This window comes from Tasmannia lanceolata, unplaced genomic scaffold (assembly GCF_043159265.1).
Source record: "Tasmannia lanceolata isolate RefF3 unplaced genomic scaffold, GAP_Taslan_0.1 ptg000003l, whole genome shotgun sequence".
Taxonomy (NCBI): Eukaryota; Viridiplantae; Streptophyta; class Magnoliopsida; order Canellales; family Winteraceae; genus Tasmannia; species Tasmannia lanceolata.
The window spans coordinates 62,849,892-62,921,980 of NW_027518680.1; the positions used below are offsets into that span (position 1 = coordinate 62,849,892).

Consider the following 72,089-nt stretch of genomic DNA (forward strand, 5'->3'; position numbering starts at 1 on the left):
AATCATATGATAACAAATAAATCAGGGAAATTTATGCTTAGATCAGGGGAAATGAGAAGGGGTTACTATTTCAACACAAAAGTAAGGAATTTCCATCAGTTTGTTGTATATGTGAAAAAAGAAATCAAAGAAGGAAGCAGTCTCAGGAATAAAAAAAATAAAAATAATAAAAAGAAGACATGGAAACAGTCAGGTAAACGTCGTCGGGCCCCACTTAAAGCAAAAGGCCTAACGTGAGACATGGCAACCTAAATAAACGTCGTGGGGCCCACTTAAAGTAAAATTTCTTTGATATCCTAAATCATGAAAGTGTGGACGGGCCCCGCTTAAAGTAAAAGGCCTAACGTGAGACATGCCAACCTAAATCATGAAAACGTAGAGGGAGATGCCGTGAACCAATGGGATAATCATAGCCGTCCATTTGATGGGCTTTAAATGGTTGTTAGAAAATAAAAAATTATTAATGACCAAGATTAATCGGTACAAGTCCAATATTAATGCCCATCTACTCATATCTTTCTATCCACTCGTCAGATCTCTCTCTCTCTCTCTCTCTCTCCCCTATAAATAGAAGGGTTTGAAGGTGATTCTGCAACTTCAACCCAGGCTTGTTTTCTTAGGGTTTTAGAGTTTCTCTTCCCTTTCCATGGAGCTTCCAAGTAAACTGAGTTGTAGGTTATTGCCTTCATCGTTTCTCTTCCATGTCTTCCTCTTCTGTCTCCTCTTCTTATCTGTAGAATCTCTCACTCTAGGAAACGAAACCGATCGACTAGCTTTGCTTGCCTTCAAACATGAAATAACCCATGACCCTAATGGGCTTTTGACCTCATGGAACAATTCTCTCCATTTCTGCCAATGGCTGGGAATCACATGCGGTCGTCGCCATCCTCAAAGGGTCATTGCCTTGAACCTTGGCGATCAAGGCTTGGTCGGACCCATGTCCCCTCACATAGCAAATCTCACCTTCCTCCGTAAAATCTACCTCGGAAACAATGGATTCTACGGCCAAATCCCCCCAGACATGAGTTGCCTATTCCGTCTGCGTTATCTCAATCTAAGCCTCAATTCATATGAAGGAGAAATACCAGCCAATCTGACTGCCCATTGCCCAAAGCTCGTAGGCATGGATTTAAGTTACAATAATTTTGTTGGGGGGGTTCCCAATAAGTTCCACTTGCTCTCTCAGCTCGCTTATTTAAACCTTATACATAACAATCTCACAGGAAACATCCCATCTGCGCTTGGGAACCTTTCATCTCTCATCATTTTAAATCTAGGATATAATAGTTTGGAAGGAAGCATCCCGTATGAGCTCGGACGACTAACCAGCTTAGAATTCCTTCAACTCAGTTCAAATAATTTGTCTGGTACGATTCCTCAACCAATTTACAATCTCTCGTCTATTTCTTCTCTCTCTCTGCCAGGTAATAAGTTGCATGGAAGCCTTCCACCCGACCTGGGCCGCTCTCTCCCTAATTTACAATGGCTTCTCATGGGTGTGAATCTATTCACAGGACCCATTCCAGTCTCTTTTTCTAATGCATCACGCCTTTTACTCCTTGATTTTGGTTATAATAGCTTTAGTGGACTTCTACCTATGAATTTGGGAAGCCTACAAGATCTCAATTATCTTAGCTTCGCAGATAATCAACTAGGAAGCAGAGGCAAATCTAACGACATGATTTTTCTCACTTCTTTAACCAATTGCTCTAGTCTAGAAATATTACAACTGGACACCAATTACTTAAGTGGTGCACTGCCCGACTCTATCGCTAATCTCTCAACTCAATCGACACGACTGACTTTAGGAAGAAACCAGATATTTGGGAGCATCCCTTCAGGTATTGAAAATCTCGTAGGTTTAGAGACACTAGGCATGGAGAATAATTTTCTCACAGGTACTATTCCTGTTGGACTTGGAAAGCTTAACAAGCTGCAATTATTGACCATGAACACAGATGGATTGTTCGGGCAAATTCCATCTTCCCTTGGTAACATAACTCATTTGTTAACACTCGATCTATCTACAAATAAATTACAAGGACACATTCCACCAAGTCTTGAAAATTGTGGAAATTTGGAATCCATATATCTTCATCATAACAGCCTCACGGGTAACATACCCAACCAAATTCTTAAGTTTTCCTCTCTATCAAAGTACCTTGGATTATCATATAATTCTTTAACCGGGCCCCTTGCTTCAGAAGTAGGAAACTTAAAACAACTTGGGGGATTGTACATGTCTGGCAACAGTTTGTCTGGTGAAATTCCAGACACGTTAGGCAATTGTGTTAGCTTGGAATACCTTTATATGAACCATAATCTCTTTCAAGGATCCATTCCTTCATCATTGGCCAACTTAAGAGGTATGCGAGAGCTAGATCTTTCACACAATAACTTGTCTGGAAAGATTCCAGAATACCTGGAAAAGTTTCGCGGCCTCGAGTATCTAAATCTATCTTTTAATGATCTTGAGGGTGAAGTACCAAAGGAAGGGATTTTTCAAAATGCAAGTGCGATTTCAGTTCATGGAAACAACAAGCTTTGTGGGGGTATCCTAGAACTACAGTTGCCAGCGTGCCCTCTCCACATTTATAACAAACGTGGAAAATCTCATTCTCTACTAGTAATAATTTCAATAGCAAGTGTGGTTTTATTTCTTATTATATTATCCTTTTTCTATATTACCTTCTATTGGAAAAGAAAGTCGCGGAAGAACCCTTTAGTAATGTCGCCTTCGGTGGATCCATGCTTAAAGCTTTCTTATGCGGAGTTACTTAGAGCAACTAATGGGTTCTCTTTGGAAAATTTGATTGGTGCTGGAAGTTATGGTTATGTTTATAAAGGATTTTTAGACCAGAACGAAACGGTTGTTGCAGTGAAGGTACTCAACCTTCAACAACACGGGGCCACTAAGAGCTTCAACACCGAATGTGAAGCCTTGAGAAACATTCGGCATCGGAATCTCATTAGGATCTTAACTTCTTGCTCAAGTATTGATTACCAAGGCAATGATTTTAAAGCTTTGGTTTTTTAGTACATGCCTAATGGGAGTTTAGAGATGTGGTTGCATCAAAGTGGCGATGGGCAACATCCATTGGTGAACTTGACCCTTATTCAAAGGCTAAATGTAGCCATTGATGTGGCCTGTGCATTGGATTATCTTCATCACCATGGACAAACACAACTTGTTCATGGTGATTTAAAACCGAGCAATGTTCTTCTTGATGATGACATGAATGCCCATGTGGGGGATTTTGGGTTAGCAAGGTTTATTTTTGAAGACACTGCTAATCACTCTAACAATCAAAGTAGCTCGCTGACAATAAAGGGATCTATTGGATATGTTGCTCCAGGTAAATGACTTTATGAATCTTTTTTATTCTTTATTATTATATTATAAGATTTTAAAATTTTTAATAGCTTGATTATAGGATGAAGTTTTATTTGGCAACATCTCATAGTTTCTTTCTAACAAGATCAAAGGTTTGGTTTTTGTATTCATGTTTAAATGGAAAGAATATGGTATGGGGGGAAAGAGATCTACGCTTGGAGACGTGTATAGTTATGGAATCTTGTTGCTAGAGATGTTCACAGGGAAAGCTCCTACCAATAACTTGTTTATAGATGGCCTAACTCTCGACCAGTTCGTTAGGATTTCGCTGCCAGATCCAGTGATCGAGATTAGAGACCCACAGTTGATCTCAGAAGAAGTCCAAGTTGTCAACAATAATAACAATGAAAATCATACCATTATGAAAAATAGAATGCATGACTGTGTGGTGTCAATGTTCAGAATCGGTATCTCTTGTTGTGCAGAATCACCAAGAGATCGAATGCAGATGGGTGATGTTGTCAAAGAATTGCATGTGATCAAAAGCTGTTGTCAAAGAATTGCATGTGATCAAAAGCTTATATCATGGAATTGGCTTCCATGGCGACAGGAAAAATAGGACACCAACTTTACGTGAGGGTTCATCTTATCTTAGCAATAACTAAGGTATTGATACCGATCAAAAAAAAAAAACTAAGGTATTGATTGAAGTTGAATGGTTCAATGACAAGAATCGTTGGAAACATTTTCTCATACCCTCACCATGAGATATGCAACTTTAATGTGACGATGTTTATGTCATGCATTTATGTTGATTTTCACCTCCATTTGTTTGTATTCTCTTGAAAATTCCAGCTATCTTCTTTGTTTGTTCTTGAAAATAAAGTGATATTGAGGAAATAGACAAACAAACAATGCTGCTGAAGGGGGTTGAAATATCATTTCCCTTTTGAGAATGCTATAAAGTCCATCACTTGGCCAAGTGGGTCTTTCGTCATTGTAATACTTCAGTGGATTTAGCTTCGTTGACCGTTTAGTTCAATGTTAATTGAGGTTTATTCTGTAAAATAAAATTTTAATATTATCAGTCTTTATTCTTCGTACCGAGGGCCTCATTTCAAAAAAGTACGCTTAAGTTATGATTGATTTTGGGAGATGTTATCAGCACTACTGTATTTTGATGATCACACTCCTCACTTTATTAAAAGTACGATATGGCCGGCCCGCTCCATAGGATGATCCGAACAGTCCATTGGATGGGCCACAGCCTAAATAGGTTGTGCCTCAAAAATCATTTCCATATATAAGTTGATCCTAACCCTCCGATTTGTAGAGGGACTGATCCTAATCCTCTACAGATCGGAGGATTAGGATCAACCAATGGAAATAATTTTTGGGACACAACCTATAGAATAAAATGAGTCACGGTGGTCATAATGTTGACATCTGGTGAAAGTCTCATAAGAAACCCAGACAGAACAATACAAAGAAAAAAACAGTGCTCCTATTTGTTAATGAAATTTTATTTAACTAAACACATAACAAACGTAGTGGATGGGTCTCATATAAGAAAAGGAAAAAGGAGGTGAAAGAGTCCATGCTAGAGGGAATCTTCTTGAGTAAGGCAAACGTAGTGGATGGGTCTCATATATGATTGCAAAGATTGGAGTGCCATTATTGAAGCAAGGGAGTGTGGATATCAACGATTAGTTTGTTTTATCAGAAAAGTAAATGCAGGATAAGATCTTAAACTACCACGATCACGCCGGCAGCGCGATAAGATCCCATTTTACGCTCAAAAGAAATAAGGCTATGGGAAATGTTGCTATCAGAAGCTCTTACTGTGAGAAGCACATGACAAGAAAAGTGACATTCACCGACGGTCATGACCGTCGGTGCATATACCATTGAATGTTGGTGTAACTTGCACCGACACTTTTAGAGAACGTCACTGATACTACAGTGCCTAAAGGTATTTACCGACGTTTATTGCAAAGTGTCGGTGCTACCATTTATACCGGCGTCTATGAACGTCGTTAAAAATAAAAAACAAAGCGTCGGTGCTACCATTAACCGACGTTTTAAGTAAACCATTGGTGTATGTATTACTACACCGACGGTCAAGACCGTCATTAAAAGATCCACATGGGCCTTTGGATACATGTATTTAGCGACGGTTAATACAACGACGTTTTGGACCATCAGTGAATACCTTATTCAGTGATGTTTTGTGAGCGTCGGTAACTACACCGACGCTAAAGACCATCGGTAAATAGCAAATTTAGCGACATTTTCTGAGCGTGGGTGAATATACCGATGGTTAAGGACCATCGGTGAATATGCTCATTCAGTGACATTTTGTGAATGTTGGTATAAACACCGACGTTAACATGACCGTTGCTGAAAATGTATGGCTGTAGTTTGATTGTGAGAATCACCGACGGTCTTGGCCGTCCGTAAATATGTATATATATATATTTTAAATTCCCTTTATCAAAATATTGGGATATAACCTGTAATATGGCATTCAAACAATCTCACACTACAATCCATCATATTGGGATACAACCTGTAATATGGCATTCAAACCTCCTCACACTACAATGGCATTGAATCTTACACTACTATGGGATACAAACAACCTGTAATACATGTAATATGGGATACAATTTTAAAACTTGTAATACATGTAATACAAAATCAAGTCTCATTTCCAATTTTACAATAGAAAAAAGTCTCAGTTCCCTAAGAAAGAGTGAAGCGGTAGAAAAAGCAAAAAGAAAAAAGAAAAAAGAAAAAAGAAAAAAACCATCTCCACTGCGTTCTCTTCCGCTAACGAATTCAACCCCTATCTTGGAGGCATCACTTTGATGCAGCCGTTATTCCGATCGATCGAGAAAAGACCATCCTCATGTTCATTGGCAATGCCCACAATGTCTACGGGGCCTGAATTACCAAAGGTTGACCTGTTCAATGGGCTTTGTTAGACTTAAAGAATCCTAACGCTGACAACGGAAAGGTAAACTGAACATACACAAAAATAGAAAGACCTGCAGAATCAATGAATGATTTATTGGTAACTCTGAAATATATCAATTGCATTTCAAAGTATAATGCGGAGAAAGGGGTAAGATGCAACCAATAAAAAAAATTACAAATGTTCCTAATAATAACACCTTCTTATATTATAAAGTTCTTGTTACCCTCTACAGTGGATGGACAAAGAAATCCAATGGCTTTGGGTGACTTTTAGCTTAATTGAAATTGGTTAATTTAGAGGAATATTATCAGACATTGAAGGTCCCTCTAATTAAAAAACTGAATAGGATTGGTTCAAGTTATCTTTTTAGCATGCTAGAAAGTTGGGAAATTTTATAAATGGGATTTGCTAGTGTCCATCGCAGAAGGCATTTCACGGATGGCCTGTTGCATCTGAGAGCAGCCACCTAATGAATAAAGACAAAATCTGCTGAAAAGTGAGCCTACGTGGCTGCTCTCAGATGCAACAGGCCATCCATGAAATGCCTTATGCGATACACGCTAGCAAATCCCTTAATAGATATTTTCCTTTCCAAACTTTTCCAGAAAATTCCTACAAATCCAAATAGGGCCAAAGTAGTAAAAAAATAATACAAAACAGGCCCCTTTACTTTGAGATAAAAGTATAATGTGAAATGGTCAGAACTCATGAGTATAGATCATGCACATTCATTGGTTTTGTCTCTCAGCCACAAACCATTTTGCATAAGATCCAATTAACAAGAAAATGGAAGAGAACCAAACTGGACCAAATCTCCGAACCAGAGAACCAATTAACAAGGAAATGGAAGTAAAAGAAGTAAAAGGATTGGGAATTCTAGACCGCAGCTACAGTAATTAATTATCACAACATCCATCCATATAAAAAGAATACCTCGAGCGAGATTTTCCTACAATTTAATACCTGTGGTTTCTTTTTTTTGTACAGAAAGCTATGAAATCAGATTTTTTTTTGAACTAGAGTTACGAGAAACAAATATAGAAGGAATTTCTAAGAATCACATTTGCCATTGAGTTGCCCATACCTTATTAGCAGATACAAAAAAGGAATTAGTGTTGCTTTTCTTAGAGTACAAACATCTGATAATAGCCTTGAATAAGAGGCATTTGTTTTCTTTCATTATACATTTCTCACTTGTGAGTAAACCCAAGAGAACTATGTAAAATATATACAGGAGAATCTTCTTATAGATAGCAAATTAGCAAGGATAAAACTATAAAAACAAAATCAGGTTTTTTGCTGAAACCGTATCCATCTCTAATTCTCCATGAGTCGCCAATGAGGAAAAAACCCAAAAAGGCTTGGTTTGAGACTTGCAATCGGTTCTCAAAGTCCAAAAGGCTTGGTTTGGTACTCCAAATTTGTTCTCAAAATCCAAAAGGGAAAAGGCCTTCTACTTCTAATAGGTTTTAAAAATCCAAAATAAACAGAGATGAGAGAGAGAAAGCATACACAGAATGAATGAAAACCGCCCGCCGGAAAACAACATGAAAGGAAATAATGGGGGATCGAGATTGAGAGACTGAGAGGGAGGGAGAGATAGAGAGATATGACAAAATAGTAAGATATTCAAATCGTGAAGAACGATTGTTTTGGAAACAAAACCCTAAAAGATAGGGCGTTGTTATCTTGGAAACTCAGGATTCTACTTTGGAATGAAAAGGGCAATGTAATTAAAAGAAATACATTTGTCCCTTCACTAAAATTGAGAAATTGAAAGAGGGCAAAGGGTATTATTGGAAATATGGCACCTATATTAAAAGGGATGCTGCAAATCATTGGGGGCGCCATGGCCCCCCTCACGCTATACGTGGTTCTGCCCCTGCATGTATCAACATATAGTAGTGTTGAAATCATTTCCCTATCGGTTATAAAAGAAACCCATCAAACCACAAGTTCTTCCTACAGATTCTTCCTATTTAACACCATAAGTTAGCGGAATATTATGAACATATGTTCTATTTAGATTGTATCTATTAAATAAGCCATTATTTTGCAAGATAAAATAAATTATATATTTCTAACAATAGAGAATATTAGACAAACAGATGGTACCTAGATTCTCCAACGTAGAAGCCATTCATTGGATTGGAGCCCTCCAGATATCCTTGATTAGGTGGTCTTATCCAAATTCCTCATATTCCCAATGACATGAGATTCATCAATCTATTCAACATACAAAGCACATTAGGTAAATATTAAAACTATAGAAATGATATAGCACTTGACACCACACGAGATTCATCTATCTATTCAACATAAAAGCATGTGTATGGAGATTTACATCATTCTTTCGATTGAAGCCCTTCTGATCTCCTTGATTAGGTGGTGGGGGATAAATGCGCCGCTGATCCAAACTCCTCATATTCATGGCATGAAATCAAACTATCCAACATAGAAAGCATATTAATTAGATCAATATTAAAACTAGAGAAATCATATAGCACTTGACACCACACCAACCTTAATTCATGAATAATTCTTCAAAAATATAGGGGAAAACCCCTCCTTACTGGGTTGATCATGGCTGGATTTTGGTTTTGAAACCCCCCGAAATGTGGCTGACCCGACGGCGAAAAACCCCGAAATTGTGGCAACTATATATTGTTGTTGCTCTAGATGCGGCTGGAACTCTCTCTGCAATCTCCCATATCACCACAGGTCCACAAGCCTTTTCTTTAAATGTTTGGATTCAAAGGAAAGTGTACTCATGAGCGAATATCTTCATATGGATTCTTCCAACTTCCATGACTATTCCATCATGTCATGGTCTTTATCCTTAGTGGATGAGATGCTCCCTACGCATTACACCCTCATTTTTTTTCTTAAATAAGAATAAGAATTCTCTAGTGCTTTAAAGTACTTCTAGGATGAGATGGCCAAGCAATTTGTGCTCCTACCGCGTCTCCCATACATGTGAAGAATTCAGCGAGGCCTGGGTGCCTATTGCTTTTTCTTTTCAATTTCCATCTTTAAAAGCATTTAGAAGAATATATTAAGTACGGTCTTCAGAAATATTTCATCTATCAGAAAGAGTCTTACAGTCTAACACTTCAAAAGACAGAAATTTTCATTAAAATGATCCAATAAAATCAGCTACTTGAGCATTAAGTATCTAATAGAAAAGCAGGGAAATGGATTACTACTGTCATGCAAAATTGATATAGCCGAATAAGATGATTCAACAAAAGCATGTACTTTGAGATGGATTACTTCTGCTATATAGTGTGTGTGTGTGTGTGTGTGTGTGTGTGTGTGTGTACTAGTGGGACACCCGTGCGATGCACGGATGCAAGTAATTTTAGATCTAAAAGAAACTAAAAGAAAATTAAAGAGATAGGGTAGCAAAATAAACAACAGAATTGTGGTGGGGAACAAAATAAAGAAAAACATGAAGGAGAAAATTTAGCTATGGTGACAATAGAGAAGATTTAGCTTATCTTGCAAGAGCAAGATTGGGGATGTGAAAAAAAAAACGAAATAAAAAAGGCATTCAAGAAACCACAGTAAATCCCCCAATGTGCAAACAAAGATTAACTTATGTATTTTCTTAGGGATAGAGGAAAATGTTGGCATTTCGTACAGTAGGGATATATTTATTGGATATTGCAAGCCCATGAAGAAATTAAGCACTAACAAACACATAGCAGGATAACTTATCAACACTTCGGTAACAATGAAATACATTGAAATGTCTCAGGTACAAAGAGGACCATCCGTCTGATGCACGACTTGCAAGTTATTCAAGATTAAAAAGAGAATGAAAGACGAAAGTTGATTAAAAAACAGTACAGATGAGTGGAGGGATGCTATGAGTTTAACACTCGTAGACTTTGGTAGGGTCATGTTACATGTAAAAGGAAGATAAAGAGCAAAACAGATTTCTACCATTCCAATATGTTAAATTGATAATGGAGAAAACAAATGGGTGGGGCAATGTCATGACTTTTACACTTAGCCAGGGTCATTGAAGAGGGAGATAAAGATAGAAACCGATTTCTACTGCTAAATAAGTTAAATACAACAATTTATCAAGATTAGGAAGAAAAGGGAGTGTCAATAAACCCACATTGATTTTAATCAACCAAATTGGTTATATATGAGTGTATGAAAATTTTGACGTACAATTCATATCAAAACCGGTACATGTGAACCCCTATATCACAGAATAGCATAAGACCATCATAAAAAATTAAAGACCAATTTTGTTGAGAATTGACTTTACATCTATTTGACCTGTTGAGTCCAACAGTTGCATATAAGGCTCCTGATAGATTAGCAAAATGATGTGCATCTAATCGACTCATAACGACGCAGTCGAGTACTTGGATGACACGGCTTAGTACTCAGTTGACGTGATCATGTTAACTCGAAAGAGTCAATGGAGTTTTGATTGTATTTGTAGGCCAAAATACTCACTTGGACAAGACCAGGGTAAAAGGCAGTCCACTCAGGGAAGTCCACGATGACACAGGGGAGTTTCGAAACAATGGATGAAGCATATGTAGACATCTTTGTTCATATACATACATACAAAAATGAATGTATTAGTGCGCCGATTTAGGGCTCTTCTTGTGGAAATGCAGGGGATTTAGGGTGATTTGAAGTGTGGAATTAGGTTTAAGAAGAAAAGTAAGGAATAGAGATCCCAAATGGTATGCAATGATGCCATCTCAGGAAATAAAGACAATGGTGTGCAATTATGGTTGTAAATTTATCTAGCATTGCAAAAATGCCTTCCACCTCTTAGAAAAAAATAGCCAATCAAATATCACTCATGAAAGGCACATGAAGACATTGTCATGATTCTATTTGCACATTAAGACTCTACTTGTTCCACTCCATAAGAAGGCTAATTACAATTGTGAAATGCAATTTGATTCTAAAAATAATCTATCAAGGAATTAGAAGTTGAGATAATTAGCAAGCATATTTATATCGGCATTGCAGAGTTTATTAACTTGCCAATCTGCAAGAATGAATTACATGAAGAATAAAGTCTTTACCACATATATGATCAAGGACTTCACCCCTTGCTTTGTAGAAAGTGGCTAACTAGGGGGATAGTCATTGTAGCTCACACAAGGACATGTATGTGTAATCAAGATTGTTGATCATCTATAGACCATCAATGTGAGGAAAATGACAGCTCATCTGTAACATAAAGTACTAAAACAATCATCAACTTATCTTTTCTAAGGCCCTATTTGTTGTAGATTCTAAGAATCAATCTTGAGTCGAAAACTGATTATTGGATTCAAAATTGATTCGTAGAATCTAAAACAAACAATGCCCAAGAATAACCCCAAGGCGAGGTTTGATGGATTAAGAGGCTAGTATCATCCAATATGTTAAACAAAGACATGACAAGCTAAAATATCAATAAAAAATATAGAACAGATTAATTAAGACCGAGGATGATGCTTGCTACTTACAACAATACGATGGTGATGGAGACTACATATCTCTGCATATCAAACAAATCAAATGGACAATGGTAAGCTAGTGGTTAAAATGAAAGAAAGATTATGAGACATTTTGAAAATGATAACATGAACAGATAGAATACTACAGTGTAGATTTTCGTCCTTTGGGAATTCAGCACCGTTTGTAGTTTATTTTAATGAATATAACTGATTTGGTTCTTCATAGGTGCTAGAATCACTAATTCGATTGGCTCCCAAATGGCATGCTTTATAGGGATAACAACAAGAGGGTGAAAGAGAACTAACCTTGTTCTTACCCCAATTCTTGATCCCAGACCAGCAGTAAAACAATGAGAAAGAAGATCAACCTATTGGGAGAAAATGCTGAGAAAAGATTTGCAGATAAATAAGACACATTCAGAAGACAAAAATCATGATATTCGTTTGAAAAATAACAACCCATGAAAATCCCAAGAGAAACCCCATAAAAGTTTCAAAATCACCCATGATAATTCCAAGAAAAACCTAAATTATTATATGAAAATAGTTCCCACATTCTACCATTAAAAATACCCCATGATAATAAGAAGAAAAAAACCCAATTCCATTGGTTCGAAAAAGAAAACTCATTGATAATCCCTAAAAAAACCCCATATTGACATGAAACAACAGATGATAAACCCCAAACCAAAACGTGAAAAATAATCAAAATATTAAATGCATTAGAAGATACCCTAGCTAGACTGAATAAAATCGAACAATGACTTGAAACTATATATATACCCTAAAAATCAAACTAAATGCATTAAAATAAAGCCCTCACTGTAGACACCCCATTTTGACCGAACCCTTTTACGTTTTGTTTTAAATAATTATCCTAATAAACTAGTGTTCCGAGGTCCCAAATTGGGCCCTAGGTTAGCTTAGGGTCCCACCGGGCTCCCTGTAAAATTCCGTCAAAATCCGAGCTAATTTGCTCAGCAATCAAACCTCAGAAAGTGTCGTGGTACAAGTTCAGAAGGGTGGCGATTTAGCCAGAATCAGGGGTGCGCTGGATCCTGGAAAACTAGTTCAAATTTGCGATTATGGGCTGTCCAGGAGGATATAGGGGTACGCAGATTAGTATACAGCATAATTGAGGGGTGCATTATCCGAGGCCAGGGCATTTTTGTAAATAGCTAAGTTGCCTTTCTTCCCCTTCAAGTCACCATTAGACCCTAATCTAGATTACTAAGGGGTTAGGGGCTAAGATTAGTTGGAAGGCATCTTAGGAAGCTTCCTTGGAAGCTTCCTAGATATTTTTAGGGTTTTGATCCTGGCCATTCAATGTAAGAGGCGAAATGAAGGGTTGGGATTTGTGGAGAGAAGAAAAATATCCCCCCCCCCCATGTTTTCTGTTTAGGCCCCCTGCTAGTATAAAAAATGGTCACAAATTCACCTATGGGGGCTGTCCAGGGGTGAAGTAGGGGGGTCAAATTCATCATCTTTTTTTTAATGAAAACCCATCAAACTAGGGTTTGCAGGGAGGCCTCATTTTCGTTCAAAAGAAAGAAAAAAAAGAAGAGAGGAAGAGAGGAGAAACCCCTAAAACTCCAAACCCATCTTCCCCATCCCCTTGATCCACTACCATCAAACCCATTCTCCTTCTTCTTCTTCTTTTATTCTTAAAACCCACATCCCAAACCGACACCCACCATTATCTCAATCATCTTCTTCTCCGGCCTCATTTTCGGCCGGAATCCGGCAAGCCCTCCTCCATTTTTCCACCACCCACCTCCTCCATCATCTCCTCCAACGAGCCACCTCTCCACCTTCTTAGCCGCAACCTCAACCACCATCTTTGACAAATTCCACCTCCAACCGGAGCTCCGACCAAAACCCACCCTCAATCACCATCATCATCTTCCTATTCTTCCTTTTCTTTCTCTTCTTTTTCTTTCTTCCGGCCACCACCTCCATTGATTCCGGCAATCTTGCCGGAATCCGATCCAAAACCCTCTACCTCCACCGAAACCCACTTCATCTTTTTCCCAAACCCATCTGCAGAGAGAGAGAAACAGAGAGAGAAACACAGAGAGAGAAACAGAGAGAGAAGACAGGAGTTTCAGATTTCTTCTCCGGCATCACGGCCGGAGCTCCGATCGGCCTCCATCTCCACCTCAACATCAACCCATTTCCACCGGCCAACCCCATTAATTCCGATCATCCCTTCTTTTTTTTTTCTTCTCTTTTTAGTCCCTACAGATTTCACACCCTCTCCATTTTCTCCACCCTCCTCACCTAGCCTCTAGCTACCAGAACCTTTCTCCCCTGCAAATCTGGCGAGTCCGAGTCTTCCACCACCACCACCACTTCTTTTTTTTCCTTTTTTTCTTTTTTTCTTCCTCTTATTCTGCCTCTTCTCCATCGACCCTCTTCTCCGGCCGGTTCCCATCTCCGGTAATCCATCGGGATCCGAGAACCCGTTCCAAAAACCCACCTCGTCTCTCACCCCCCTTTTCTTTCATACCCATTCCCATTAAAATAGATCTGTAGATTTTCTCTGGAAATTCCATCGGCATCTCTCGGCCTTCTTCTTGGATCCGAAACTCAGTAAGCTTTGGAGTTTCAAGCTGATACTATTCTCGCTGCTGGCATTGGAATCATCTGAAAGGTAGCGTAAAGCTTAAGTAAGGTACGGTTTCTTCTTCTTTCTTTTTTTTTTTTATTTTTTTTTATTTTTTTTTTTAGTAGTTGCAGAGATCTGTGTGCAATGAAGATTTTAGCTTATTCTGATGTTTCGATATGGATTCAATTTTATTTTATGTTTATTTTTGTCTTTTGAGTAGAAATCCTTGTGCAAATGGCTTGGATATTGCTGAATTTTCTTTTTTTGGATTTAATTCGTGTTGGAAATTTTGGATTTGATAGTCGCCCAGGTTGGTCTTATTTTTCTTTCTTCTGAAGCATAAGATTGTGTTGACAGAACTGCTCATTAGTTTTGGAAGTGGTTTATATCAGTTCATCCTCTCATTGATTCTGCATTTTGCGGGTTCGCTGATTTCAATCCCTTGATTTTTCTTTGTATGCTCGACCACTAGCACTGCTATCGTGATAATAATTTCTTCTTTTAGTAAGTCCAGGAGTTGCCTCTTTTGCATATGAATGTTAAGATAAAAATATGAAGGAGTAATAAGGGTGGGTTGATTAATGAGATTCTAAGGATGTATAAGAACTTCCTTCGTTGCAAATCATTTTGGTAACCTTTTAGGTGGTCAAGATTTCGAAGTTTCAATTCTGTGGCAAAGTTTTAAGTGCTTTGTTCTTCATTTGGTTTTTCCTGAGATAAGAAGGGTGGGAATGTTTAGCATCATCTTATCGTTCCTTTAGTTTAATAGTTCAGTTTTGTTGCGTCTGCTAAGCTTGGATTGGGTATTCGGTAGTAAAATAAAATAAAATAATAATAAAAAATATATATATAAATTTGAATGTCCGAGGTAGAGAAGGTTATGCTAATACTATCAGAATTGATAATGGCAGTATTGGTGTTGCTGCGCAGGGTGATTCTATGCAGAAGTCTTCTGAGACATTTGATCAATACAACCTAGCTGTGGATTCACCCTGTTTGAAAAGAGCCCCAGCTTCTCGGCATTCTCCATTTGGATTTGAGGAACCCGTTCTCATTTGCCTCCGATGAAGCATTTAGAAGGATGGAATGATTTGAGTCAACAAAATTTGCGGAGGCCGATAAAACAGGAGTCCGCCTATAGGAGACAATTCTTGTCTCGTTTAGAGAGTTTCCCTTTAGGAGGCTTACTTGGCCTCATGTTAGAACGCTCCTTTCTAGAGCGGGCCTTTGACTCATTTGCCCTCCCTTATTGAGCAATAGAGAGCCTTGGACTCGTTTGCTTCCCATTTTAGAGTTGGTTATCCTTTATGTTAGGAGTTTGCCCCATAGCTTTATGGTTTGCTTGTTATTTAGGAGTTTATCTTTTAGAGTTGTTGATTACTTCGCTTTCATTAGAGACTAACTCAGTCTTATTAGAGCTTTGCTTGCTTGGGATCTTGGATCGTTTTCTTTTTTTTTGGGACGCTTGTTTGGTTGTTGTGGATCGTCTCTTTGAGACCTTTGTTGCTTGTTTGGGGCTTCCCCCTTTTGCTTTAGGGCTTTGCCCTAGTTTATGGTTATGCTTGTTTGTTTTCTGTAAGAGTAAATTCATTTAAAGATTCAGAGCATTGGAAAAGCTTTAAAATCCAAAAACATTAGAAATTTGAAACTCAAAAATATTTGAAAACTTTAAAAATTATCAAAAACATTTGAAAAATATCAAAACCCTTAAATCATTTAGAGAAGTTAAGTTTTCGTGAGCGTAGTTAGGAAGTTCGTTTCGAACTACGTTGGCCTGATCCTCTTCCACGAGGTACGTAGTGCAGCTTGGGATCTTTATCCCAAGTCCAGCCAAACTTTTGTAAATAAACTTTGAAAATCTTTCAAAAACCTTTGAAAACCTTGTTTTCCAAAGATCTTCCTCTAGAGTTAGGAGTTTGTCCTAGATAGAGAGTTTTAGAGTTAGGAGTTTCTTTTGATAGGTTGTTTGTTTGTTATATGCTTGTTTTAGAGTTAGGGGTCTGTCCTAGAGTTATAGGAGCGCTTCCGTCCGGTCAGTTGGCGATTCACATCGCCGACTGATGACTAGGTCTTGGATACGTTAGCGATCCTATTATTTTCCTTATGGCATATAGCCTAGTTACACGTAGATTGTAGGAACCACCTGCATTAGGTTAGGGCTAACCTGCATTCAGTTAGGGCATATAGGGTGTCTTAAAATCTACAATCCATTGGAATTTAAACAATCGCACAAGAAGCTTTAAGAACTAGTCCGGTCTTATAGATCGAGTCTAAGATAGATGTCTAGGTGTCTTAGGCATCATAGCTTAGAATAGGTGCGAAGAACTACATTGCCTTGATTCTCGTGGAGGCGGGGATATGTAGGCTTCTTTGGATAAATATCAGACCATCCGATGACTCAGGCTAAATCGTTTAGAGTCTTAGGATTTGTTATGTTGTGTGTTTTATTATGTTATCTTACTTTCTTGTACTGATCCTATACCTTTAGCTGTAGCTTGCATGTGTTTGCCCACCAGAACTTAGACACCCATTAGGCATGTCACACATAACCTAGCGATGCTTAGGTGACACGCTCCTTTCATTTATGTTGTGTATGCTTATTATTTCTATTCTCAGGAAATGCATGCTTAGATAGACGACTCCTGAGGATTGTTCCCATTTCACATGATTTTTGCCCAAAACTCTTCGAGGTTAATAATAAATGGCATAAGAGACCAAGTGTTCGCACTCGGGCGAATAGGGGGTGCTCTTCAGACCTTCTCCATTCGTCATCAGGCACGGACCTTTTGCATCTCTGCTTATCCATTGCAAATAGAGCATTTGTGTTTGGTTCCATGGCGTGTCTATGGATGGCGACTCTGAGTTATTTTTAGATATATCTTGGTTTCGAGCCCTGGCTCAAGATCAGGATGTATCTCTTTCTTTTTATATCGCCACTCATGCTATGCTGTGAGGGTGACAACAGTTTCGAGAATTCCTTGGTAGAGCTCTCCTTCACGTTGTAGAGATCCAGAGGATGTTAGGGACCCGTTCCCTCCTTGTCCTCCTCGGATCGGGGTCCACACTCACAACTAAGAATGGAACATTTATCAAGCCCTCACAATTAAGAAATGCTCATACCCAACCAGATCTCAAATCTTTTCTCTTGCTGGAACATTTTTTCTCTTGAAACCCTGAACAACTAAAAAATGCTCATACCCAGCCAGATCTCAAATGAGTGTGAATTTATCACTGCCCAAAACTTCGAACCAAAAACTGAAATATATTATCTCATCATCCACTCTACTATCATCTTCCTCTTACATTTTTTTTGAAATTGAGAGAGAAATGAATGCAACACAGACGATACAAAGACCAAAACATAGATCAAATAGCAAGGATCAAAGACATCAACGAACAACTAAGTATTAAGAAAATAGAAAGCAAACAGAAATCCGAAAGGGGATCTGTGAACCACATAAACAAATGACAAAATAAGAGTGGAATTAGAAAGGAAGAATGAGAGGGATGTTACCTATTTCGTTGTCTTCTTCTTGTTGGAAGGAAGGACGATGATCAAACCCTTCGCACTGATCCTTATACTCGTTGTGGCTCAGATTAAAGTGATTTCTGATGAAGCGAAATCGGTTTGGGGGTATTTCCAGAAAAAAATGGGGTCTGATGGAGGTGGAATGGTTTGATCCCTGACTTTGGGAGATGGGGTTTGTGGCTAGTGGTGGTGGAGAGGCACGGAGATAGAGGTGGTGGTGGAGGCTGTGTGTTTTGGGGGTTCCAAAACTTCTTCTTCTTCCTTCAAACCCTAAAAACCCTTGCCAACCTCTACTTCAGAAAGCCCTAAAACCGAAAAAAATAGGTGAAACGAAATACGGAGTCTCGAGGATTTTGATTTGGAGGGGAAAAAGGGTCTTTCTAGGGTTTCGATTTCGAAGGGTCTGTGGGAAAATAAAAATGGCGAGGGTGCGAAAACAAGATCGACTTTTGATCAACTTTAATCTTTATTTGATTAAAGTCGTTCAATTAATATCGTCGGTGGTTATCACTTCACCGACAGCTATCTAACGTCGGTATTTCCCAATGCAATTATCAAATTGATTGCCGATGTTTTATTCACAAAACGTTGGTGAATACATATATGAGTGATGTTCAGTAAACGTCGGTAAATATATACGGGCATCTTTTTGGGGGCGAGAAGTTAGTAGCGCGGAAATAACCCTTCACAGTCGTTTTGTTTATGAACGCTGGTGCATATATAGTTTTAGGGAAGTTTTTTGTAGACGCCGGTAGGAGAACGTCAGCAATAACCTTTTTTCTTGTAGTGATTACTTCACCCAAATGATACGGGCATGATCAGAGTCGTTCCGTTGAGGACATCTGGCCCGTTGATGACTTATAATGTGAAAATTACTCGGTACGAATATTTTTTTGAAATGGACTAGGTACGAATATTCTTAACCATTTAATTCTTGAACTTGAATATAAGTCATTGAAAATTTAATTAGGGCCCGTCTGGATACCTCATATTTTGTATTTGGATTTGGAATTGAGTTTTGAATACAAAATGAATAGATCCGCCAGCTCATGTTGAGGGAGCCAGAGAGTGAAGGGGTATTTCCTACTGGAGGGGAGAGGTTGATGAGCAAAGAGGGTGAAAGAAACTGCCGGATCTCTGGATTTCCAATTATTTATTTTCACAGCATATTTGGAAATCTGAATTTTTCCACCATCAGTCACTGAATTGGAAATCCAAAAATTTGATTCGGATCCAACTCACATTGCAAAAGGTGCTGCAAATGTGAGAAATCCAAATCCAAATCTTCTCGGCATCCAAACGAGCTCTTAGGGAATATTTGGCACCCATGAAAAAAGGGTCCATGGAATATTAGCGGAGACAGTTGAGGAATTGGAACGGGGGCATTCAAGCGGCCCCTTAGGGAATATTTGGCACCCATGAAAAAAAAGTCAATGGAATATTTGAGGGGCCAGTTGAGGAATTTGGTGGGGGTGGGGGGAGGGGTGTTAATTGTGTGTTTTTTACTGTTTTAAGGGATTTCCCATGCTCTCTCCACTCCTATCCTCTCAAATCTCTCTCCACTCTCTTCTGCCCTTCATTCTCAGCTCCTCTCTCAGAATTGGACCCACGAATATTCCATGCAAGAAATTTTCATGGCTGCCAAACATCCCCTTGGTATTTTTCAAGTGAAATGGCATCTGTACTCTCTGACTTTAATAAGAGTAACCCTTTATTTTTGGGTGATGATATTTTCACCCCCTGCAGTACTTGCACACCCCCCCTGATAACGTGATTTGTCATAAAGTTGCCCACTTTTCACTTCAAATTAGGTTATAAGGGGTGTGCACACATAATGCGAGGGGGGGGGGGGGTGTGAAAATATCATCTCCCTTTTCTTTTTTTTTATGTTGTTCTAATCTCTACTACATAGAGGAATGCTAAACTTAAGGACACCCTTGCGAAACCTAGCTCAATGGCCCCTCATGAGGTCCACACCAGTCAACCGTATTTAAAGCTGCAGAGAAAAAAAATGCAAAAACTACGCCACTCAACCGCATTTAAAGCTGCATAGAAAAAATGCAAAAAGTGAAGGAAAAATTAATGCGGTTGAGTGGCATGGATCCAATGGGATATCCTTGTGACTGGTTTTTTGCAAGAGCATCCTTCAATTTAGCATTCCTCATATACAAGCGAAAGCCCCTCCTACTTTAAAGGGTTTAATTAAAATCAATTTGCTAAGTTTGGTGAAAGAGGGTTGTCCCTACCCATTCTTTCACTTCCTAATAAAATCCTAAACTATCTTGTAAAGTGCTAGTATATAATTTGATGTTGAACAAATCAGGTAGAAAATGCAATATTATGAGCCATGGTTGTTAAGCTCTTTCTCGAAGCTACTTTTTCAGCCCAACCGGTGCAACCTGGGTGTGAACCGATCCGAATGCCGACTATAAGTCTAACCCAATGTTGTTGACCTCTCCTTGATGGAATGATCCTAGCATGGATCAATCAAGCCTCATTTTAGGGTTCCAACAAACAAAGCTAAACTTTTCTTGAGATTGGGCCTTGCGCTCAACTGGTTAAGGCTTTTTATTGAACCTTGAAGTCGGAGGTTCAATCCCAGCTTACCTACTTAAAAAAGCTAAACTTCTCTTTTCTTTTTTCTTGCCTTATTTCTGATAAACGAGATGATCATTCAGGATGGGACCAAGATCGTGGGTGATCTTGACAATGATCTGCCTTCTATGTGGGGAATTTTTTTAGGATATTTTTCCTAGGAAAATGAGTTTTCACATGTTTGGTAAACTCATTTTTCTTGATTTTTTTTCCCAAAGTCAAATGAATTAATTGTTTTTCAAGGAAACTGCAAGATTACTAGATCACGGATTTTTTCCATAGAATGTTTTTTCATAAAAAAAATTATATTTCATCATTTTTTCCCTAGATCCAAACATCCCCCTAAGGGTGCATTTGGATTGCTGGAATCAAGCGCTATAATCAGCGTCATATTCTGATTCTCCCTGATTCTGATTTTTGGTTCAAAAATAGAAACAAAATCAAGCAGCAGAAATGATAGCTTGGCTTAATTAGAGAGGGGAAAATGCTAGAACATGTTTCCTACACCTAGAGGTAGTATTTTGATTCAACTCTGAACCTGATAAAAGTTTTAATTAGAATTTTTTTAATTAAAACTTTTGGTTTACATTTTTCATTCCATTTTCAAGGAGAATCAGAATAGGATGCCAATTCTGATTTTTGATTCCAACAATCCAAATGGTTTCCATAGTCTCATGCACCTTTTTAGTTATTTTTTGTTTTATTATACCACTTTGCCTACCCCAAGAATAATCCTTCTCTTCCATTACCTTCCACGTGACAAGATGTTACTCTCCTAATCAGCCGTAACACAAGCAAACAAACGGAAAATAGAAAAAGAGGTTGGGAAAGGTTGATTCGAGGCAACCGGACCTCTAGTGGTTCAAATCGAGAGGAACAATAACTCTCCGAGAAACATAAGTCTCTTTGCTAGAAATTTCTCTCTTTTTTCATTTCAATAGATTGCTATTACATAAATACAAGCAAGAGAGATTGCCACATTAGGTGAGGGATACTTACAAGGAAAACGATAATAGCAGGGGGTGTGGAAATATCAAATCCATCACTGCTTTTTTATTTTCAATAGAAATTGATATTTCCACACCCTTTCCTCCAAACCTATCCGGTGCCAAGTTTTATTGGATATAAATACAAAAAAAAAAAATGAAGGACATTTTCATACATTAGAGCCCTTCATTCAGAGCTATCGGACCTTAGGATAGAAATCCGATGGACACGGTTCAGATCCAACTGTTGTGCCCAATTCATGCCCTTTAACTCTGGGAACCTTTGGATCCATTAGGTCCAATGACATCATAATAAACTAATAATGGTCAAGCTTATATTGAAGGTTCAGAAACTTCCGTTTTGATAATGACACCCCTTCTCTACTAATTAGTGTGTGTACTCGGTTTCTGTCGTGAATGCACATGACGCTCCCAGACTAGTCAAGTAAACGTCGTCGGGCCCCACTTAAAGCAAAAGGCCTAACGTGAGACATGGCAACCTAAGTAAACGTCATGGGGCCCACTTAACCTAAAATTTCTTTCATATCCTAAATCATGAAAACGTGGACGGGCCCCACTTAAAGTAAAAGGCCTAACGTGAGACATGCCTAGACCTGGCAAACGCGACCCGTGCCCGCGGATCGACCCAACCCACCCGCAAATTTGCGGGCACGGGTCTAAGTTTTAGTGACCCGTCAAAACTAACCCGCGAGTGACCCAACCCGCAAAAACATGGGTTGGGTCGGGTCAACCCGCGGGCACCCGCTTTTTTAAGGGTGCGGATTTTGTTATGCTAATCTAGTTAGATGGCTTTTTTTTTTCTAACGCCAAGGATGGTGATTTTGTCATGCTAATCTATTTTTTAAGGGTTTGATGCCTGAATAAGTTATGGCTAGCACCATAGGTTGATCCCAACCCTCCGATTTGAATGTTAGAGGGTTGAGCACTTGATCCTAACCCTCTATAGATGGGAGGGTTAGGATCAACCTATTGAAATGATTTTTGGGGCAACACCTATTTAGCCTGTGGGCCATCTAATGGACGGTTTGGATCATCCCACGGTGCCAGCCATACTGCCCTCATCAAAATCCAGTGATAACATTTCCCAAAATAAGCAACTGTTTGAATTTGCGGGTGACCCGCGGGTTGACCCGGCCCACCCGGGTGGGCCGCACGGGTCACCTAAATTCTGAAGCAATTGATTATTTGATTGTGTTGGAGTCATAGTATTCAATTTCGAATGAGCCAAGTGTGAGATTCACAAGGAACAATGTTATGGAACAAAGGCAAGTTAAAACCGATAAAATCATAGTTCACAATTTCAATAGGTTCTTAGAGAGATCAAACATGTTTATAAGAGAGTCGAAGGTCAAAGATACTTAGAAAAGCAAAGCACTAAATCAATACGCTATCACGTACCTCGAATGTCGAATTTGTAACCTTCTTCATACCTTCACGTTCACTAAATCAACTTGTAAGAATACGATTTCTATTCTACGGCCTCTTTCTTCTCTTACAGTGTACAACCTATTTGCATTGCAGCGTAACGAATGAACGGTTTAGATCATCCTATGACATGGGCCTTTGTACGTTTGGATAAATACTAGAATTCATACGCCCACAGGGCAGAGCCTATAAAAACTCCGTTTAGTATCTTTGGACTAATTAGTGTGTGGGGTCTCGGTTTCTGTCGTGAATTCAAATGACGCTCCCTGACTAGTCAAGTAAATGTCGTGGGGCCCCACTTAAAGTAGAAGGCCTAACGTGAGACTTGGCAACCTAAGTCAAGTAAACGTCGTGGGGCCCACATTATTAGCTCTCCTTGATTGTCTTTAGGGACAGGATATCAGCACTCCTATGTTTTGACATCCACACTCTCCTTGATTGTCTTTTAGTATTTAATGGGCTTGTGAGAGCTTTTTGGGAACTGTAATAACCAGTTGACATCCTTTTAAATACTAAAAGACAAAGTAGTAGAGTGTGATATCAAGACATTGGACTGTTGATATCATTTCCCTAAAAAAACATAGATCTATAGTTTCACCGATAAAAAAAATACGTGAGATGCAGTGACTCTGATGTATGAGCATATTGCAGATGGATGATGCTCCAAAATATGAACCAATTGGATAATCATAGCCGTCCATTTGATGGGCTTTAAATGTTTGTTAGAAAATGAAAAATTATTAATGACCAAGATTAATCGGTACAAGTCCAATATTAATGCCCATCTACTCATATCTTCCTATCCACTCGTCAGATCTCTCTCTCTCTCTCTCTCTCTCTCTCTCTCCTATAACTAGAAGGGTTTGAATAGGGGTGTAAACGGATCGAATTCGGAGCGGATATGGCTATATCCGAATTCGATTACAGTATACACTATCCGAATTCGGATTCGGATTCGGATTCGGATTCGACGGATATTTAATATCTATTACCGAATTCGTATCCGTCGGATATTGTTCGAATTAGGATATTATCCGTATCCGTTTATCCGGTAAATTCGAACATTTTATTGCAGCACTTTATCTTTTTTCTCCTACTTACTCGAATGAATTTTCCAAACCCTAAAACTAAACATCTATATTCTCTTTACAAAATTAACTCTCAAACCCTAAAATATATGAGATCATCTTCTTCCTTTTAAAACAAAGGCAGAGAGAGAGAGGGAGGCGATGGGGATCGATGATAGTGTTGGTAATGGTCTTTGGGTTTTTCCTTTTTTTTTGTATATGATGGAATGGGTTTGGCCTATTTTTGTTTTTATTTTTATTTTTCTAAAAAGAATATTCACTTTTCTTATGGAAACAAAAGCTAGTGTGTCGTTACTAAAAATAAATATTAATAATATTATTAATAATATATAAAAAGGATTTACTTCTCGGATTCGGATGTTAAACGGATCGGATATACCATTTACCAGATTCGCATCCGCTAAGAGCCGGATATCTCATAAACGGATTCGGATAATATCCGCTTGAAACGGATTCGGATAATATTCGCTTTAAACGGATTCGGATGCGGATGGTAATCGAATTTCCGAATATCCATTTACACCCCTAGGTTTGAAGGTGATTCTGCATCTTCAACCCAGGCTTGTTTTCTTAGGGTTTTAGAGTTTCTCTTCCCTTTCCATGGAGCTTCCAAGTAAACTGAGTTGTAGGTTATTGCCTTCATCATTTCTCTTTCATGTCACCCTTGTCTCGTTCCTCTTCTTATCAGTAGAATCTAGCACTCTAGGAAACGAAACCGATCGACTAGCTTTGCTTGCCTTCAAACATGAAATAACCCAAGACCCTAATGGGGCTTTAAACTCATGGAACAATTCTCTCCATTTCTGCCAATGGCTGGGAGTCACATGCGGTCGTCGCCATCCTCAAAGGGTCATTGCCTTGAAACTTGGCGATCAAGGCTTGGTCGGACCCATGTCCCCTCACATAGCAAATCTCACCTTCCTCCATAAAATCTACCTCGGAAACAATGGATTCTATGGCCAACTCCCCCCAGACATGAGTCGTCTATTCCGTTTGCGTCATCTCAATCTGAGCCTCAATTCATATGAAGGAGAAATACCAGCCAATCTGACTGCCCATTGCCCAAAACTCACGTCCATGAATTTAAGTTACAATAATTTTGTTGGGGGGGTTCCCTACAAGTTCCACTCGCTCTCTCAGCTCGCTCGCTTAGACCTTTTTAAGAATAATCTCACGGGAAACATCCCATCTTCGCTTGGGAACCTTTCATCTCTCATCATTTTAAATCTAGGATTTAATAGTTTGGAAGGAAGCATCCCGTATGAGCTCGGACGACTAACCAGCTTAGATTTCCTTCAACTCAGTGAAAATAATTTGTCTGGTATGATTCCTCAACCAATTTACAATCTCTCGTCTATTTCTACTCTCACTCTGGCAGAAAATCATTTGCATGGAAGCCTTCCACCCGACCTGGGCCTCTCTCTCCCTAATTTAGAATGGCTTGTCATGGATGGGAATCTATTCACAGGACCCATTCAAGTCTCTTTTTCTAATGCATCACGCTTTTTAGTTCTTGATTTTGGTTATAATAGCTTTAGTGGACTTCTACCTATGAATTTGGGAAGCCTACAAGATCTCAATTTTCTTAGCTTCGCAGATAATCAGCTAGGAAGCAGAGGCAAATCTAACGACATGATTTTTCTCACTTCTTTAACCAATTGCTCTAGTCTAGAAATGTTACAACTGGACACCAATTACTTAAGTGGTGCACTGCCTGACTCTATAGCTAATCTCTCAACTCAATTGACACGACTGACTTTAGGAAGAAACCAGATATTTGGGAGCATCCCTTCAGGTATTGAAAATCTCGTAGGTTTAACGGGACTGGGCATGGAGGTGAATTTTCTCACAGGTACTATTCCTGTTGAACTTGGAAAGCTTAACAAGCTGCAAAAATTGGCATTGCACACAAATGGATTGTACGGCCAAATTCCATCTTCCCTTGGTAACATAACTCATTTGTTAACACTCGCTCTATCTACAAATAAATTACAAGGACACATTCCATCAAGTCTTGAAAATTGTGGAAATTTGGAATCCATATATCTTGATCAAAACAGCCTTACTGGTACCATACCCACCCAAATTCTTAAGCTTTCCTCTATATCAAAGTACCTTGGATTATCATATAATTCTTTAACCGGGCCCCTTGCTTCAGAAGTAGGAAACTTAAAACAACTTGGAGGATTATACATTTCATACAACAATTTATCAGGTGAAATTCCCAGCACGTTAGGCAATTGTCTTAGTTTGGAATACCTATACATGGATCATAATCTCTTTCAAGGATCCATTCCTTCATCATTGGCCAATTTAAGAGGTATTCGACAGCTAGATCTTTCACACAATAACTTGTCTGGAAAGATTCCAGAATACCTGGAAACGTTTCGCGGCCTCGAGTATCTAAATCTGTCTTTTAATGATCTTGAGGGAGAAGTACCAAAGCAAGGGATTTTTAGAAATGCAAGTGCCATTTCAGTTTATGGAAACAACAAGCTTTGTGGGGGTATCCTAGAACTACAGTTGCCAGCATGTAACAACCTAAATAGTCAGTGTGATTTTATTCCTTATTATGCTATCTTGTTTCTTTGCTCCCTTCTATTGGAAAAGAAAGTTGAGAAAGAATCCTTTTGTTTCGATGCCTTTGGAGGATCTATGTTTAAAGCTTTCTTATGCGGAGCTCCTAAGAGCAACTAATGGGTTCTCATTGGAAAATTTGATTGGTGCTGGAAGTTATGGTTCTGTTTATAAAGGATATTTAGACCACAATGAAACGGCTATTGCAGTGAAGGTACTCAACCTTCAACAACACGGGGCTACTAAGAGCTTCAACGCCGAATGTGAAGCCTTGAGAAACATTCGGCATCGAAATCTCATTAGGATCTTAACTTCTTGCTCAAGTATTGATTACCAAGGCAATGATTTTAAAGCTTTGGTTTTTGAGTACATGCCTAATGGGAGTTTAGAGATGTGGTTGCATCAAAGTGGCGATGTGCAACATCCGTTGATGAACTTGACCCTTATTCAAAGGCTAAATGTCGCCATTGATGTGGCCTCGGCATTGGATTATCTTCATCACCATGGACAAACACCACTTGTTCATGGTGATTTAAAACCGAGCAATGTTCTTCTTGATGATGACATGAATGCCCATGTGGGGGATTTTGGGTTAGCACGGTTTATTTTTGAAGACACTGCTAATCACTCTAACAATCAAAGTAGCTCGCTGACAATAAAGGGATCTATTGGATATGTTGCTCCAGGTAAATGACTTTATCATTATTTTTTATTCTTTAGTATTATCTTATAAGATTTTAAAATTTTCATTAGCTTGATTACAAGATGAAGTTTTATTTGGCAACATCTCATAGTTTCTTTCTAACAAGATCAAAGCTTTGATTTTTGTGTTCATGTTTAAATGGAAAGAGTATGGTATGGGTGGAAAGAGATCTACGCATGGAGACGTGTACAGTTATGGAATCTTGTTGCTGGAGATGTTCACAGGAAAAGCTCCTACTAATAACTTGTTTACCGATGGCCTAACTCTCGACCAATTCGCTAAGATGGCGCTTCCAGATCGAGTGATCGAAATTACAGACCCACAATTGATCTCAGAAGAAGTCCAAGTTGTCAACAATAATAACAATGAAAATCATACCATTATGAAAAATAGAATGCATGACTGTGTGGTCTCAATGTTCAGAATCGGTGTCTCTTGTTGTGCAGAATCACCAAGAGATCGAATGCAAATGGGTGATGTTGTCAGAGAATTGCATGAGATCAAAAACTTATATCATGGAATTGGCATCCATCGAAATAGGATGCCAACTCTACGTGAGGGTTCATCTTATCTTAGCAACAACTAAGGTATTGATTGCAGTTAAATGGTTCGATGACAAGAATTGGTGGAAACATGTTCTCATACCCTCATCATGAGATATGCAACTTTAATGTGAGGGTGTTTATGTCATGCATTTATGTTGATTTTCACCTCCATTTGTTTGTATTCTCTTGAAAATTCCAGCTCTCTTCTTTCTTTGTTCTTGAAAATAAAGTGATATTGAGGAAATAGACAAACAAACAATGCTGCTGAAGGGGGTTGAAATATCATTTCCCTTTTGAGAATGCTATAAAGTCCATCACTTGGCCAAGTGGGTCTTTCCTCATTGTATTACGTCAGTGGATTTAGCTTCATTGATCGTTTAGTTCAATGTTAATTGAAGTTTATTCTGTAAAATAAAATTTTAATAGTATCAGTCTTTATTCCTCGGCCTCATTTAAAAAAAGTACGCATAAGTTATGATTGATTTTGGGAAATGTCATAAGCACTACTATATTTTGATGACCTCACTCCTCACTTTATTAAAAGTACGATATGACCCGCACCATAGGATGATCCAAACCGTCCATTGGATGGGCCACAGCCTAAATAGGTTGTGCCCCAAAAATCAGTTCCATATATAGGTTGTTCCTAACCCTCAGATCTGTAGAGGATTAGGATCAAACAGTCCCTCTACATATCGGAGGGTTAGGACCAACCAACATATGGAAATAGTTTTTTGGGGCACAACCTATAGAAAAAAAAGAGTCACGGTGGTCATGATGTTGACATCTGGTGAAAGTCTCATAAGAAACAAAGACAGGACAATTAATACAGAGAAAAAAAAACAGTGCTCCAATTTGTTAATGAAACTTTATTTAAGTGGACACATAAGGAACCAACCCATAAGAAAAGGAAAAAGGAGGTGAAAGAGTCCAAAAAAGGGTTTGTTGTGTTGTTAGGGAAGGTATTGGTGGAGACAAAAAGGGCTGTTGGGTCACATGCTAGCGGGAATCTTCTTGAGTAAGGCAAACGTAGGGCGTGGTTGTCATTCATATGTGCAAAATATTGGAGTGCCATTATTGAAACAAGGGAGTGTGGATATCAACTATCAGTTTGTTTTATCAGATTAGTAAATGCAAGATAAGGTCTTAAACGTGCCACGATCACCCCCTGTGGGTTTGTTTATACGCATTGATTTTAAGAGATTTCTCATGCTCTCTCCCCTCCCTTCTGCCCTTCATTCTCAGCTTCTCTCTCAGAATTGGACCCACAAATATTCCATGGAAGAAATTTTCATGGCTGCCAAACATCACCTTGGTATTTTTCAAGGGAAATGGCATCCCTACTCTCTTTTTTAATAAGTGTGACCCTTTATTTGTTTTATGTTGTTCTAATCTATACTACATAGAGGAATGCTAAACTGAAGGACATCCTTGCAAACCCTAGCTTAATGGCTCTTCATGGGGTCCACGCCACTCAACCACATTTAAAGCTGCATATAAAAAATGCAGAAACTGAAGGAAAGATTAATGCGGTTGAGTGCAATGGGTCCAATAGGATGTCCTCGTGACTGGATTTTTGCAAGAGCATACTTCAATTTAGCATTCCTCATATATGAGTGAAAGCCCCCCTCTTACCTTTTAAGGGGCTAATTAAAATCAATTTCCAAAGTTTGGTGAAAGAGGGTTTTACCTACCCATCCTTTCACTTCCAAATAAAATCCTAAACTATCTTGTAAACTGCTAGTATATAATTTGATGTTGAACAAATCAAGTAGAAAATGTTTTATGAGCCATGGTTGTTAAATCTCTTTCTCGAAGCCACTTTTTGAGCCGCACGGGTGCAACGTGGGTGCGATCGGATCAGTTGATCTGAATGCCGACTACAAGTCTAACCCATTGTGGTTGACCTCTCCATGATCAATCAAGCCTCATTTTAGGGCTGACAAACAAAACTGAATTTTTCTTGGGCTTGAGCCTAGTGCTCAACTGGTGCCCACCATCTCAATCCAATTTGGTGCCCACCATTTTACACATCATGCTATTAATGGGACAGGGCCGCCGTTTCACAAATAGGGACTGAGTTACGACTACATTCTACCCACTATTTTACACCTCATGCTATTTGGAGCGAGCCTCAAACGTACATGTTCTTGAAACGTACATGTTCTTGAAACTTAATTATGTTCATGCAAGACTTATGTTTTGGAGTTTCTCCAAATTTTATTCAAGTTACATTTTCTATATAATTAAAAATTTATATTTATCTTGCTAGGTATTGTGTAGAGAAGATTGAGCTTCTTCTTGGGGTTTGTTCCCTATTGTCTTTGGATTATTGATTTCTTCTTTCTTCCGCTTGCACCAACTCAGCTCAACTCAACTAAGCCTTTGTCCCAAACTAGTTGAGGTCGGCTACTCAACCCTTTAGAAATTTTTCATGAAGAACTAAATTTTTCATGAAGAACTAAATTAATAAAGAACTAGTGTGTAGATAACTTATCTACACTAGTGTGTAGAAACTCTTTTCTCTTTCATAAAACAAATAAATAAAAAAACTAACAGTCGCCCTACGTCCCACCTAGATCAAACAATCAAAGTCCGTCTATCTATATGGCACTACTTAGGATTCTCCCTAAAAAGGTTTATACTATTGATTTTTATAGACAATAATCTTGCAAATAGGATGCCCATGTAGCTGGAATGTGAGCTACCCTTATTATTGTTTCAATTCTCAACAGGATTTGCTAGGGAATATTTTGGAAAGACATTTGCGGCTCACTTTTGCAGTAGATAACACCCAGCTCAGATGAATCAAAAGAATAAGACAATCTGTTAAAAACTGAGAATATTGTTTGTTCTCTTGCACAATTAAGCCGAGAATTTTTTTTCCTAATCCCCGAAACTTTTTTTTTCTCCGAAACTTCGGCTGAAATTTTGTAATTTCTGAAATTTCTGTTTTGTAACCCTTTTGTGTCGGTCTCGACCAAAATCCGAAATTTCGGATTTCGGTCGAAATTTAAAACCATGCACATGATACAGTAGGAGTGAATATAATCTCGCTTCTATTTGGTTGCCTATTTTGGGGGGATTGTAGGACTTTCAAATGCTGGAAGATCTCTCAAAAGCATGTTTGGTTGGCATTTAGCCCTTTGACCACTAAACAACTTCTAGACATCATTGTTACTTTTTATCCTACCTAGCGCCTCCATCGCGGACAGGTTTCCCCATAATCTTCTCCAAATTTGGTGAAATTTGTGTAGGAAGATCTCAAGAAGTTCTTATCTTATTTTTCTTTTCTCTCTTTCTCTCTCTTCCACCCTTCATTTTAGTAATGGCACCCCTACATCTTCCGCTAATCTTCTCGTGGATGCCACGCAACCAAACATAACAGTCAATCTTCAACTTTTCTTCCTCCAATCTAATCTTCTTGTCTTCTCCCCTTTGACGTTTTCTTCCCCTAATCCCTCACCCAACTTCCAGCAACCAAAAAGAGCATCAAAATTGTACTAAAAAAAAATGAAATGATATTTCCACTCCCTTTTCCCACATTTCCACCCCAGGCTCCTGATATACGTGCCACTAAGTTTTGATAATTGCACTAATTGACCTCATCTGTTACCATTTAACCAGCAGTCAAACGTCATCACAATTTCGAAAAATGCTCCCGTAAGCAAATTAGGAAAGAAACGTCAACTTGTGTTATTGCGAATGTACGATAATCAAAACAAGGTAGTGGCAATCACAGTCGCCCTTCTTATTTGTCTCTTTCAAGCTGTGTTTTCAATTTTCCAACTTTTCCCTCTGTATTTTCACCCCTTTTATTTTGTCTCTTTCAAGCCATGGTTGTTAATCTCTTTCTCGAAGCCACTTTTTGAGCCCCACAGGTGCAAAACCTGGGTGTGATCCGAACGCCAATTACATCTAACCCATTGTCGCATGACCTCTCCTTGATCGTATGATTCCTAGCACGTTCACCAACTAAGCTTCCTTTTAGGGCTCCTACAAACAAAGCTAAACGTTTCTTGGACTTGACCCTTGCGCTCAAATGATTAAGGCTCTGTTCTTCAACCTTGAGCTCACAGGTTTACCTACTTAAGGAGGCTGAACTTTTCACTTCTATTTTTTAGCCTTATTCCTTATAAACGAAATGACCATTCAGGATGGGACCAATAGCATGTGTGCCACCAAAGGATTTTTTATTTTTTATTTTTGTTTTTAAGGGGGTATATTTTTCCAACAATCCAAACACCAATCCAAAGGGTTTTCATAGTCTCATGCTCCCTTTTTAGTTATTTTTTTGTTTTATTATCCACTTTGCCTACCCCAAGAAGAATCCCTCTCTCCCATTACCTTCCATGTGAGAAGACGACAATTCCATGTTCATGTCATGTATAAGGTGTCGAGATGTCGACAATGCCTTCTCTATTGACAGAAATATCCTTGTGTTTCTTGTGCATGGCACTCCACTCTTGCATTTTATTTTAACTGTTCTACTGTTTTATCTTGTGAGGGGTAAAGGAACCTAACATTAAGGTGAGGGATACTTACAAGGAAAACGATAAAAGCTTTAAGCCAGATTATTTTAGGACAAATTTCCTCTTTGGATTGGTTCTTCTAGAGGAAATGACCAAACACGCGGTGCACAAGGAGTTTCCAATTCTAATTTGGTTTCCAATTTCACCTTCAATTTCCTTCAACCATACCTAACAGGGATTTGCTAGCGTCCATCGCAGAAGGCATTTCGCGGAGAGTCCATTGCATGAGAGAGCAGCCACATCAGATGAATTAAATGAATAAGACAAAATCTGAGCCCATGTGGCTGCTCTCTCATGCAACGGATGCTCCGCGAAATGCCTTCTGTGATGAACGCTAGCAAATCCCTCCTAATAAATACTAGGGATTTTTCCAGATTAGTCCCTACATGGCAAAATAATTTCTTAATAGTCCTTAAGAAAATCTTATTATCCAAGCAGTCCTACTTTTAGAAAATTATTGCTAAAAGGTCTCTAAAACTAATATACGTCTATTTTCTCCGTTTAAAATTTTAAAATGGCAGTTTTACTGCCAGCCACTTTAATCCGTTTTAGCCTATTTTGATTTCCTTTCCAATATTTTACTCCCAACCCTAGCTCTTATTCCCAAAAGTTTGAAAGGAAAATATATTCCTAAAATTTCTTACTTTATTTACACATGAAGAAAAGACAACTCCAACGGACCCTATTTAATTTTTTTAGAGGGGTTTTCAATTTATTATGAAATTCATAAGTAACCTAAATCATATCATTCAATTTGCAATGAAAAAAGTTAATAACTTGTCGAATGTTTTTTTGTTGAAGGATTTCTGTTGAAAATCTATTTTCACCTATTTCCTAATTTATTTCTGAAAATATTGGAAGGGAAATCAAAATAGGCTAAAACTGATTAAAGGAGTTGGGGGTATAATTGCCATTTTAAAATTTTAAACGGTGAAAATTGACGTATGTTAGTTTTAGGGACCTTTTAGCAATTATTTTTTAAAAGTAGGACTAATTGGATAACATGCTTTTCTTAGGGACTATTAAGCAATTGTTTTGCCATGTAGGGACTAATCAGCAAAAATCCCTAAAGACTAATAATGTTTCTTTTCATTGTCCTTCGTTTAATCATTTTCTTCCTCAAGAAAAAATTAATTGGAAAAACGTTTCTTTATACCTCATGTTTTGCTTTGATAGGGTGGCTCCCAACATTTTTTTTACCTGAGCCTAGAATGGGTGGGGCGGCCCCCATTTTACACTTAATTTGATCGGCCGGGCATGTCTCCCCAAACCCACGCATATAGTAGGGCCCACTATTTTACACCTCGTGCAAATATGGGTGTGGCCCACCATTTTAGACCTCATGCTATTGATGGGATGAGGCCACCGTTTTACACCTCATGTTTTTTATGGGGGTGGGGCCACCATTTTACACCTCAGGTTTTTTCGGGTGGCGCCAACATCTCTACCCAAACCTATGCATTAGGGTGGAACCCATCATTCTATTAAAGAGATTGAAAAATGTTTCCTACATAGCTGCATATAATATCCACTTACATATAATACGTACTATGAACAATATAAATTTTCACTTTGTATGTACTTCGAATAATATTTCCTTAGAAAGAACTTTCATATATCTTATATCATTGAATTTATTTATTAAGTACTAGAAATATTAGAGTATAAATTATCAGTAGAGGAACAATGTATGTTCCTTCTCTGATCGTTAATATATAAGCGATTAAAATTTTATGGGGCTTTAATTATTACAGCCCCAAATGTACATGTTCTTGAAACTTAATTAACTAAATAGTGACCGAGTTAGGACTACATTCTACCCAAATAATATCTTCACCATCAAAACTATTCGCTAAACATCCTCACCTATCTCATTATGTTCGTGAAAGACTTATGTTTGAGAGTTCCTCCTTCAAAATATAATTTTGGTACTCTATTAAAAGATTATGTTTATCATGCAATGTATATATTTTGAAATTTAAAATATTTATAATTTTAAAATGAAAATAATTCAATGTCATTGTTTATTTAGTATCTTTTGATTATTTGATAGATTTTGAACACTGAAACAATATTCTAAGTCATGACTCACAATATATTTTCTTTTTTATTTCTTTTGCCTCCAATTATTAGAAAATAAGCTCAAAATTCTAATAATATATTGGGACGATTGGAATTATCAAATAGAGCGAATTAACAATGAATTAAATCAAAAATTCAAATAGGGTTTATATGAAAATTATGAAGTGCTACCTCAACCCGAATGAAGCTAACCGATGAACCAGGTTACATAGATCCTAACTATCACTGTTCGCATTTTTAACTAACAGTCGCCCTAGGAACCGTGAGGCGGATAGTCTCCCTCATGGAAGTGTGACTAGAGCCGAGCTATAATTTTTTGAATTTCTTCCTCCCTAAGAAGTTATATATGTCTGTTTTCTTTGGTTTTGTACTCTTAAGCCTGTGACCGCCTTGGTCTTTGGCACTCTTTTTTCCTTAATAAAGTAACACCAACTCAACTCGACTCGACTCGACTAAGCCTTTGTCCCAAACCAGGTGGGGTAGGCTCGACTCGACTCAACTCTAAGCCTTTGTCCCAAACCAGTTGGGGTAGGCTAAAGAATCCTTTAGAAAATTTCCATGAAGAACTAAATAAAGTAACACCATTTCATAAAAAGAGAAGAAGAGACTAAGAAATTATAGCAACAAAAAGAGAAGAAGAGACTAAGAAAAAATGCCTCGAGTACCCCCATTGCAAACGAACCCTTGTCCCTTTTATACTAGGTTGCATTTCCTCTTAATCTAGACCGTCCTTTCTCATTTTCTTTGATCTCACGGTTCGTATGGATTGCTTCTCAATTAAGTAACACGAAATGCCTGGAGTACCCTCCAAAAGAGGGAAAAATCCCCTCTTTTATCTGAAAGCTACTCTTCGTTGCAAGTTAGGAAATGCGGCCAGTATCTACTCGAACCAAAAAAAAAAAAAAATGCGGGTATCCACGGGTTCACCCTACCCAACTCATATTTTGACGGGTTGGGTGACCCACGGGTCATTTTTAACGGGTCACTCATATGCCAACCCATACCCACAAATTTGAAAGTGAGTTCGGTCGACCTGCGGGCACGGGTTGATTTTGCCAGGTCTAACTGTCGCCCTAGGCTCCACTATGAAGTCCATTGATCCAATAGGAAGTCCATTTAGCTGGCATGCGAGTCACCCTCATTATTGTTTCAATTCTCAACAGGATTTGCTAGGCAATTTTGCGGAAAGACATTTGCGGCTCACTTTTGCAGTAGAAAACACCCAGCTCAGATGAGTCAAAAGAATAGGACAAAATCTGTTAAAAAGTGAGAATATTGTTGTTCTCAACATTCCAAATTACTCAAATTTATGGAATCTCAGGCTGATGACCAATAGGGTAAATTGGGAGAGAAAAGAGAGTCATTAGGAAGACACCACATTTTAAGGAAGTTTGTAACAGCCCTCCCAATTACACCACGTATCTAACAACACAAGTATAATAACATTATCATGCCAACAGTACCCTTCTTTTTTGTAATAATAAGACAAATAACCCTTACATTCGTACAATTGGCAATATTATAATGCCTATTTTGGACGATCCTAAAACAACTGCATCCTTCTCATGCAGATGGGTGATGTTGTTAAAGAATTGTATTTGATCAGAGACTCATATCATAGAATAGGATTGCATCTTTACATGAGGGTTATCTTATCTTAGCAATAACTAAGATAAGAATCGTTGGAAACATCATGCAGATTGAAGTTGAATGGTTCAATGACAAGAATCGTTGGAAACATCATGAGATATGCAACTTTAATGTGAGGATGGGTTGATTTTCACCTCCATTTGTTTGTATTCTCCAAAGAATTCCAGCTCTCTTATTTGTTTGTTCATGAAAATAAAGTCATATTGAGGATATAGACAGACAAACAATGGTGAGAGGGGGTTGAAATATCATTATATAAAGTCCATCACTTGGCATAGTGGGTCTTTCCTTATTTAGCTTCGTTGATCGTTTAGTTCAGAGTTAATTTAGGTTTATTATGTAAAATAAAATCAGTCTTTATGCCTCGTACCGAGGGCCTCGTTTCAAAAAAGTACGCTCAAGTGATGATTGATTTTATAGCCCTTGCTTTGGATGTGCTATGGCTCAAAAATCATGCCAATCATTCAAGGAAAATGATAAATTCACCCTTTTATTTACCAAGCCAACCCTACTAGTGACTTCATAGCTATGGAAAGACGAACAAAAGCGAGGATGGCTTAGGGGTTTTGCTTGGCATTTGGATGCCACATCAGCGAAACCCCACGTTGGGTTGCCAATATAGCAACTAAATCTCTAAAGACTACCCTCCTGGTTTTACAATTTCATGTCTGCTGATTTGTCTCCCTTGTCTCCTTCCAAAGAGATCGAAGCCAAATTCCGCAAAGAGGTGGAATTTTTCTTGAATTTCTTGGGAATGATGCTTTTCTTCTTTCTTTCTCCTTCCTCTCTTCTCCTTGTATATTGGTAATGACCCTCCTTACCACTGCTCTATGAGGTTGACAACCAAGCACTTCTTACCACTATTCTACTAGGTAAGTTCCAAGTAAATCCAAGGCATGTCTAGTACGTACACCACCCCTCTACGAAGTAAATGCCTGCAGTCAAACATAGTCTAAAGGGCAGGCATGGTTAAAACAAGGGTCGTTATCACCGGCCATCACTCAAATTACAAAGCTAATAATGTACATTTTTCATCCTTGTATATGGACTGTCAAAAACTATATAGTGAGAAACGGTTCACATTTAACAACAAAAGGTAAATTAGAAGTGCACGATTGGCATAATTTTTGGGTCATAATAGATCCAAAGAAAAGCAAGGAGAAAACTAACAGCACTTGTATTACCATTTCCATGAAAGAAAATGGACTATAATCTCTGTGATTTTATATAAACTGCAGTAAGAAAATTTTTCAATCATCTGAAACTTTAGCAAGCCAGTATCTTGAGGCTTATCACAAAGGAACTTCCTTAATAGCTGAAATAACTTGATCAATGGTTTGGAATCCGTGTATTTCCTTAGGGAGCATTTTTGCAAACTCAGGAGCTCCACGTTAGCAATAGGCTCGCTTGCTAACATCATCAATCGAATCGAAATCCTCAGCATGAGTTACACCCACTATCCTCTTGAAACTCACAGATTAACCATTGATATTAGAACAGATTCGAAGTCCAGAACACGGATTTTCCACAAGTTAAATGAAACAGAAGATGACTGACCCTGTATAAGGTGATGATTGAATAAATTTCTATGGACTAAACATAGTATATAATGTACACTAACATAAGATCCCTGCAGTACTTTGAACATCACAAGTACATGTATAATTTGAAAGCTTCTCACAAAACGACCATTTTCAAATTAGATCTCCTGCATTTTCATGTCGGTATGTCACCTGAGATGGAAATCATTTTACAATATTCACTGCTTTCTTAATATGGAAATACTCCAGTCGGGTTTGAAATATATACACTTACACTTTCGTTTGCATGCTTTGGCATGTTTTTTGTTAGAATTTATCTTGGTTGCTATTTATTCCTGAAAACAATGACCAAATGCTATAGCTAAAAAAGGCCATCTCTTGAGTAAAATGAATTGTTAATGCTATCGCCCATACACATTATCAATATGATGCCGGTGTTGGCTGATTATCACCCCATGTAAAATTAGTTAAGATCGTATAAACACCCTGCTCTTTCAATTGTGAAGAGATCGACTTACTGTAATGACTTTCTTAAGGGCAAATAAAAATATTAATAAAGAAGAGATACACGGGGAAGCCCCGGTGATTGAGATGATCAAAGGAATACAATGGGTCATCTCTGGGTAAAAAGAAATCAGATCTCCAATGTTTGATTCTCTCCCAGCTAACTCCGAGTTTGCTTGCTCCTGAGGAACTGAGTGGGAGGCGTTGGACCACCAAATAGCTAGACCAAAACAGAGACCCCTCCACCAACCTCCTAGCTAGGCTCAGCCTTCCGGTCCCATCTCTAGGATTGAATGAGGATTACTTGGGGCCCACCCAAAAGATCTCCAATCCTCTCCTTCCTCCTCATATCTTCTACTGCCCTCTTCCCCTAACTTAGACCAATGCCCAATGCTAGGACTAGGCGTTACTGACTGACATTTCTAGAGTTATACAGCTTGTTAATATAATTGTCCATGCACATTAGCTATGTGATGGAGTTAGTTTTTCTGTTGACAGACTGTCGGCCATGTGGAACAAATAGTTGAAATGCTCTCTCTCTCTCTCTCTCTCTCTCTCTCTCTCTCTCTCTCTCTCTCTCTGCCTTTTTTCTCTTCTCTTCCATTTTTGGGGTCATCTAGTCCCCTCTTTTATCTTAATCTTTGTTATCTCTCATGTAATTAAAATAAGACTACTCTTTCGGTTGTGAAGAGTCCTACTGAAATGAGTTAAATTCAGATTGTTCAGTTTGGTATCAAACTCCCATGTAACAGTGCTAGACTACCAAGTTTCCATCAAAGTGACAGTCTTCTAATGGAGAGTTACTTCATGTGGCGGACATGATGGAACTGAGCCACATCTAAAAGGTTAGATAGGATGCACTTAGACCAAGGTATTTCTCCTGAGTTGACCATATGAGATAGGAGTATATGAGATGTGTGTAGTGCCAATGTAAAGAATAAGTCAATTCTATGTCATCTCAAATTTGTAGGTGTTAGCTTATTTTTTGGACCAAATGGATGTATGCGTTCTCCAATAGAGGTACTTGAGGCGTTGTTCTTGTTACACACTCTTATTTCTTCTATATTGTGTTGCCTGAGCATCTCATGACATAATAACCCGCCATTCCTCCTATGTGTTGCAGAGACTGTCCACTAATTCAAATAGAAACATATTATGGAATTGTGCTATTCTGATCATGGTCCCAAAAAATCAACCTTAATTACGTGAAAACACAGATGCCTACAGAAAATAGTATGCAAAATGTGTACATGGCTACATGCTACATCACCTGATAATTTTGGCAGCACCAAATCCAAGAGTGTCATGAAATAAATCTTTGAAGTTATTATCTTGTACAAGCAGCTGCAGCAGATTGGGGTTGTTATATATAGCCATGAGATATGCCTCACCATCATTGCTTTCATTCCAAAGTGTAGTGAACTTGAAAAGGTTCCAAGTGTCTTCTATTGTCCTCAAAATCCACTGCTTATATTGCTGCACGATAAAAAACATTTAGGCATAAGTTGTGGCAGAAAACACGCCATTTATGCCATCAGTGCCCAAAGCAAGAAACAACCATAAGATGCCTGTCCAAGAGAAATTAGTATTCAATTAAGGACAAAAGATCGATTTCGTAGTAATATATATCTTTTATAGCACGGAATCAACATGTAGAACGGAATATATGAGCCATGTAGTATATCACATGAATAACAATAGAGTAATCAAAGAAAAATAATAATCTGAAAGAGTATGATGACATTCATGGAGTCAGTATCCAACAGCAATACCAGATTTATCGCTCACATGGACTAAAATTCCATTTTTCCCTTTTCTTTTTGACCTCATGTTAAACTTATGTTGTGATATGTACTTGTTAGGAATTTAAAAAAAAAAAAGATATGTACTTGTTAGGAAAATCTGCTTGCTAGGCAGGAGAAGATAACAGTTGGACTAGGTAATATAATTCCTAGGATGTCAAGAACACAAAATGAAAGCAGAGAATCAGGTAGTCGGAACTCTTTTTTAAGCTCTTTTTTAGTTAGCTTATGAGTCAAGTTCTGCTTTGTATAGAAATATACAAGTCCCGTTCCCTCACCTTGGAATAGGAACAAAGAGGATAGAGTAAAATGGGGTACGGAGAGCATTTCAACAATATAATTGACATCAAATAGCCAATACGAAGAATATGAACTCACAGCCTATAGTAGTGCATGCAATTCGCAAATCACAATTGGTATCTAATCGTGTTTCTTGAACCTATATCAAGGATAAAACACCACTATATGTCGTCTTTGACGATGTGCACAAACAGGCTCGGACCTGGCGAACATGATCTATGACGAACAATTTGCCCATGTAAAACTATCTTGCAAAGGCTATGAAAATAGAAAAATCCCGAGAACTTGTGAAATGCAAGTCTAGAAGAAAAGAACCATTGAAAGAGAGAAGATGGAGTTTTTTTTTTCTCCATGTATAAACAACAAGTCTCGCACTCAACGTCTCTCTCTCTCTCTCTCCCCTCTCTCTCTCTCTGTTTGGCAAAAAGAGTTACAAAGAAAACATCAAACAATGAACCAAAAAGCTCAATGAAACAAGGTGCAAAATGTATAAAATATTAAAGAATTATAAAATCTTATAAAGAATTAAAATGGCATTGTACAACATTTGAAATGTGATTCACAAACTGACAAAAAAAATTAAATGCATTAAAATTCCAACAGCATATACACTTAAAATGTAAGAACAAAAATGAAGAGACAAAATAAAATATAGAATAAACACTATATACAGTAAGTCTAAGGGACTCTTTGGATGCCACTAAAAATTATTTGCATATAAGCTTATATGCAAATGATTTTGAAGGTAGATATGATTATAAGCAAATAATGACTATAATTGTTTTATAAAATGATATAGTTAATGGCCTCCAACGAGGCCTTAATGTTGCCTTTGCAAATAAGATCAAACTAACATAATCCTATTTTCAAATAAGGAGAGATTTTGGTGGCATCCAAAGATGCCCCAAGGGTATCTTTCCAAGTTTCCTTACACGTAATAAAGGAATTCTACCAAGAGAGTGCTCCCCTTCATCATAAGGACTCAGAGATGTGCTGCTCATAAGCTTGATCTGTCTGCGATCAGCGCAGGATACTCTAATTGTTCACCGTTATAATTGGGACCAAGGAAGCAGGAATCTCTAATCAGAATGGGGAAACATGATTCTTTGAAAAGCGATTCGGAAATGGGATCTTCTTGATTACCCAATTTTTGAGAATCTCGTTTCAGAAACTTGGGAAATGCGATTCCCACTCTATGTGAAGCGCGTTTCCTATCAACCCTCCTTGTCACTTGCTGGTCCTCTTCTCTTCTTGGTGGTCCTCTTCTCTTCCTCTTCTTAGTTACATAAAAATATAAGAATACCCCCCATTTGAATGTATTAAAAATAGTTTCAAGAGCCAAATTTAAAAGGATAAAAAGTCAACTTTCTAGTTCTAGTACAAATTTTGAAAAAACGGATCGGGTCAAAATCTTAACTTCCAAATGATGGTGTATTTTTCTAATTTTAAAATTCATAAATCCTATCATGTACAAACATTATTAAAAATAAAAAGCCCGGTAAAAAAAACTCATAATTTGGTTTCTAAAAATTTTTCATCTTGTCAGGCACTCGTCAACAGACTGGTCAACACAGGCATTCAACAAATAGTGATTTTCCTTTAAGTAAATGTTGGATCTTTTAATAAAAAGTGTTTTTTAATATTTTGTTCATATAATTATTTCTTATATTTTTTAGTAATTTTTTATTTTTTTAGATTTCTTAAATATTTAACTATTAAAAAAAATCCCCCGATCCTTCCCTCTTCCCGCCTTCCTGGGAGCCTTTTCTTACCGCTCTGGCACACATTAACACCAATGGAAACTAGAAATGCATCTCGCTTCCATGACACGAAGTTGTTGCTATTCTATTTGGTGTCAATATCCTCCATTTCTATCACCATGAACCTCAACAATGTGAATTGGGCACTAGATCGAATTTCTAGACATCAACAGGTTTTACAGCCAAGAAATATCTCATAAGGCCAATATTAATGGAGCCCATAAGATTATATATCTGATTTTTGTCTATCAATAGATTGGTGATTCTTGTAACTGTCATAGTATATCTTCTTTCTTCTTCCTGCCCTATAAATTCATTTGGATTTGGTATTGCTTTTACCGGTAATCTACACATTTCTTGCCCAAAAAAATGAAAACGCCTAATGCTACAGCCAGCTACTCACAGTAATAAGAAATGACTGCTTCCTTTTGCGACTCATCAACGTCATGAACTGCCTGCTTCTCATATATCACCTCCCTATTTTGTTGAGTAACATCTCCTGCTATGAAAATGTTCCTTCGGCTTCCAATGTCAATCCAGTTGAACCCAACGTCCCTCTTTAACCCTCTATCTTTCATCAGCCTCCTCACTCTTACTGCATCATCCCACATACCAAAGGCAGCATATAGATTAGCTAGAAGAACGTGAGTATGCTCATCTTCAGGTTCCATCTCAAGAATTCTTGTTGCAGCAAGCACACGAAGTTCGAGTTGCTTATGTGCATGCACACCCCGAGTAACACCCTCCACAAGCTCAAGCAAAAGTTCCACTTAGTCCCAATAAGAGCAATGCTAGTCTCAACCAACTTTCCAGCTCTTCCAAACTGACAGGAATGCCTAAACATACCAACCATGCAAGCATAGTGTTCATTGCTCAATGCTCATGGAGCTGAAAAATGAGGGTTCCTTCTTCGACTAGGCCTGCATCAGCACAAGCAGTAAGCAATCCGAGAAAGGTTACGGAATTTGGTTTGACACCTTTTGCTTTCATCCTCTCAAAGAGATTGAGTGATTCATAATCATGTCCAAACCCAGTAATCATGCCAGGCCATGAAAAAACATCTCTTCTTTCCATCCTTTCAAATACACTAATCGCATTGATGATGCTACCACATTTTAAATATATGGATACCAAAGCATTATTTATTGACAACACATGAGTTTGCTGATTAGGACTCTGAAACTGCTATTTTATGGTGAAAGCATGAAACTGTTTGCTGAACTGCAAGGAAGCCAATCTGCTGCAAGTTGTAAGAAGAAACGAGAAAGCCAACTGATGGAAATGCATTCCTTGCTCAAGCATATCTAGAAAGAGAATGATGGTGTCATAATAATGGCCACTGATGGAATACCCATTCATCAACACATTCCACGTGTAGAAATCTCTTGTTCATCGCTTTGATGATTTTCTTTGCATCGGTCAGCCTACTGCATTTTGAGTACAATGTTAAGATAGCATTTAGCTCTCAAATAATAAGCTTGATCTTCCTGCTTTTCAGCACTTATCATACATTGTAATAAGAGAATTGGATATGCCCATCTCATGTTCAAGTCCCGACTTGATCATCTGCACATGGACTTCTTGACCATGCTTTAGAGCTGAGGTGGCAGATATAGCGCTCAGGATGCTGGGAAATGTTATGAGGATTGGTATTACACATGATTCTGACATGACTAGTCCATGGAATAAATCTATGGCAATTTTGCGGCAACAAATTCTGTTCATATCCTGCGACAATTTATTTTTATTTTTTTTTTTGAAAATTGGATTTTTTTACCAAGAGAAGATGAAAGGGGGACAAGTTGTCCCCACTTACATTAGTTACACCCCCCGCTTAGAGATCATCAGAAAATGGTAACACTTCTACATATTCTTTGCAATACCCTCCATCTCGAGCGCTATAAAAATGGACATGAATTCACGCAGAACACCATCCTTTGCCAGCTGATCAACGACCTCGTTAGCCGATCTCCTCCGATGTTCGATTGTTGGCATGATGACACTCACCAAATCCCTAATTTCAGTCACGAAGTTATGCAATCTCCAGGGTCCGTTTGAGTTTTTGGTTGCCCAAGCAATGGTGTTTGAGGAATCACCTTCTACAATTAGCGGTCCGAGCTTGCTATTAGCAAACCATTTAAACCCAAATAACAGCGCTCGTATCTCAGCTTCATTAGCATAACAGATGCCTGCCGGTCCTGAGAAAGACATCAGTATCGTCTCATTGTTATCGCGAATGACTCCACCGATCCCTGCTTTTCCGGGATTTTCTGATGGAGCTTCCGTCGAAGTTTAGCTTGAACCAGCCAATCGGCGGAGGTTGCCATTTTGGGGTAACTTTTTCCTTGATCATCTGCTCCCAAATAATAGTATTCCAATTCCTTAATATATCCTTGATTCCATAATTAATTCTCATTCTATCTTTGATCCTTGAAATTAATTTAATTTTAATCTGTAAGATGACCCAATTCAACCTCCTTTCTTTATATCCGGTTGTTTCTTTTGTTCCATACGTTCCAGTTGATGACACAAGTAAGGAGTTTCCACATCGCTTGCCCAATATCTCCAAACGTACCACCACGCCAGTTCAATAAGGTCCTTCTAATGCCTTTTGTAAAAGCCCATGACACATCAAAGGATCTAAGAAAATTCATCCAAATTTGACAGGTTAACGGACAGTGTAGAAGTAAATGATCAATAGTTTCCTCCGCTTTCTTGCACAGAACACACCGGCTTGCCATCTGAAAGTTCCTTCTCTTTAGTCTATCACATGTATTTATGCTTTTATGACTGACGGTCCAAGCGAAAGCCTTTTATGACTGACGGTCCAAGCGAATGCCGCCACTCTTGGAGGTGCCCAAGTCTTCCAAACTCTCGCCTGACACTTAGCCTTCCTATTCCCACTGCACAAGGCCGAAAAGAAAGATCTAACAGAGAAACTCCCGTCCGGATCAGGTGTCCAAATTCTTTCATCCATGACAAAAATCGAACAATGACAAGAATTTACAAGCTGTAATTGCGCTGTGAAGCTCACAATTTCATCATCTTTAAGAGCCCTGAGTAGCCGAATATCCCAAAAACCCCTTCCATGCTCTGACCCCCTAATTAGATAGTCTGAGATTTTGGACTCACTGCTGGTGGCAAGCCTAAAAATGTCAGGAAATAAACAATACATCGGGTTCTCTCCCACCCATAGATAAATCCAGAATCTTACCTCTTCCCCATTTCCCACCTTGAAGCGCACGAATTGCTCAAATTGATCCCTAGAGGCGCAGATAAACTTCCACGCTCCCGACCCTTTTCCGGCTGTAAGATTTTTAGCATTCCATGTACCCCATTCTTTCCCATATTTTTCCCCTATAACATTGTGCCAAAGAGTCCCCTTTTCCGCTCCATACCGCCACAACCGCTTCCCCAATAATGCCTTATTCTAAGTTCTAATTTTCCCAATCCCCAGTCCTCCTTGCTTCTTCAATTTTGATACCTTCTTCCAATTGATCAAGTGCCTAGATTTCTTTAGTTTTCCATCCCCATCCAAAGGAAATCTCTTTGTAGTTTTTCGATTCTTTGAAGCGATCTTCGACGGGATTTTGTACAAGGTCATGAAATATACCGGCATATTTGTAAGGGAAGTTATCAATGTAATTCTTCCACTAAGAGAGATGTATTTTTTCTTCCATATGGCCACCTTTCGATTCTCTCAACTACCGGATCCCATTGAGTAGCTGATGGAATTCCATAGCCAAGCAGGAGTCCCAAATATGTAATCGGTAACTTTTCCACTTTGCATCCAATGCTCACAGCATGACAGGCTTGTGTTGAACATTGATCCCAGCCATGACACTTTCAGAAAAATTAATTTTTAATCCGGATGTAATTTCGAACCATCGGAATAGTCTTTTAAAGTTTGCTACCGATCGCCCATCTTCCTCTATAAATGGCAGCGTGTCATCTGCAAACTGTAAATGGCTGACCGGTTTAGAAGCATGATAAGGCTTCAATCCTCTGATATACCCTTTTTCTTCAGCCTTCGTTATCATAGTGCTAAGCACTTCCGACAACTGTATTCAATGAAACTACATTCTTTGGGGATATCATCTCGAACATTCTGTTTGCATCTTTTAAATTCCTACATGTTAGGAATTAACAACGAAGCAGAATAACGATGCAAAGATAAACGAAAGATTCACACACAGATTTACGTGGTTCACCCAACCAGTTTGGTATGGGCTACGTCCACGGCAGAGCGACAAGCCAACGATTCCACTATTGTGAAGACGAGATTACAAACCCTCACGCCTCTCTCACAATCAGGTCTCCTGATATCACATCCATTTTATATGGCGTTCAGAAACGCGTTACAATAAAGAAAAAAAACCTAATTCACGAAAGTACAAAACTACCCCTTGTATAAAAATAACAATCTCCCACTTGAAGACTGATATCTGCACTTCCACTGATAAAGATGTACAGTACTTTCCAGATTAGACTGAGATTAGGCTTCACCAATAACACTACACTTATAATAAAATGTAACGAGAGAAATCCCCATAGTAGTCCTGTTGGACGAACAAGTCCTATGCAGAGTATGTCTAAAAACAATTGAAAGCCTTCACTCTAATTCCCATTTGAAACATTAGCGGATATGATCGAATTCCATGTCGGAATGTCCTCATGCAAAGGAAGAGGGACCTCGCAGAAAATCCTCCGAGCATCATCTAAGATTTCGCATTCTGAGTACATGGTTATGAGGGAAGTCCGCACACCAACAACTAATGCAAAACCAGTCCTTACAGACCAACCATGGAGCTAAGAAGGCTGCCCAAAGTGAATTCGTTGGGAATCAAACCCTCGTCCATCATCTCCTTAAACATATAAAAGGCATGAGAGAAATCTCCTTAAACATATAATAGGAGACTAGGAGACTGCTTTTCGTTCGGGCATTCTCTCGAACAGATAGTGTGGGGTCGAAGTGAGAGGGTCAATCATCTCCTGTGCTTTTTTATAATTTAATTATCCAATGTCCAACAATCATCAACTTATGGGCAGATGAAAGGGCGGAGAGAGACAAACCCTCTCTCCCTTGATTTTTATTCTAAGGGAGAGCACCGTTTTTTATTTTTCAGCAGGTTTTGTCTCCTTCCGTCTTTTACATTTTGACAGTCGGGCATCATATAATTTCTCATAAAGGTATAATAAATGGGTCAGATCCTATTTGTTTTGATAATGATACTCATACTTTCAACTATAGACATTGACTTGACAGAGTGTTCTTGGAGGAAAATCTCTTTTGTCATTTTCTGGAGAAAGACAACATCCATTCCAAACCATGGTCACAGAGTGTTCTTGGAGGAAAATCTCTTTTGTCAATTTCTGGAGAAAGACAACATCCATTCCAAACCATCCCTCGTGTATACGGCAGCGGAAGTCAAGTAAACGGCCCCACTTAAGAGTAAAATTTCTAACGTGAGATAGGGTGACTCCAAGCATTGATGTATGAGCGTATTGCGGAGCTACAAAAATGCACTGATGGGATAATCATAGCCGTCCATCTGATACGTTTTAAATGTTGATAAATCTAAGCCTCTCTGACTTTAATAAGAGTAACCCTTTATTTTTAAGTGATGATATTTTCACCCTCTGCAGTACTTGCACACCCCTGATAACGTGATTTATCATAAAGTTGCCCACTTTTCACTTCAAATCAGGTTATAAGGGGTGTGTGCACATAATGCAGGGGGGGGTGAAAATATCATCTCCCTTCTTTCTTTCTTTTTTTATTTTTTTATATGTTGTTCTAATCTCTACTACATAGAGGAATGCTAAACTTAAGGACACCCTTGGGAAACCTAGCTCAATGGCCCCTCATGAGGTCCACACCAGTCAACCGTATTTAAAGCTGAATAGAAAAAAATGCAGAAACTACGCCACTCAACCGCATTTAAAGCTGCATAGAAAAAATGCAAAAAGTGAAGGAAAAATTAATGCGGTTGAGTGGCATGGATCCAATGGAATATCCTTGTGACTGGTTTTTTGCAAGAGCATCCTCCAATTTAGCATTCCTCATATACAAGAGAAAGCCCTTCCTACTTTAAAGGGTTTAATTAAAATCAATTTGCTAAGTTTGGTGAAAGAGGATTGTACCTACGCATTCTTTCACTTCCTAATAAAATCATAAACTATCTTGTAAAGTGCTAGTATATAATTTGATGTTGAACAAATCAGGTAGAAAATGCAATATTATGAGCCATGGTTGTTAAGCACTTTCTCGAAGCTACTTTTTCAGCCCAACCGGTGCAACCTGGGTGTGAACCGAACCGAATGCCGACTATAAGTCTAACCCAATGTTGTTGACCCCTCCTTGATGGAATGATCCTAGCATGTTGATCAATCAAGCCTCATTTTAGGGTTCCAACAAACAAAGCTAAACTTTTCTTGAGATTGGGCCTTGCGCTCAACTGGTTAAGGCTTTTTATTGAACCTTGAGGTTAGGAGGTTCAATCCCAGCTTACCTACTTAAAAAAGCTAAACTTCTCTTTCTTTTTTTCTTGCCTTATTTCTTATGATCATTCAGGATGGGACCAAGATCATGGGTGATCTTCCATTCCTTTCCATGTGGCAAGATCCGTAACACAAGCAAACAAACGGAAAATAGACCAAAACAGAGATCAAATAGCAAGGATCAAAGACATCAACGAACAACTAGGTATTAAGAAAATAGAAAGCAAATAGAAATTCGAAAGAGGGTCTGTGAACCACATAAACAAATGACAAAATAAGAGTAGAATTAGAAAGGAAGAATGAGAGGGATGTTACCTATTTCGTTGTCTTCTTCTTGTTGGAAGGAAGGACGATGATCAAACCCTTCGCACTGATCCTTATACTCGTTGTGGCTCAGATTAAAGTGATTTCTGATGAAGCGAAATCGGTTTGGGGGTATTTCTAGAAAAATGGGGTCTGATGGAGGTGGAATGGTTTGATCCCTGACTTTGGGAGATGGGGTTTGTGGCTAGTGGTGGTGGAGAGGCACGGAGATAGAGGTGATGGAGGAGGCTGTGTGTTTTGGGGGTTTCAAAACCTCTTCTTCTTCCTTCAAACCCTAAAAACCCTTGCCAACCTCTACTTCAGAAAGCCCTAAAAACGAAAAAAATAGGTGAAACGAAATAGGGAGTCTCGAGGATTTCGATTTGGAGGGGAAAAAGGGTCTTTCTAGGGTTTCGATTTCGAAGGGTCTGTGCGAAAATAAAAATGGCGAGGGTGAGCCTACGTGGCTGCTCTCAGATGCAACATGCCATCCGTGAAATGCATCTTTTAGATTTTTCCGCTTTTGGGTTGTAACTTGTAAGTGAAAGTGTGGGGTCGAAGTGAGAGGGTCAATCATCTCCTGTGCTTTTTTATTAGTTTAATTATCCAATGTCCAATAATCATCAACTTAAGGGCAGATGAAACGGTGGGTCCCACTGATTAATTACCAGCCATTGATCTTGTTTGGATCAATAATCAATTGAATCGTGAAAATCAATGGTTAATCTTATTGGAAAGATAACGGTGTCACTGCTGCTGCATCCCATGTATAGTTATGGCAGCTTGAAAATCTTAAAGATCGGATAATAGTAGCCGTCGGATTAATGGGCAACGGGTAGGCTAATTAAGACTTTTATCATAAAGCTTATTTGCAAGAGGCCAATTTAAGGGTTTGGATATAAGCATTCAAATGGCAAAATCTTAATAATCGGATAATGGTAGCCGTTGGATCGTATCCACTATTTCTTGGTCACGATCCGATCATATACCTTTTCAGTTGGATTTCTTCAATATGCTTTTCGGATCATATACCTACGTTAAAACACAGTTTTGAGTATGGTTTTATAAAGTTAGAAAAATGCCCCCTTGCCATAAATATGAACAAGAATATGAAGGGTATTTTCATACCATGGTGTCCTGCATTTGGATAGATGATCTCCATCGGATTTTGTTACTAACTACCCGTCAAGATCCAAAATAATTCCAGACCTTATGAAGTGGATCCAATGGACACATTTACAGTCCATTGTTTCTCCTAAACGTATAATAAACGGGTCAGATCCTATTTGTTTTGATAATGATACTCATACTTGACTAATTAGTGTATGGTCACAAAGTGTTCTTGGAGGAAAATCTCTTTTGTCATTTTCTGCAGAAAGACAACATCCATTCCAAACCATCCCTCGTGTATACGGCACCGGAAGTCAAGTATTGCGGAGATAGGGTGACTCCAAGCATTGATCTATGAGCGTATTGCGGAGCTACAAAAATGCACTGATGGGATAATCATAGCCGTCCATTTGATAGGTTTTAAATGTTGATAAATCTAAGCCTCTCTGACTTTAATAAGAGTAACCCTTTATTTTTGGGTGATGATATTTTCACCCCCCCGCAGTACTTGCACACCCCCCTGATAACGTGATTTGTCATAAAGTTGCCCACTTCTCACTTCAAATCAGGTTATAAGGGGTGTGTGCACATAATGCAGGAGGGGGTGAAAATATCATCTCCCTTCTTTCTTTATTTTTTTATTTTTTTATATGTTGTTCTAATCTCTACTACATAGAGGAATGCTAAACTTAAGGACACCCTTGAATACCCCTCTTGAATAGATATAAATACACAAAAATATGAAGGACATTTTCATACATTAGTGCCCTTCATTCGGAGCTATCAGACCATAGGATAGGAATCCAATGGACGCGGTTCAGATCCAACTGTTGTGCCTCATTCTTGCCCCTTAACTCTGGGAACCTTTGGATCCATTAGGTTCATTGAACCATAATAATAATAATGGTCAAGGTTATATTTTGTTTTGATAATGACACCCCTCTCGACTAATTAGTGTGTGGTCTGTTTCTGTCAGTGAAGTCACATGACGCTCCCTGACTAGTCAAGTAAACGTCGTTGGGCCCCACTTAAAGTAGAAGGCCTAACGGTGAGTTACGTAAGACATGGCAACCTAAGTCAAGTAAACGTCGTGGGGCCTCACTTAAAGTAAAATTTTTGAACCAATGGGATAATCATAGCCGTCCATTTGATGGGCTTTAAATGTTTGGTAGAAAATGAAAAATTATGAATGACCAAGATTAATCGGTAGAAGTCCAATACAGCTGGCATGATTGTATGATTTGGTAGCAATGGGATAATCACCCAGTCCAAAATCCGTTTTGGATTTTGAGAATTGATTATTTTTTCTTTATCCTTTTTTTTGAATGGTGATTTCAGCTTGTTCAGTTTTGAGAATTGATTTTGTGTAAAAAACTAATCAGTTTTGGACTCAAAAATCAATTCTTAAAATCCAAATAGAATAGGTTGGAAAGATTAGACAGTAATGGGCCATCGTACATTATACATACGGGCCCAATATTAATGCCCAACACCGTCTCTCCAATATTATTGCCCATCTAGTCATATATATATATGTCTATCTATTCGTCTTATCTCTCTATCGACCAGTCAGATCTCCCTCTCTCTCACTCATATAAATAGAAGGGTTTGAAGGTGATTATGCATCTTCAACCCAGGCTTGTTTATTTAGGGTTTTAAAGTTTCTCTTCATTTTCCATGGAGCTTCCAACTAACATGAGTTGTAGGTTATTGCGTCCATCATTTTTCTTTCATGTCACCCTCCTCTTTCTCCTCTTCCTATCAGTAGAATCTCTCACTCAAGGAAACGAAACCGATCGACTAGCTTTGCTCGCCTTCAAACATGAAATAACCCATGATCCTAATGGCGCCTTGACCTCATGGAACAATTCTCTCCATTTCTGCCAATGGCTGGGAGTCACATGCGGTCGTCGCCATCCTCAAAGGGTCATTGCCTTGAAACTTGGCGATCAAAACCTCTTTCAAGGAACCATTCCGTCATCATTGGCCAATTTAAAAGGTATCCGAGAGCTAGATCTTTCATACAATAACTTGTCCGGAAAGATTCCAGAATACTTGAAAAAGTTTCACTTCCTAGAGGATCTAAATCTGTCTTTTAATGATCTTGAGGGTGAAGTACCAAATGAAGGGATTTTTAGAAATGCAAGTGCCATTTCAGTTTATGGAAACAACAAGCTTTGTGGGGGTATCCTAGAACTACAGTTGCCAACATGCCCTGCCCAAGTTTATCAGAAACAAAGAAAAACTCTTTCTCTGAGAGTAATAATTTTAACAGTCAGTGTGGTTTTATTCCTTACTATACTATCTTTTTTCTTTGCTACCTTATATTGGAAAAGTAAGCCGAGAAAGAATCCTCTTGTTGTGTCGCCATTGGAGTATCGATGTTTAAGGCTTTCTTATGCGGAGCTCCTTAGAGCAACTAATGGGTTCTCTTTGGAAAACTTGATTGGTGCTGGAAGTTATGGTTCTGTTTATAAAGGACTTTTACACCGCAATGAAACGGATGTTGCAGTGAAGGTACTCAACCTTCAACAACACGGGGCTACTAAGAGCTTCAACGCTGAATGTGAAGCCTTAAGAAACATTCGGCATCGGAATCTCATTAAGATCATAACTTCTTGCTCAAGTATTGATTACCAAGGCAATGAGTTTAAAGCTTTGGTTTTTGAGTACATGCCTAATGGGAGTTTAGAGAAGTGGTTGCATCAAAGTGGAGATGGGCAACATCCATTGATGAACTTGACCCTTTTTCAAAGGCTAAATGTAGCCATTGATGTGGCCTCTGCATTGGATTATCTTCATCACCATGGACAAACACCACTTGTTCATGGTGATTTAAAGCCGAGCAATGTTCTTCTTGATGATGACATGAATGCCCATCTGGGGGATTTTGGGTTAGCAAGGTTTATTTTTGAAGACACTACTAATCACTCTAACAATCAAAGTAGCTCGCTGACAATAAAGGGATCTATTGGATATATTGCTCCAGGTAAATGACTTTAACAATATTTTTTATTCTTTATTATTAACTTATTAGATTTCTAAAATTTTCATTAGCTTGATTACAGGACGAAGTTTTATTTGGCAACATCTTATAGTTTCTTTCTAACAAGATCAATGCTTTGATATTTTGTATTCATGTTTAAATGGAAAGAGTATGGTATGGGTGGAAAGAGATCTACCCATGGAGACGTGTATAGCTATGGAATCTTGTTGCTGGAGATGTTCACAGGAAAAGGTCCTACCAATAACTTGTTTACAGATGGCCTAACTCTCTACCAGTTCGTTAAGACGGCGCTGCCAGATCGAGTGATCGAGATTACAGACCCACAATTGATCTCAGAAGAAGTCCAAGTTGTCAACAATAAAAACAATGAAAATCATACCATTATGAAAAATAGAATGCATGACTGTGTGGTCTCAATGTTCAGAATCGGTGTCTCTTGTTGTGCAGAATCACCAAGAGATCGAATGCAGATGGGTCATGTTGTCAAAGAATTGCATGAGATCAAAAACTTATATCATGGAATTGGCATCCATCGAGACAGGAAAAATAGGATGCCAACTTTACGTGAGGGTTCATCTTATCTTAGCAATAACAAAGGTATTGTTTGAAGTTGAATGGTTCAATGACAAGAATCGTTGGAAACATTTTCTCATACCCTCATCATGAGATATGCAACTTTAATGTGAGGATGTTTATGTCATGCAGTTATGTTGATTTTCACCTTCATTTGTTTGTATTCTCTTGAAAATTCCAGCTCACTTCTTTGTTTGTTCTTGAAAATAAAGTGATATTGAGGAAATAGACAAACAAACAATGCTGCTGAAGGGGGTTGAAATATCATTTCCCTTTTGAGAATGCTATAAAGTCCATCACTTGGCATAGTGGGTCTTTCGTCATTGTAGTACTTAGTGGATTTAGCTTCGTTGATTGTTTAGTTCAATGTTAATTTAGGTTTATTCTGTAAAATAAAATTTTAATAATATCAGTCTTTATTCCTCGTACCGTGGGCCTCATTTCAAAAAAGTACGCTTAAGTTATGATTGATTTTGGGAAATTAGCACTACTGTATTTTGATGATCGCACTCCTCACTTTATTAAAAGTACGGTATAGCCCGCACCATATATAGGATGATCCAAACCATCCATTGGATGGGCCACAGCCTAAATAGGTTGTGCCCCAAAAATCCTTTCCATATATAGGTTGATCCTAACCCTCTGATCTGTAGAGGATTAGGATAAACAGTCCCTCCTCTACAGATCGGAGGGTTAGGATCAACCTATGGAAATAATTTTTGGGGCACAACCTATAGAATAAAAAGAGTCACAGTGGTCATAATGTTGACGTCCGGTGAAAGTCTCATAAGAAACCAAGACAGAACAATACAAAGAAAAAAACAGTGCTCCTATTTGTTAATGAAATTTTATTTAACTAAACACATAAGGAACCAAATTTTATTCAACCATTAGATTGTATTATCAGAAAAGCAAATTCAAGATAAGGTCTTAAAAGTGCCACGATCACGGCTGAAAAGCTGAAAAGCAAATTTTCATGGCTGCCAAACATCCCTTTGGTATTTTTCAAGGGCTATGGCGTCCCTACTCTCTTTTTTAATAAGAGGTACCCTTTATTTTTTTTATGTTGTTCTAATCTATACTACATAGAGGAATGCTATACTTAGGGACACCCTTGCTACACCTAGCTCATTGGCCCCTCATGAGGTCCACACCAGTCAACCGTATTTAAAGCTGCACAGAAAAAAAAATGCAACGGGATATCCTTGTGACTGGGTTTTTGCAAGAGCATCCTTCAATTTAGCATTCGTCATATACAAGTGAAAGCCCCTCCTACCTTTTAAGGGGTTAATTAAAATCAATTTCCTAAGTTTGGTGAAAGAGGGTTGTACCTACGCATCCTTTCACTTCCTAACAAAATCCTAAACTATCTTGTAAAGTGCTAGTATATAAAGGCTTTACAATTGTGAAAGAAGAACTTAGAGAGAGGGAAGGCTTCGGACCGGGGTGGTGTTTGACGGCGATGATCGTTGTGTTCCCCAGTGGGCGAGTGGTGCAAATCTTGTTCCTTTAGGGGTTTTGCAGATTCGTTCGGAGGGGTGGTCTTGCCAAAACCGGGAGAGTGGAGATGTCGATAATGGTGCTAATTTAGTCTCAGGTGGAGAAAATTCTCTTAGGAGAGTCGTTCTAGAGAATCGGTGGTCCTTTGCAAAGAATAGGAAAGAAAAAATAATTGATAGAGTTATTCAAAGAAGGAGGGCTGGATCCCTTGGGGATTGGAGGTGTTGTCGGTGTGGTTTTAGGAATTTCCAAAAAAAGGCTTTGTGCTGGAAGTGCAAGAAGATCTGGTCAAATCTGGATTTCAACTTTCCTCCATTAAACCCAGCAAACAAGAGTAGAAAAGAAGTTTCTGAAAATAGAATGCAGAATCCATTGGCACCGAGAGGAGGAATGATCTCGTCGTTAACATCAGAAGGAGTTGCTTTTAATATTGAAGTGGTGCCTATCAAATCCATTAGCAATGCGGATATTGGAATCTGGGGTAGCATCAAACCAGGGTGGCCTGGAGATTTGGCAGCTCTTGAGAGATGGCTTGTAAGGAAAAGTATTATTTCCTGCGAGGTGGTGGTGTATAAAATTTCCGAGCTGGAGGTGCTTATTACCCCTTCTATCAGCGTAAATAGGTTTCAACTTATGTCATCATGGAAGTCTGCATCGAATTCCCCTTTCGTTGATCTGCTTTTGTGGGATTCTAAATTCCCGAAGAAGGGCAATCCTTTCTGGTGGAGTATTTTTGGGGTGCCTCCGGAGGCTTGGTGTGAAGACAATTTTAGAAGAATAGGGGAAAAATTAGTAAAGTTGCAGATCTGGATCCCTCTTGTCAAGCTGGTGCAGGATACTCCTCTGCTAGATTGTCAATAATCTCATCAGGTGAAGTAGGAAATGAAATTTCCATACAAATTTCTATGGATGGATATGTTAGATGGGTCCTTTTGAAAAAAGAGGTGGTCGGTGGTGAGTCTTGCTCAAAGAGTCTTTGCAGTGACTCAGAAAGTGGTACCGAGGAGTGGACCGAAGAGAGAAGAGACCTTGTGTATGATGGGTCTATTGGTGGGTAGTTGGAGTTGGGTGTGGAGTTGCCTTCGGAGGGTGAGGCGGCCGGAGTCGAGATTGGCGTCTTGCCGGAGGTGGTGATGGAAGCGTTGGCTGATGATAGCAATTGTCTTTATCCTGCGCTGCATGTGGTGCAAGATAGTAGTGGCCCATCTGGCAACTTGTTTGAAATTCAAAACTCTGTGTCCCCAGTTGGGTTCAGATGGAGGAGTGTGTGTGGTGCAGATGGCTATACCTCTGATGTTGTGGGCCCCACTGTTGCTACAAATAGTTTTTATGATATATTACAGGTGTAGACACCCCATTTTGACCGTGCCCTAAACCTTCCAATTTTGTGCAAAACCCCATCAGATCAATGATCTAGGGTCCCAAACTTAACCCTAGGCTAGCTTTGGGTCCCAGCTAGGTCCCCGCAAAATTTCGTCAAAATCCGAGTACGTTCGCCTAGCGAACGAGCAGAGAAAGGACCGTAGTGTAAACCAGAAAAGGGGGGTGAATTATCTGGAACGGTGCAGAGCAGATTTCGAATAAGACACGATTGGATGGTGCGCCCATCAATTTTTCCGCCAATAGTGCGCCCATCAATATTGGTAGTGCCAATATCACCACCCTGTTTTTATAAAATAAAAAAAATAAAAAAAATAAAAAATCCGTTTTTTTAGAGAGAGAGAGAGAAGCGAATCGTCGGTTTCTTTTATATATATATATATATATATATATATATATATAATATAAAATAAAAAACCATCATCATTGTCCCCCCTTTTTCTCTTTTCTTGGGCCCACACCTCCCATTTGACGAAAAAAAAGAAAAAAAGAAAAAAAAGATCATGATGACTCATGATTGTTTTCTCTCTCGCGAGAAAAAACCAAAAGACCAGGGGAGAAAAGAGAGGAGGGAGAGAAGAAAAAAACCAGAGGGAAGAGAAAAAAAAAAAAAAAAAGAAGAAAAAACCAGTGGGGAGAGGGAGAGAGAGGGAGATCTGCAGAGGGGAGAGAGAGAGGAGAGATCTGTAGAGAGAGAGAGAGAGAGAGAGAGTCTTCTCCTCCGGCAACCCAGCCGGAATCCGGCGAGGCCAAACCCATTTCCGACCGGCCATCCACCGATCACCACCACCTTCTCCGACATCCTCCCAACCAACCACCGGAGCTCCACCGGCATCCACATCTCCTCCACCCCACCTCCAGCGGGCCCCACCTCCAGCGGGTCCCACATCAGCGGGTCCCACATCAGCGGGCCCCACACAAGCACGACTCTGTCAACACCTTCCTGGATCTCTTGTGGCGTAAGTTCATTTTTTTTATTTTTTATTTTTTAATTATTCATTCTTTGCACTACATGGGTCCCACAGTGGGTCCCACAACGGGTCCTACAGCGGGTCCCACATCAGTAGGTCCCACAGCGGGTCCCAGCGGGTCCCACAACAGCGGGTCCCACAACGGGTCCCACAACAGTGGGTCCCACAGCAGTGGGTCCCACATTAGCGGGTCCCACATCAGCGGGTCCCACATCAACGGGTCCCACAACAGCGGGTCCCGCAGCGGGTCCCACAACAGCGGGTCCCGCAGCGGGTCCCACAACAGCGGGTCCCACAACAGTGGGTCCCACAGAGGGTCCCACATCCGTGGGTCCCACAGCGGGTCCCACATCAACGGGTCCCACAGAGGGTCCCACATCAGCGGGTCCCACAACGGGTCCCAAAGCGGGTCCCACAGAGGGTCCCACATCCGCGGGTCCCACATCAGCGGGTCCCACAGCGGGTCCCACAACGGGTCCCGCAGCGGGTCCCACAACAGCGGGTCCCACAACAGCGGGTCCCACATCAACGAGTCCTACTATGAATAGTAGTTTTGAATAGTACTTATAAATAGTAATTATGAATAGTAGTTTCGAATAGTACTTATAAATAGTAATTATGAATAGTAGTTTTGAATAGTACCTATAAATAGTAATTATGAATAGTATTTTTGAATAGTAATCTTGTATAGTAATTATAAATAGTAATTATAACAGTCTTCAGCACAGGAGTCAGTCCTTCAGTCAGTCCAGGAGTTTTTCCTATCATCATAGGGGTTAGGATTCTGTCCATCCTCTCATCAAGTCGTGATCTTTACCCGCTCCTGCAAGGTATAGGATGCTGTCCAACCCTTGCCGAGTTATTTTCCTGTTCGTTCCCCCGCAAAGCATAGGATGCTATCCAACCTTTGCGGGATTCCAGAAGTCTCCCTACCCGTATGATGATAGGATTTTATTCTCTGGTGTCAAAAAACAATAAAAACATTTCAAAAATACTTGAAAACAACAAAAACATTCCAAAAAACACTTGAAAATTCAAAAACATCTCAAAAACAATTCAAAATCCAAAAACATTTTAAAAATCAAAATTTCAAAAAAAATCTTGAGTCATGTGCAGAGTAGTTAGGAATTCTGGTCCGAACTACGGATGGCTTGATCCCTAGCTGAGGGGTACGTAGGCAGCTCAGGCGTGCTGCTGGCACCCTGAGTTCAGTCACCATTTTTAGACACCATTTTTACACCCTTTCACCATTTTCAGTCACCATTTTTTGTAAATATTTCTCATAACTTTCACCATTTTTCATAACTTCAAAACCTCCAAAAAATACAAAAAACTTCAAAACCTTTTCAAAAAGATCTTCCCCTAGAGTTAGGAGTCTGTCCTAGATATTTAGGGTGTTTTAGAGTTAGGAGTCGGTCTTGATTTGTATTGATGTGGTGTGTCCTGTCGTGTGAGTGTCCCTAGAGTTAGGAGGCCTCGAGTCGATCGGTCAGACACTTAGTCGAACCGATGGCTAGACTAGGAAGCATATAGTCAGCCCATGGTTTTCTTTATGTTGCACAGCCTAGATACACATAGGATGTAGGGCCCACTTGCATTAGCTTAAGGCTAATCAACTTGCATTAGTTAGGGCATATAGAGTCCTAAAAATTACAATCCACTTGAATTTAAGCAATCGCACAAAAAGCTTTAAACATCAGTCGAGTCTAGTGGATCGAGTCTAGGATAGCGGTCCTAGAGTTTTAGGCATCGTAGTTTAGAATAGGGCACCGAACTACGTTGGCTCTGATTCTTCCCGAGGCCGGGATACGTAGTGCAGCTAGGATGGATGGCCATTCTGGTCCGAGTCAAGTATTGCATTAGAGTCTAGGGTTTGTCGTGTCGGGTCGTGTGTCGAGTCGTGTTGTGTTGTGTGTTTTGCTGTGTTTTCTTATTTTTATGTACAGATCCTATACCTTTAGCTGTAACATGCATGTGCTTGTCCACCAGAACTTAGACACCAATTAGGCATGTCACTCATAACCTAGCTATTCTTAGGCGACATATCTTTCATTTCTTTTGTGTGTGCTTCTTATTCATCTCCGAGACATGCATGATTAGCTAGACGTTATCTCGGAGATATTCGTTCTCATTTCGCATGATTTTCGCCCAAAACTCTTCAAAATTAATAATAAATGGCATAAGAGACCAGGTGCTAGCACTTGGGCGAATTGGGGGCGCCTAATCCCTTCCCCATTCGTCATCAGGCACGAACCCTATTTTATATCTCTGGTTATCCGTTGCAACAGAGCACAGCATGGGATCCAGGGCCCACTTCCTTGGATGGCGACTCTTCTTTGTTTAAGGTACGCCTCGAATCTGGGCTAGTCCCCGAATCGAGAGGTATCTCACTTTACATCGCCGCTCATGCTGTGAGGGGCACTCTTTCGAGAGTTCCTTGGTGGGGCTCTCCTTCACGTGGACGATCTCCTGAGACTCGCGCGGGGGCCCGTCCCCTCACGCCCGTCCCGGATCGGGGTCCACAGGCTGGCGACTCTGCTGGGGATTTCTTGAAACATTGCCTAACTCTGTAAAAATGCCATTGTTACTAATTCTGAGGAAATTTGGGCCAAAATCGAGTTAAATGGGAACTTTATCGTTAGAAATCCAGGGGCACCAAGTAGGCGCGTAAATAAAACAAGGGATTCACACATCGCACATCATACATTGTCATATTCTTTATTTCTTTCATCATTTTCATTATTGGCCTCAGGGAATAGATATGACGCGTACCAGATGGGAACCGTTGTATCTATTTCCGAGCTATGCGCCGGAGCTGCAGCCGTAGACACTGGGTGTGCTGGTGTTCTACAGCAGCCGATGAGCAATGAACATACTTTGTATAATGCTGGGTGTGCTGGCGTTATACATCAAGGGTATGGTCATAAGCATAGTACCCTGCAGAAATGCCCGGGCCCTACTTTTATTTCATTATATTATGTATATATATTAGTTTCTCCCTTTAGAACCAAAATTAGGGAACCCTTGCTAGGACACTATATATATGTACTCATATAGGACGAACATGTGCGACTAGCATATGTAAGCCTAGGATAGAAGTCAGCCTACCCATGTAGTGTAGAAGGGTAAGTCACACCGTGGTTACCCGCCGCGTTATCTAGTACACTCACAGACACTTCTGGGTCAAGATTTTCTTGGCTGCGCTAGATTAGACTAGGGTTGGTGCCCCTGGTTAGGATGTATATATATGTATATATTTATTATTAGATTAGGGCTTGCTTCTTAGTTAGGTTTCCTTCTAATCTAATCAATTTTTCCCCATCTATCCATTCTGTGGATTATCATCAGATTCTTGGCTCTTTTAGTCATGATCTGTTTTCCGTAAGCCTGATCATTTGATCGATCCTGATCAGATCACTCCGCATGTCGATTATGAGTCTATCTTGCCATCATCATTACCGGAGTGTGTGTTTTTGCTGAGAGCCCTGCTTTATCTTGACCATGACGGCATACTCTTCATGTTTAGTTGCTGAGACCCTCCTAGTATAGCCGTCATGCTGCCGATTTTCTTCCAAATACCTTGAGTGTGGTCATCATCCTTTTAGGCTTGTTGACAAACCATGTACTTGTCGTACCACATCTTCATGTACAACCATTAAGCTGTCGGATTTTACCCAACGGAAGGATGTATTGGTGCTACCTTTTGTCTCAACTTGCGCATTGCATTGCCATGTGATTAATTCTCATTGAGCTTAGTGTTTGTGGTGTCCATGAAAGGAGTCTTAGTCACTCGTCTCCCATCAACCCCAAAAGAGCTTTCATTTCTAAACTCGCTTGGTCTAGCCAGTCTGCTGTACCTTTTTCCTCTCACATTGCCCAGATGGCCGAGTACACTGAAAATCTCATCTTGACAGAAATGAGAGAGATGGTGATGACATCCATGACCTGATAGACAGGGATCCCCTCATTCTTCTTGAACTCAAATGCTTCTGAGAACCCTGCACATAACCGTGTTGCACCTCCTACACCCACCATGGGAACCACTCTACCCTTTCAACCCTTCATAGATCTCACCACCTTTACCTGTACCACTTCTGGCCTGAAAAATGATTGGGAAGGGAAAAGAAAAATGTCAGAGCTTGAACTTCTTGAAAATATCATACCAAAGAAAGCCTTGCCATTGTCAGGTGCTAAAGAACAATTTGAGCTGGGTCAACAGAAACCGAAGAGGCCCTCCCTTCTGAGATTCTAACTCTAGGATTACTCTTTCCGATCATTATCGCCATTAATGAAGGCACGTTGTCCTTGAACTTTCAGCGCCAATCCGTTGCCTCCGATAAAGTGTCTCATCTTTGAAATTTGTTTTGAAGTGTGTATACCAACCCTCCTGTCAAAGTTGGTAAGTCTAACCATGTCAGTATCAATTCTAAGTATGTTGTGTTTACCGGTCTCTCTCATTGTGAGCCAATGTCCAATCTTTTGCTGAATTTGATGGAGAGCCTATCGTGGCGCATCAAAAATCATTGTATGTACTTCAAACATTCAATGAAAAGAACATTTGATTCCAGTGTCGTCAATATTCTTGTATATGTTCACTCTTGGATCTAATGTTAATAAACAAATTAAGACACCCTCCTCGAATGAGGATGCCGATGAAATTCTCCTCGAGATTTGAAAGATAATCAAACGAGAGGAAGAGCGTCGAGCAAAGCCACTTGAAGATGAAATTGATACCGTGGATAGTGGTATCGAAATCCGAAACTCGGGAAATAAGGATTGGCAAAATCTCCCGAAGAGTGCAAAGAGTCGATAAACCTATTTAGAGGGTTCAAGGAAGTGTTGCTTGGTCCTATGAGGATAAATCAGAAGCGTGCCTTGGCACTGTTCAACGTGAGTCACCCTCAGCTTCAGACATCAGGTCGAAAGAAAAAAAATTCAAATGAAGAATACCAAACATCAAATGCAGTGAATGAAAAATTGAGAGAAGACTTTCAGACAACAAAGTCATGAGCATAGAGCATGAACCCCAAAAAGAATACTTGGGCTATACATTGCGATGGAATTTCAAGTTAAAGCATTCCAGGCGTAGGGGCATTCCCCACATCCAAGCAAAAAAATAAAAATCAGAATGAACAAAGAAAAATAAGATAGAATCCAGAGAAGAAAGGAGAAGGGAGCATGCCCCACGTCAACTCCTCAAGAACGTCAGAATCGCAGGAAGCAGAGTCGATAAATGGATTGAAAATTTCAAAATCATCTTCAGCATTCATAGAAGACCCAGAGCCGTAGAATCCCGAATATCAGTGCGAGATCCCAAAGAAAAAGTGGGAATTCAATCAGTCTAGCTTGCACAGTGCAGATGAAGTCTTGCCAGGAAATGCCGCCAGACTCCTCAAAAAAAAAAAGAGAAAGGAAAAAAGTTCAAAGCCATTGAACCTTAGCCATTCAAGAAGCTTGTATGCCAAAACATCAGAAGGCCATCCTTGGACGCCTGAGCCTTAAACGCCAAAAATCCCAAGTTCAAAAAAAAATCCTTTTGCGAACACCTTCGAGCCTCAACAAAATCAAACATTCTTTTCAAACACCCGCAAATTAGGGGCATTTCGCCCCGAACTACGTCTGACCTGATCCCCAACTCTTCGGGGGTACGTAGGCAACCTGATCAATTCAGGTTCGGTCAACCTTTGGGATAAAAATCAAATTATTCCCTTTCAACCTTTGGGATAAAAGTCAAATTATTCCCTTTCAACCTTTGGGATAAAAGTCAAATTATTCCCTTTCAACCTTTGGGATAAAAGTCAAATTATTCCCTTTCAACCTTTGAGCTTAAAAGCCAAATCATTCTGTTCCAAACCTCAGCGAACCACTCGAACCTGATCCTCCATTGTTGGGGTACTTAGGCAACCTGGCCAATCCAAGTCTAGTCGAAACTTTGAAATCCAAAAGAAATATCCAACCGTTTTGAACCCCGGCCCACTTAGAAAGTCCTTCTGGTGAACAAGCAGAGGTTCAAAGTCAAGAACAATAAATAATGGAGTCTGAAGACCCGCTAGACTGAAAACCCTAGAGGGCGGTCTAGGCAAAATTTAGGGTCATTCACCCGCTAAGTTGACAACTGAAAAGTCAGCTTAGGCAAAAGTTAGGGTATCGAGCCCGCTGGATTGAAAACCCGAAAGGGCGAACCAGGCAAAAGTTAGGGCAAGCGGTCCGTCAGATTGAAAACCTGAAAAGGCAATCTGGTCAATGGCAATGACTTCCAACAAAAAGCGAATCATTGAGATGGAGAAACAGTCTTCAACCAGGGTAAAATCTCGGAGTCCAAGTAGTGCCAGCAAGCTTACTTTAACATTCCTCTAAACTGAGGGCATCGAAACCGAGCAATCCAAAAGGGATAATAACCATGACATAAACACCGAAAAAGGAGAGTTGTGCATCTTGACACGGTCTTCGAAATACTCTAAGAGTGGCTAAGCCATACCCTTAAAAAATGACACATCAGATCCAAGAGTGAGTCAAAAGCGAGTCGAGTCCTTGGAACAATGAGAATCTTCTTTGATTGAGTCCTTGGAAATCTGTTCCTCCTTCATATTTGTGTTCCCTCTCCTTGCGAAGTCCAAACTGTCAGATGCTGGAAGAATGGGAGCGTGTCATCCAAAATGCGAAGAAAATTCAGAGTAAATCCTGGTTTAGGTATCAGAAGGGGTGGGAGACATCTTGTTCAAACCTACCAGAGACCTTAAGCCTCCAAAAGTGAGCAATGCGAAAGAAGGGATTTTCAGACTCAGCCATCATGGTTATTGTCCTATTCTCTCCATACAAAAGAACTTTGCATCCTTGAGCCTTCATGAAATGAAGCATCTTTTCTTCAACCATCATTGTCCTGCCTCCTTAAAACTCCTGTCATGGAAACACAATATACTAGGGGCATCTTTTATGACTTGCGTCATAAAAGATATCAAGCACAAAAGGCAATCAGTGCCAATGTCTTCAGTAAGTTGAGATAAGAGATGTACGAGTATATCTCGAGCCAAACTTCAAACTTCTCAGACAAGTGCACTCTCTGAAAGGTCAACTTCCCCAGAAAATCAATTTCCTCAGTGGAGTCTAGAATTTGCTCGCGCAGCCTTCAATCCCCGGCAAAATTCAGTTCTCTCAGAAAAAATGGTCAATACTCAAAACCTCAGCAAGTTACCTGTGTCTGGTTCTCAACAGAGATCGCACACTCCTAACGTTCTCGGCAAGAGACGATCAATCTTGTAATGGACTCGATCACAATCTCGATTTCTTGAATCAAAATTGTTCCTTCTTGAGTTTCGTGTTCTTGGTTCCTAGAGTGGTTTGATCATGATGATTGTCTAATTATACCGCTTTGTTGATCTGCCTAGATGCTGTCTTCTCAGATCCCAATTTAGGTTTGATCATGATAACTGTCTAATCATTCCGCCGTGTTGATCTGTCAAGATGCTATCTTCCCAGATCCCAATTTAGGTTTGATCATGATAACTGTCTAATCATTCCGCCGTGGTGATCTGTCAAGATGCTATCTTCCCAGATCCCAATTTAGGTTTGATCATGATAACTGTCTAATCATTCCGCCGTGTTGATCTGTCAAGATGCTATCTTCCCAGATCCCAATTTAGGTTTGATCATGATAACTGTCTAATCATTCCGCCGTGGTGATCTGTCAAGATGCTATCTTCCCAGATCCCAATTTAGGTTTGATCATGATAACTGTCTAATCATTCCGCCGTGTTGATCTGTCAAGATGCTATCTTCCCAGATCCCAATTTAGGTTTGATCATGATAGCTGTCTAATCATTCCGCCATGGTGATCTGTCTAGATGTTATCTTCCCAGACCCCAATTTAGGTTTGATCATGATAACTGTCTAATCATTCCGCCCTGTTGATCTGTCAAGATGCTATCTTCCCAGATCCCAATTTCGGTTTGATCATGATAGCTGTCTAATCATTCCGCCGTGTTGATCTGTCAAGATGCTATCTTCCCAGATCCCAATTTCGGTTTGATCATGATAGCTGTCTAATCATTCCGCCGTGTTGATCTGTCAAGATGCTATCTTCCCAGATCCCAATTTAGGTTTGATCATGATAGCTGTCTAATCATTCCGCCGTGTTGATCTGTCAAGATGCTATCTTCCCAGATCCCAATTTAGGTTTGATCATGATAGCTGTCTAATCATTCCGCCATGGTGATCTGTCAAGATGCTATCTTCCCAGATCCCAATTTAGGTTTGATCATGATAGCTGTCTAATCATTCCACCATGTTGATCTGTCAAGATGCTATCTTCCCAGATCCCAATTTAGGTTTGATCATGATAGCTGTCTAATCATTCCGCCCTGATCATCTGCCAAGATGCTATCTTCTCAGATCCAAATTCAGGTTTGCATATCTTCGACCTTTCGGTTCATTCGCAACCAGGTCAATCCTTTGAGTTTTGACTCATTCGCAGTCTCGCTCATATCCTCGACCTTTCGGTTCATTCGCAACCAGGTCATAGGTTTGATCATGATAACTGTCTAATCATTCCGCCCTGATCATCTGCCAAGATGCTATCTTCTCAGATCCAAATTCAGGTTTGCATATCTTCGACCTTTCGGTTCATTCGCAACCAGGTCAATCCTTTGAGTTTTGACTCATTCGCAGTCTCGCTCATATCCTCGACCTTTTGGTTCATTCGCAACCGGGTCAAAATCTTAGGTTTCCGACTCATTCGCAGTCAGGCCTGTTTTCTAATTTCTTGACTCATTCGCAGTCAAGTTAATCTCTTTGACTTCGGTTCGTTCGCAGCCAAGTCATAATTCTGGCCTTTTGGTTCATTCGCAACCGGGTCAAAATCTCGGACTCTTCGGCACATTCGCTGCCAAGTTCTCGCTGATTTCTTGATTCATTCGCAATCAAGATAATCTCCCTGACTTCGACTCCTTCGCAGTCGAGTCAATCTTTCAATTCTTAACTCATTCACAGCTCAAATCAAATTCCATCCTTTTGGTTCATTCGCAACCAAGCTAAAATCTTAGACTCTTCGGCTCATTCGCTGCCAAGTTTCTTGCTGATTTCTTGATTCATTCGCAATCAAGCTAATCTCCCTGACTCTGACTCATTCGCAGTCGAGTCAATCCCTCACTTTCTAGTTCATTCGCAACTAGGCCAGTATCCTTGACTCTGGCTCCCTCGCAGTCAAGTCAAACCCTTTGCTTTTCGGTTCGTTCGCTTCAGTTCGTTCGCAACCAAGCCAGTTCCCGTTCCTTTGACTCATTCGCAGTCAAATTAATCTCTTTGACTTCAGTTCGTTCGCAACCAAGTCATCATTCCGGCCTTTTTGATTCATTCGCAATCGGGTCCAAATCTTAGACTCTTCGGCACGTTCGCTGCCAAAGTTCTCGCTGATTTCTTGATTCATTCGCAATCAAGCTAATCTCCCTGACTCTGACTCATTCGCAGTCGAGTCAATCCCTCACTTTATAGTTCATTCGCAACTAGGCCAGTATCCCTGATTTTGGCTCCTTTGCAGTCAAGTCAACCCTTCGCTTTTCGGTTCGCTCGCAACCAAGCAAATTTTGACCTTCCGACTCATTCGCAGTCAAGTCAATTCTCGGCTTCTGGTTCAATCGCTACCAAACCAATATCTTTCCCGGCTCTCTCGCAGCCAAATCAATCTTTTAAGGTTCTGCAAGAGAGGCTATCTCATCCATACATCCATTATTGAGTTACGAGTTCAAGAGAGGCTATCTCACCAGCGTTTGTAGAGTCAGAGTCCGGTGAAAGGCTATTTCACCATGTTATCTTTGTGAGTATCATTTTCAAAAATCAAAAAAAAAAAAAAAACCTCTGATTTTGGGCCAGTCAAAATGTGTTGTCTGTTCAGCTTTGACATTCGCGCGACAAGCACGCTCTGCCAAAGAGGGGCATCTGTAGACACCCCATTTTGACCGTGCCCTAAACCTTCCAATTTTGTGCAAAACCCCATCAGATCAATGATCTAGGGTCCCAAACTTAACCCTAGGCTAGCTTTGGGTCCCAGCTAGGTCCCCGCAAAATTTCGTCAAAATCCGAGTACGTTCGCCTAGCGAACGAGCAGAGAAAGGACCGTAGTGTAAACCAGAAAAGGGGGGTGAATTATCTGGAACGGTGCAGAGCAGATTTCGAATAAGACACGATTGGATGGTGCGCCCATCAATTTTTCCGCCAATAGTGCGCCCATCAATATTGGTAGTGCCAATATCACCACCCTGTTTTTATAAAATAAAAAAAATAAAAAAAATAAAAAATCCGTTTTTTTAGAGAGAGAGAGAGAAGCGAATCGTCGGTTTCTTTTATATATATATATATATATATATATATATATATAATATAAAATAAAAAACCATCATCATTGTCCCCCCTTTTTCTCTTTTCTTGGGCCCACACCTCCCATTTGACGAAAAAAAAGAAAAAAAGAAAAAAAAGATCATGATGACTCATGATTGTTTTCTCTCTCGCGAGAAAAAACCAAAAGACCAGGGGAGAAAAGAGAGGAGGGAGAGAAGAAAAAAACCAGAGGGAAGAGAAAAAAAAAAAAAAAAAGAAGAAAAAACCAGTGGGGAGAGGGAGAGAGAGGGAGATCTGCAGAGGGGAGAGAGAGAGGAGAGATCTGTAGAGAGAGAGAGAGAGAGAGAGAGTCTTCTCCTCCGGCAACCCAGCCGGAATCCGGCGAGGCCAAACCCATTTCCGACCGGCCATCCACCGATCACCACCACCTTCTCCGACATCCTCCCAACCAACCACCGGAGCTCCACCGGCATCCACATCTCCTCCACCCCACCTCCAGCGGGCCCCACCTCCAGCGGGTCCCACATCAGCGGGTCCCACATCAGCGGGCCCCACACAAGCACGACTCTGTCAACACCTTCCTGGATCTCTTGTGGCGTAAGTTCATTTTTTTTATTTTTTATTTTTTAATTATTCATTCTTTGCACTACATGGGTCCCACAGTGGGTCCCACAACGGGTCCTACAGCGGGTCCCACATCAGTAGGTCCCACAGCGGGTCCCAGCGGGTCCCACAACAGCGGGTCCCACAACGGGTCCCACAACAGTGGGTCCCACAGCAGTGGGTCCCACATTAGCGGGTCCCACATCAGCGGGTCCCACATCAACGGGTCCCACAACAGCGGGTCCCGCAGCGGGTCCCACAACAGCGGGTCCCGCAGCGGGTCCCACAACAGCGGGTCCCACAACAGTGGGTCCCACAGAGGGTCCCACATCCGTGGGTCCCACAGCGGGTCCCACATCAACGGGTCCCACAGAGGGTCCCACATCAGCGGGTCCCACAACGGGTCCCAAAGCGGGTCCCACAGAGGGTCCCACATCCGCGGGTCCCACATCAGCGGGTCCCACAGCGGGTCCCACAACGGGTCCCACAACGGGTCCCGCAGCGGGTCCCACAACAGCGGGTCCCACAACAGCGGGTCCCACATCAACGAGTCCTACTATGAATAGTAGTTTTGAATAGTACTTATAAATAGTAATTATGAATAGTAGTTTCGAATAGTACTTATAAATAGTAATTATGAATAGTAGTTTTGAATAGTACCTATAAATAGTAATTATGAATAGTATTTTTGAATAGTAATCTTGTATAGTAATTATAAATAGTAATTATAACAGTCTTCAGCACAGGAGTCAGTCCTTCAGTCAGTCCAGGAGTTTTTCCTATCATCATAGGGGTTAGGATTCTGTCCATCCTCTCATCAAGTCGTGATCTTTACCCGCTCCTGCAAGGTATAGGATGCTGTCCAACCCTTGCCGAGTTATTTTCCTGTTCGTTCCCCCGCAAAGCATAGGATGCTATCCAACCTTTGCGGGATTCCAGAAGTCTCCCTACCCGTATGATGATAGGATTTTATTCTCTGGTGTCAAAAAACAATAAAAACATTTCAAAAATACTTGAAAACAACAAAAACATTCCAAAAAACACTTGAAAATTCAAAAACATCTCAAAAACAATTCAAAATCCAAAAACATTTTAAAAATCAAAATTTCAAAAAAAATCTTGAGTCATGTGCAGAGTAGTTAGGAATTCTGGTCCGAACTACGGATGGCTTGATCCCTAGCTGAGGGGTACGTAGGCAGCTCAGGCGTGCTGCTGGCACCCTGAGTTCAGTCACCATTTTTAGACACCATTTTTACACCCTTTCACCATTTTCAGTCACCATTTTTTGTAAATATTTCTCATAACTTTCACCATTTTTCATAACTTCAAAACCTCCAAAAAATACAAAAAACTTCAAAACCTTTTCAAAAAGATCTTCCCCTAGAGTTAGGAGTCTGTCCTAGATATTTAGGGTGTTTTAGAGTTAGGAGTCGGTCTTGATTTGTATTGATGTGGTGTGTCCTGTCGTGTGAGTGTCCCTAGAGTTAGGAGGCCTCGAGTCGATCGGTCAGACACTTAGTCGAACCGATGGCTAGACTAGGAAGCATATAGTCAGCCCATGGTTTTCTTTATGTTGCACAGCCTAGATACACATAGGATGTAGGGCCCACTTGCATTAGCTTAAGGCTAATCAACTTGCATTAGTTAGGGCATATAGAGTCCTAAAAATTACAATCCACTTGAATTTAAGCAATCGCACAAAAAGCTTTAAACATCAGTCGAGTCTAGTGGATCGAGTCTAGGATAGCGGTCCTAGAGTTTTAGGCATCGTAGTTTAGAATAGGGCACCGAACTACGTTGGCTCTGATTCTTCCCGAGGCCGGGATACGTAGTGCAGCTAGGATGGATGGCCATTCTGGTCCGAGTCAAGTATTGCATTAGAGTCTAGGGTTTGTCGTGTCGGGTCGTGTGTCGAGTCGTGTTGTGTTGTGTGTTTTGCTGTGTTTTCTTATTTTTATGTACAGATCCTATACCTTTAGCTGTAACATGCATGTGCTTGTCCACCAGAACTTAGACACCAATTAGGCATGTCACTCATAACCTAGCTATTCTTAGGCGACATATCTTTCATTTCTTTTGTGTGTGCTTCTTATTCATCTCCGAGACATGCATGATTAGCTAGACGTTATCTCGGAGATATTCGTTCTCATTTCGCATGATTTTCGCCCAAAACTCTTCAAAATTAATAATAAATGGCATAAGAGACCAGGTGCTAGCACTTGGGCGAATTGGGGGCGCCTAATCCCTTCCTCATTCGTCATCAGGCACGAACCCTATTTTATATCTCTGGTTATCCGTTGCAACAGAGCACAGCATGGGATCCAGGGCCCACTTCCTTGGATGGCGACTCTTCTTTGTTTAAGGTACGCCTCGAATCTGGGCTAGTCCCCCGAATCGAGAGGTATCTCACTTTACATCGCCGCTCATGCTGTGAGGGGCACTCTTTCGAGAGTTCCTTGGCGGAGCTCTCCTTCACGTGGACGATCTAGAGAGACTCGCGCGGGGGCCCGTCCTCCACGCCCGTCCCGGATCTGGTTCCACAACAGGCGATCTCTCCGAGGTCTGTTGGTCAATCGGCGGAGCCAACCCCTGATGGTCAGAATTCAACGTTAGTGGACCCTTCTCTATCCCCAAATGGCGACATGGAAGGAATCTTGCAGATCTGGGCCTCAGCCCATTTAGAATTTGATAGCGGGCTCAGGATTTTGGACCATTCGGATGGTAGCGGTGGGCTTGGATACCAGCCCAGCGAGTGTTTTTTTGAAGACCCTACTACGATATTCTCAGTTAGAAATTTTAAGGAAGGATCTTTTTCTTCACCTCTGGATCAGGCTCGCATTTTGGGGGATTTATCTGTGGGGGTTGACGATGGTTCTTTTTGGTCTTCAACTTTTGCATCTGCGGAGACTGTGGATCAAGACTCTTTGGGGAGGGGTAGCAGGAGGGAGTGCCTTCATCTTAGGATGGTTCGGAGTGGTATTGTTTCTCATCTGGATTTCAGTAACATGAAAGATCCTGATGTCCTGTCTGCGGTTGATATCCAGGCAAATTGTTGCTCTGAAATAAATTGGTGCTCCAGGAAAGAGGTTTCTATTTTTAGTGGTGGCTCCGGTCATGTTTCTTGCCACAGCTTGCACTCTTCTTATTTTACTTTCTATTGTGGTTTGCGGAAGATATCTTTGAACCTATGTGATAGTTCGGGGGAGAGTTGGGCAATCCGGAATCATCTTATGGTGTGGTCCTTAGATAATCTTGTGAAGATTTCGTTGGGGATTTGGTCTTCTTCTTTGGACTCTGATGGCTTGCTGGTGGGGAGTAGGAGTTTTTTGGGTTTGTCTGAAGTAGTGGGGAAGTTCTTGGGAGGGCACTAGTCTCCAAATTTCTCTAGGAAGCAGTTAGTTTCTAGGGCAGTTGTTGTGGTAGCAGCCCCCGATTCTAGCCGCCAAGTGGGGCTTGCTCTCCCTAAGAATAAGGTTATTTTGCAAAATTATTCTTCGGATTCTGAGGAGGTCTTTGATTGCTTTAAGCAGTGGGAGGATCATTCTGAAGAAGCTGGTGATTTCTTTGTCAGTCATACTCTAGGTGTTAGTAAGAAGTTGGGTCTGATTTATGCAGGCCCTGAAGAGGAATTCAGATCTGAAATCATGGCTGCTGAGTTAAGGGAGTCTGAAGGTTCTAAACAGCCATTAAACTGTCCAAAGGAGAGTGCCAGGAAAAGAGCCAGGGAACTCCATAGATTGAAAACAGATATAAATTATGATGCT

General features: G+C 39.8%; 2 long non-coding RNA genes and 2 pseudogenes across 3 annotated transcripts; 2 read left to right on the forward strand and 2 right to left on the reverse strand.

Annotated features, from left to right (window-relative positions):
- The first annotated feature begins 635 nt into the window (after window positions 1–635).
- Window positions 636–4,437, forward strand: LOC143864290 (receptor kinase-like protein Xa21; annotated as a pseudogene). Its single transcript, XR_013241128.1, has 4 exons — window positions 636–3,356; window positions 3,520–3,850; window positions 3,882–4,000; window positions 4,033–4,437. The product of XR_013241128.1 is annotated as a receptor kinase-like protein Xa21 (transcript).
- Window positions 4,438–5,982: 1,545 nt separating this feature from the next.
- LOC143864299 (uncharacterized) lies at window positions 5,983–8,145 on the reverse strand. Its single transcript, XR_013241129.1, has 2 exons — window positions 7,827–8,145; window positions 5,983–6,300 (listed from the first exon to the last, which is right to left on the reverse strand). It is a non-coding gene; the product is annotated as an uncharacterized LOC143864299 (long non-coding RNA).
- A 290-nt stretch (window positions 8,146–8,435) lies between these two features.
- Window positions 8,436–11,397, reverse strand: LOC143864503 (uncharacterized). Its single transcript, XR_013241172.1, has 3 exons — window positions 11,381–11,397; window positions 8,659–8,759; window positions 8,436–8,540 (listed from the first exon to the last, which is right to left on the reverse strand). It is a non-coding gene; the product is annotated as an uncharacterized LOC143864503 (long non-coding RNA).
- Window positions 11,398–24,615: 13,218 nt separating this feature from the next.
- LOC143870042 (receptor kinase-like protein Xa21 pseudogene) lies at window positions 24,616–27,918 on the forward strand (annotated as a pseudogene).
- The last annotated feature ends 44,171 nt before the right edge of the window (window positions 27,919–72,089 follow it).